Below are 72089 nucleotides of genomic sequence, written 5' to 3' on the forward strand. Positions count from 1 at the left end.
GAAATGAGTCACCAAAAAGTAACAGGGGGGAAGATGTGCTCGAACTGCCAACTGGCAGCTGTAGAAAACTGCATGCTATGATAGAAGTTTAAACCTGTGCTTTGTGGGTCTGCAATTCTCCTGTAAAGCCAAATCAATCGGCATCTAGACAGGAGAAGGCACATACTAGGCCATACATACTAAAAGTGTAACCCCCAAGGAGATTACCTGGATTCCTGGGGCTCTGTCAGCTGGCAACTCAGGGAGAGGCATACTGTCCCTGGTATGGAGGGGGAGCCAAAGCAGGCTCAGAATCTGCCTGGCAACCAATAGGGAGTGAGATGCCCCTCCCAGGGAGTTCAGGAAAGGGGAGAAGCCATTTTTGAGTCCGTCTGGAGCCAGCCAGGGCAAGGGCAGACTGGCTGTGTGGGGAGCTGGTGAGTCCCAGGCCTGCATGCAGGGTTCTCCCTGAGAACTGGCCTCTAGGACCTGAAAGCAAGATCCCTCAGCTGGGCTTTTCCCTCTTCACTGATGACTCCCAGTTTGTAGAGGTTTGCTGGGAAACTTCCCCAGCCAGGCTGGGTTAGCCCTCCAGCTCTCTAGGTGAGACCAGTCACCACATGGTCAGCTTTGCTCTGGCTGCTAGTCCAGGGCTGCTGCCTGCTGTGTGTGTGTGTGTGTCTGAATGCTGGAGTAGGAGACTACAGTTTGGATTTTAGTATAGTTGTGTAATCTGCACCTTGAGCCCTGCACCCCTTTGTGGTGAGGGAAAATCCCGAGACCAGAAGCAGCCTGACTCCTGCCTGAAGAGGATCCCTGCCAGCAGAGATCAGCCCCTCAGCAGTGACCGAGGAATCCAGAGTCATCTCTGAACCTGAGGATCATTCATGGAGTTCGTGAGTGCACCATCTTTTAGGTAGTCAGGGAAATTGTTTTGGGGACCCCCTACTCCCTGAACTGTGTCCTCAAGCCAGGGAGTAAGGGTTTGGGGATTTTATAACCTGCTGTGTATTAAACCCGTGGAGGGACTTACCACCTCCTCCCACTTGTGAGTCCTTTGGGCTGTATTGAACCCAGTCAGCCACACTGCTAAATCCCTGCAGAGATGATATCGTGATCATAGGTCATCAAGGGCCCCAACAAAGTACGCATACCAACGGGACACTAATCTTACATTTGCTACATCAGGTCCCGTGACTGGGGTAAGTTATGGGTATTATCAGCATGGGCACCGGTGACCTTAAAAATAGTATTTTACCCTGTTATGTTATATTTGTCTAATATAATTACTGTGTTGACATTGTATGTATTTGTGTTATTTCTTGGGAGTCTCCAACTATCTGGCAAGTAAGTGGGGGTTACCCTGTGGTTAGAATTTTCCTCCCAAGCTGCCCTGGTGACCCTGCCAGGAAGGAGCGAGCAGGGTGGAGGCACCGCCAAATAAATTCATAGTGAAAAATAAAGATGATACACCTTGCTGAGTGGATGGCGGGATCCAGAAGAACCCAGACCTCTCCATCAAAACCTGTAAGCAGATTGGCATTAAAGAAGGTAACCGGGTGGAGAGGAGACGCTACATAAGCACATACCTTGCTTGAGACTCTGGTACCAAGAGAGGTGGAAGAATCGCAAGGACACTTCTGTTTCCAGCTGGTATGTGTTTTTCCCTATTATACTACATGCACAGTATTCGGTAATTAGGACCTATGTTTCAACTCCACCTGCAACTGTAACCCCAGGCAGAACTTGAAGCAGAGATGTTTAAGAGTATGAATGCTATTTAAGTGTTATGAGGTATAAGAAGAAAATTGATTGAAGTCCCTTTAAGGATAAAGCATGGTGGGAATCCTCTCCCATACATGAAATCTAGACTTTCTAGTGGGAGATTAGTGTGTGTGTATGTTCTTCAGGAGTAAGGGCTTTGCTTAGAAACTAGGTTTGCTTTCTGTTTTGTCTGTTTTGATTTTTATTATTTGTTAAGGACTGATAATGTGCTCAGTAATGTACAAGAAAAATTATAGAGTGCCTTCCCCAAACTTACAGTGGTTCTCCACCTGCGGCCCAATCAGCACACAACTCGGCACGTGGGACATCCTTAGGGCCATACAAGCAGTATTGGGTGTGGCCCACATAACACATTGTGAGCTGCATATGCAGCCCGCAATGGTAAATAGGTTGAGAACCACTGAAACTCTAAGCAATAAAATATGCAGTCATCATTACATGTGTGGCAGTTCTGTGTCCTGCTCATATCTGATTTGAGCCAGATTTGAATTGCTAATTTAGAAGTGAAAGGCCTCACCCCAGTTGCTCATCCCGTGATCTGATTCCTATTAACACCTGTTACAACTGTTTGTTTAAGTTTCTTTTCAGTGGGAGCAGGACTGCAACTAAATAGTCACCTCTCACTTTCTGGGTTGGGGAGCACTTCCTTCACCCTGCTCAGACAGGAGATAGGAATCAGCTCACCTCCTACCAACCTTGGTGATGTGCAATAAGGGTGTGAGGAGATAGCGCCAGCATCTCTTGTCTCCCATAGGAAAAGGCTTCCATTGACTTCAATGAGCTTTGGGCCAGGGCCTGATCTATTGATGGTATGTTAATCAGAATTCCCTTTTTAGCATTCTCTGGTTTGGCAGGGTCCCTGCCTCGTGATCAGATCCAGAGTTGTTAGAATTGTTATGAGGACCCTGATGTGCACAGGTAAGACACTCACACTTAGGAAGGGGCTCTTGACTTTGTAATATTTTATTAGCAGTTACCAAAATCACAGACACTCCAACCAGCAAAGGACGTGGAGATAATACAGAATGGTTAAGAAATTCAGCACCAGAACATTTGTATACTCACACCATCCCTTTGCATAGTCCTATGATTGGTGAGACAGGTGATCAATGAGTGGTCCAATCTCTGGCATGCCAAGAAGATTCCAACAGCATAGGCTGTGGTTAGCTCTCTTATAGGGTTACATGGCAGCCATGAATATTCATAAGGATGTCCAGGATCCTTTATCCATATCCTGAACCTCCTCAACCTAATAATGTTGATAGCACATTATGCCATTTACCTCAAGCTCATTAGCATATACGTCAGTTGGTTGCCATAGCATTCTTGCGGTTGAACATCTGCTGATGTTCCTATCTTAAAATATCCAAAACTAGCATCAACTGGCATCTTGCTGTTAGATATCAGCAGCTTAGTCATATTTGTTTATTACAGCATTCTATCTTATGTTATCTTATGATCCACAATTGTTCCTGATTAGCTACATATGTTAAGGCTTTTGGGCCTTATGTTTCAGCTTGGTAAGCTACTGTCTTACAGGTTTTGAAGCTGTAGGCTTCTTGCATACTGCCTTAACTTATACCTATGCCTTATCTAGCAAATATGTATACCTATAGGCTACAGTTTGTAAAGATGTGGCCCATAAAGGGACTTAGGAGCCTAAGTCCCATTTGTAGCAGCACTGCAATCCACAATACTCCTGTCAGCTGCTGCCTAACCCTGTAGGTGCCTAAATTCTCTAGGCACCCAACTGTGTGCCATCTAAGTTCCCCAGGTGCCTATGTACGAGACCCTGGGACATGCACACTATTGTCCAACTCTAGGCATCCAGAAGCCTGTCTCCTGCCTCAGGGTGCGTGTGCAGTGGTCAATGGAAGATGTAACTGTGATGCTGCCTGGTGGATGTGGGTTCTAGTCTGGACAATCGGACCAATGAAAGTGGAGTCTGTGACCACGCAATGTGGCTACTGTGATCTGTAACCCATAGAGTGAACATGTCCACTCCATGCATTCCATAGTCCTCTGGCATCTGTCCTAGTGCTCCTACTTACAGCACTGTTGGCACTGCATTTGCATGGTGTCCAGCTCCCCTATGCCCATCATGACAGGACAGTGAGGGTGGGCCCTGCCATTCTCAGATGATCCAGGGACTGGGCCACCTAAACTTCCTCCCTTCATACCCACCCCCCTTCTCTTCTTATAATCCCCTGGAAGCCTGCCCTATCCTGCTTATGAAGAAGTTTCCACTTCTTCATGTCCTTACTTCCCCACTTGTGCCCTCCAAGGGCATTGACCCTCGTGCTAAGCTCTCCTCAAAGCCTGTCCGCAGCTCATCTCTGTGGCTGTAGCAACCGTCAGGACCTCAACACGGGCAGTCATAAACCAGTTAATGGCCTATATTTCGGTAGGTGTAAAAATGTCCCTTCTCCACACCCTTGCCACTCCTCTCCTCTCCCCCCTCTCCCAGGTGTCCTCTGCCTGCTCCCTCACTTCCTGACCCAGTACTTGCAATGGTTCTGAGGTCATGGCTGAATGGAACCGAGGCTGCATCTTTTGTCAGTTGTTCTAAATGACCACTTCCAGGTGACCTCATGGACGCACGTGTCTGTGTGCAGCTCCTTACCCAATCCAGCTTGCAGACAGGTGGATACCTGGTAGCTAAAGTCCAGCCCCCTCTTCAGTTTCCTGTGTCTCACTCTGACTTTGGCAAATATGTCAGTCCAGCACACTCTGCACATCACCACCTCTCTCTGATGCCAGGGGTTGTCACAAGCCCAGCTGAGCTTGGGCCTATTGCATGATTTCTTGGCAACTGGCTGATAGTATGGTTCCCAGATTTCAGCTACACAGCAGCCAAAACAAAGGACTGGCTATTGTGGAGTCCCAGTGTGGTGGGAAGCAAGCATAAAGGCATGGATCCGTTTCACCCCACTTCTACTTATCCTGTCCTATGTGTGGCCCTCCTGGAGTGCATCGGTCTGGTCCCAGAGCAGTCCATGGCCTGCCTCGTGGTACAAGATCTTTTCCCAGATTCCTGCCGCTGCTGCTGGCTGAGTGGCTCCTATGATTCTCCTCCTGGGTGTCTGTGGTAGTGGTGAGTGCTGCCTGGCCTCTTTCATGGTATCAGAGTGCTCTGTGTGGTGTGGGGGGGGGGGGGGGGGGGGGGGGGAATGGTGTGCCTAAATGGGGTGGAATGGAAGGAGTGCTGGATGTGGTGGTATGTGAGGGAGTAGGTTGAGGTAGGACTCACAGACTTTAAGGCCAGAAAGGATCATCTAGTCCAGGGGTCGGCAACGTTCGGCACGCGGCTCGCCAGGGTAAGCACCCTGGCGGGCCAGGCCAGTTTTATTTACTTGCTGACGCGGCAGGTTCGGCCGAACGCGGCCCCCACTGGCCGCGGTTCGCCGTCCCGGGCCAATGGGGGCGCGAGAAGCCGCGGCCAGCACATTGCTCGCCCATGCCACTTCTCGCCGCCCCCATTGGCCCGGGACGGTGAACCGTGGCCAGTGGGGGCTGTGATCGGCCGAACCTGCCGTGTCAGCAGGTAAATAAAACTGGCCCGGCCCGCCAGGGTGCTTACCCTGGCGAGCCGCATGCCAAACGCTGCCGACCCCTGATCTAGTCTGACCTCCTGCACATTGTAGGTCACAGAACCTCAGCCACCCATTCCTGGACTATTAACCTGTGGCTGAGTTACTGAAGTCCTCACATCATGATTTAAAGACTTCAAGTTACAGAGAATGCACCACTTACTCTAGTTTAATCCTGCAAGTGACCCAGGCCGCATGCTGCAGAGGAAGGTGAAAACTCACAGTGTCTTCAGCAATCTGACCCGGGGGGAAGTTTCTTCCCAACCCCAATTATGGCGATCAGTTGGTCCCTGAGCACGTCAGCAAGATTCAACAGCCAGACACCTGGGAAAGAATTCTCTGTAGTAACTCAGAGCTTTCCCCAGCTAGTGTCCCATCACTAGCCATTGTGGATATTTGCTACTAGCAGTTGCAGATTGGCTACATGCCATTGTAGGCAGTCTTATCATACCACCCCCTTCATAAACTTATCAAGCTCAGTCTTGAAACCAGTAAGGTTTTCTGCTCCCCTTGGAAGGCTGTTTCAGAATGTCACTCATCTGATGGTTAGAAAGCTTCATCTAATTTCAAGCCTAAACTTGTTGATGGGCAGTATATATCCATTTGTTTTTGTGTCAACAGTGATGCTTCACTTAACTACTCTCCCTCGCTGGTATTTATCCCCCGATGTATTTATAGAGAACAATTATATTTCCCCTCAGCCTTCTTTTGGTTAGGTTAAACAAGCCAAGCTCTCTGAGTCTCTTCTCATAAGATAGACTTTCCATTCCTCTGATCATCCTAGGAACCCTTCTCTGCACCTGAACTGATCCCTTCCCTGCTGAATCAGGGCTGCCAGTTGATCTTGGAGCTATATGAGTGCCAGTGGAGAAAGCTGTTTATGGTGGATTTTATTTTTTTTCCAATGAGCTGCAAGTACCCTTGCAGGTTTCTGCAGCATAAGAACCCAGCCCCAGGGAGAAGTCGCCTTGTTTTGGTTCCCGTGGTAGGATGCTGTTCTCCACCAAGAGTGTATGAGATTAAATTGCATCAGCCTTTTGAATCCATGGGCTTCTGCAGCCATTAAATGCAGGGTATTTCTGATATCCTCTGGGATATGATTGAGGGACATTTCTTAGAGGGTGTCCCATGAATTGGGTGTGGCAGGTCACTGAGCCTGTGAAAGAGGGATATGGCATTTGTCTGTGGCAGGGCAGCTCAGCTCCCTGTCCCTGGAGCAGCTCCACCCACTGATGTAATCATGTAATCTGAGGGTGAGATTACATGAGCCTCTTCTGATTTTAATGGGGGGGGATGTCTTTTAAACTCACCATGCATAATGTCTGTGTTCTCTCCGCACCCCCCAAATGTCCTGGGATCCCAGACTTTCTTCATCCATAATCCTGAAAAATGTCCTGACCAGACCAGGTCAGAGAGAGGGACCCAGATGACATTGTCACCTTCACCAGTTCTGGCTAAATTCCAAAAACTACATAGGAAGTGAGACTTTGTGTTCCCCCTCCCCCATATTTCCTTTTCCTTCCCTACCTTATTTCTTCTCTTTCCTCTCTCCTTTTTCCTTCGGTCTAATAAGAGTCTGGCTTAGCTGGCCCAGGCTGCATATTTTGCAACACTGAGGTAAGCCTGTGACCAGAAAGGCAGCTAACAGCCACCCCGTAAAGAGCCCAATGCTGGTACAAGTTCACGAGATTTCAGAGTGGCTGACCAGATCGTGTGCTGTGCTTGTTTTTCAGCCATAAGGTTGTAAGTGAGAGTCAATCTCAGAGACAGAAGCTGCATTTTCTATCTTTGCTGTTCTTTTGTGTGTGTTTGTCTCATTTTGTCATCTAGGAGACAGGATCGGACTTTAACAACAACAGCTCCAGCCCATATTAACTAACTTCTTCTCTTTTCCCCGAGAAAGATAGTTATCACTATCGAAGAGACTGTCAGACATGGTTTGTTTTCCTTCTGAAGACTCCCTGAAGCTAGAAAGAAAGGAACAAGGAATGATGTTAAAGTGAAAACCTTGTTTATTACTTTTATATTTCAAATGCTTTAACTGTTTTTCCCTTTTCTGTATCTTTAATAAAAGGTGAAAAGGATTTTTAATGGTGTGCTTGCTGTGGGACTAAGCATGCTGAGGTCTCTGTATACCACACGCCAAACCTTCTTTAGTATAGTTTAGTATTGGTCAGTTTCAGGATCATGTTAACACCTTTGACTCTCTGAGCCCCTTTATTCCATCTAAATTAATATACCACTTCCTAACGTGCTGGCTTGATGGAGCGCCTTGCTGTTCCTATTTTCTAGGCAGATCTGACTAGGGGTGCCGTAACCACTACAGAATCTGTCTCCTATAGAGAGTGTGTGTCACTCTCTCTCCTAATGACTATTTATCACAGTGGAACAGTCATAGGGCTTGAGAGAGAGAATGACTTGGTAGCCCAGTGGTTAGGGCACCCGCCTGGGAGGTGAGAGACTCTAGCTCCCATCCTCCTGGTCCAACAGTTCTTTCATTATTTATCCAAAATGGAACAGTCTCTCCAGGACAGATTAAGGGAGCTCCACTTCAGACCATCTCATAGGTCAGTGGTTAGAGCACTCTCCTGACAAGTATTGCAGACCCCTATTCAAATCCTTGCTTCCTCTCTGGCAGAGAGAGAGGATCATAGCTTGGGTGTCCAACATCCCAGGTGAGTGCTCTAACCCTAAGCCTACAAGTAAAATGGGGGGCATCACCACCTCTTTCTCTCCCCTCCCCCATTTGGTGTAGAGCAAAGCAGGTGCCTAGCTTATTCTCATAAGAAATGACTTAGGCCTGGTCTACACTAGGCGTTTATGTCGAATTTAGCGCCGTTACATCGAATTAACCCTGCACCCGTCCACACCACGAAGCTATTTAGTTCGACATAGAGGTCTCTTAAATTCGATTTCTGTACTCCTCCCCAACGAGGGGAGTAGCGCTAAATTCGACATGGCCATGTCAAATTAGGCTAGGTGTGGATGGAAATCGACGCTAATAGCTCCGGGAGCTATCCCACAGTGCACCACTCTGTTGACGCTCTGGACAGCAGTCCGAGCTCGGATGCTCTGACCAGCCACACAGGAAAAGCCCCGGGAAAATTTGAATTCCTTTTCCTGTCTGGGCAGTTTGAATCTCATTTCCTGTTTGGACATCGTGGCGAGCTCAGCAGCACTGGCAACAATGCAGAGCTCTCCAGCAGAGATGGCCGTGCAATCTCAGAATAGAAAGAGAGCCCCAGCATGGACTGATCGGGAAGTCTTGGATCTGATCGCTGTGTGGGGCGATGAATCCGTGCTTTCCGAGCTGCGCTCCAAAAGACGGAATGCAAAGATCTACGAGAAGATCTCTAAAGCCATGGCAGAGAGAGGATACAGCCGGGATGCAACGCAGTGCCGCGTGAAAATCAAGGAGCTGAGACAAGGCTACCAGAAGACCAAAGAGGCAAACGGACGCTCCGGCTCCCAGCCCCAGACATCCCATTTCTACGAGGCACTGCATTCCATCCTAGGTGCGGCCGCCACCACTACCCCACCACTGACCGTGGACTCTGAGGATGGGATATTGTCAACGGCCGGTTCCTCGGACATGTTAGCGGACGGGGAAGATGAGGAAGGAGATGAGGAGGACGAGGCAGTCGACAGCGCTTGCAACGCTGATTTCCTCAACAGCCAGGATCTCTTCATCACCCTTACAGAGATCCCCTACCAACCGTCCCCAGCCGTTAACCCGGACACAGAATCAGGGGAAGGATCAGCCAGTAAGTGTTTTAAACATCTAAACATTTATTTTTAACAGAACAGGAATATTAACAATAACAACAATGGGTTTCTCATGATTAGTTTGCCCTTGGCGCTTAACGTTTCAGTCCTGGGCAGTGCAACTATTCAAAAAAAATCTAACAATGTCCAGTTTAGCATGATTGTTCTGCCCAAGCCGCTCTACTGTTTAGTCCCTGCCAGTGCAGCTACAGTAAAATGCGGTCTATATGTCCGGGGATAGAGCTGAAATCCTCAATGGACATCTCCAGGAGAGCTTCGTGGAGGTAATTGGAAAGCCTTTGCATCAGGTTCCTGGGGAGAGCGGCCTTATTGGGTCCTCCGTAGTAGCAGACATTTCCGCGCCAGGAGACAAGCAAGTACTCCGGGATCATTGCCCTGCAGAGCATGGGGGCATACGGCCCTGATCTTTGCAGGCTTTCCCGAAGCATTCTTTCTTTTTCCGTGTCTGAGATCCTCATCAGGGTGATGTCGCTCATGGTCACCTGCTTTGAATTAAGTAGGGGAATGTTAGTATTGGGACTGCTTCCCCGTTCCTTTACAGAACTGTAACCGGCGGTTTACAGCCACGCGGTGGAGGCGGGAGAAGGGCAGCATACAGGGATCTTTCCCTGGGACAGCCGCAAGGGGGTGGGACGGGGGCAGAGTTCATGCTTGCCGGATTGCTGGCAGCAGGGACTGGCATTGCTTTCAATGTGAAAGGAGGACAGTGCTACTATTAAAGTTTTAAGCAGCCACAAGTCTACGGCTTACCATGTCGGCCTGCTACACAAATTCCGGTGTCCTGCCCCGCTTCTCTGATCTGCACTGCAAGACCCCAGGCACTGAATGTGAGGGCCGAAAATTCGACCTTGTTCTGAGTGCGCATGTGATAGGTGCTGTGCATGGTCTTGTTCACAGAGAAAGACTATGTTCTTTGTTCACAACGAAATTTATCTTTCTGAGGAATTCACTCCCTTTTTCCCATTCCCACAGCCACAGCTGCGACTGTCTCCCAACCCAGCCTGGCATCACACTCCAGAGGCTAGCGCAGATTAGGCGTAGGAAGAAGAGGACACGGGAGGACATGTTCTCAGAACTAATGGGCTGCTCCCGAGCCCAGGCAGCACAGCAGACCCAGTGGAGGGAGAACTTGTCCCAAATGCACCGTTCACACATGGAACGGGAGGAGAGGTGGCGGCAGGAAGACCAGCAGGCGACTCAAACGCTACTTGGACTAATGAGGGAGCAAACGGACACGCTCCGGCGCCTTGTGGATGTTCTGCAGGACTGGAGGCAGGAGGACAGAGCCCCGCTGCAGTCTATCTGTAACCGCCCTCCCCCGCCACCAAGTCCCATACTCCCCTCACCCAAAGTCCAAAGAAGGAGGGGCGGCAGAGTCCGTGAAAACTCTCACTCCACCCCTGCAGAGTGCTCTAGTACTAGAAGGCTCTCATTCCCCAAAATTTGACAAGTCCTTTCCTTCCCGCCTCACCCAAGCCCCCGTCCAAGTTTCACCCCCCAGTTTCATGTGTAGTTGCTAATAAAAAATATGTTTCTGTTGATTACTGTTTCCATCATGTTCTTTTAGAGGAGAGTCTGTCTGAAGGGGGGGAAGGGGGTTGGTAATTGGACAGGACAGTCACCTTTACCAGGGTACAGAGGCGGGGGCAGGTTCAGCAGCAGGGCACACACACATTGCAGTCACTAGTTACCCTGGTCAGTCTGGGAGGTGGCTTTAGTGTTCTGTGGGGGGTGGGGGGTGCTCTGTGACTTTGTGTCGGGGGAGGGCAGTTACAGATCTTATGCAGCGGTCCTTATCCTGGATCACAGAGCCACGCAGCAGGGGATCTGTAACCGTCCTCCCCCTGCCACAAAGTCACATAGCCCCCCCACACACAGAGTCCCGAACAGGAGGGGTGGCAGGGTCCGTTGAAACCACCAGTCCACCACTGCGGAGCCTGTCATTCCTGGAGTTTGGAAGCGTCATTTGCATCACTACACTACACCCGCTCCCCACCACAGTCTGCGTCCCAGGTTCAACACTTTCCCACGAAAACAGTAATAAAGAAAACGGTGTTCATTAACAAAATTCAAGTGATTTTATTTTTAAACGTGTGTTGGAAGGGGGGGAACGGGGTATGTAACTGGAGAGGATACTGAACATTTAGTGGGTAAAGAAACGGGGGCAGGTTCAGCTTCTCTGTACACAAACTGAAAAGTCATTGGTTACCCTGCTCACTCAGGAACCTAGCTTTCAAAGCCTCCCGGATGCACAACGCGTCCCGCTGGGCTCTTCTAATCGCCCGGCTGTCTGGCTGGGCGTACTCAGAAGCCAGGCTATTTGACTCAACCTCCCACCCCGCCATAAAGGTCTCCCCCTTGCTCTCACAGAGATTGTGGAGCACACAGCAAGCTGCAATAACAATGGGGATATTGGTTTCGCTGAGATCACAGCGAGTCAGTAAGCTTCTCCATCTCCCCTTGAGACGGCCAAAAGCACACTCCACCACCATTCTGCACTTGCTCAGCCGGTAGTTGAAGAGTTCTTGTGCAGTGTCCAGGGCGCCAGTATAGGGCTTCATGAGCCAGGGCATTAGCGGGTAGGCTGGGTCCCCGAGGATGACTATAGGCATCTCCACATCCCCAAGAGTTATTTTGTGGTCCGGGAAGTAAATACCTTCCTGCAGCCGTCTAAACAGACCTGAGTTCCTGAAAACACGAGCGTCATGAACCTTGCCCGGCCATCCGACGTTGATGTTTGTAAAACGTCCCCTATGGTCCACCAGTGCTTGCAGCACCATTGAAAAGTAGCCCTTTCGGTTGATGTACTGGCTGGCCTGGTGGTCCGGTCCCAGGATAGGGATGTGAGTTCCATCTATAGCCCCACCGCAGTTTGGGAATCCCATCGCGGCGAAGCCATCTATGATGGCCTGCGCATTTCCCAGGGTCACTACCTTTGAGAGCAGTACCTCAATGATTGCGTTGGCTACTTGCATCACAACAACCCCCACGGTAGATTTGCCCACGCCAAAGTGGTTCGCGACTGACCGGTAGCTGTCTGGCGTTGCAAGCTTCCAGAGGGCTATGGCCACTCGCTTCTGGACAGTCAGGGCTGCTCGCATCGGGTGTCATTGCACTTCAGGGCAGGGGACAGCAACTCACAAAGTTCCATGAAAGTCCCCTTCCGCATGCGAAAGTTTTGCAGCCACTGGGATTCATCCCAGACCTGAAGCACTATGCGGTCCCACCAGTCCGTGCTTGTTTCCCGGGCCCAGAATCACCGTTCCACAACATCCACATGACCCATTGCCACCGTGATGTCCTCGGCGCTGGGTCCCATGCTTTCTGACAGGTCTGTGCTACTGTCAGACTTCAGGCCCTCACCGCGGTGCCGTAGCCTCCTCGCCTGATTTCTCTGCATCTGCCTCTGGGAAAGGTGGATGATAAGCTGCAAGGCGTTGACAACGGCCACAACTGCAGCGATGGTCGCAGCGGGCTCCATGCTCGCAGTGCTGTGGCGTCCGCGCTGTCACTGACCAGAAAAGTGCGCGAACTGATTTCCCGCCGGCGCTTTCAGGGAGGGAGGGCGGGAGTGACGGACGGATGACGACAGTTACCCAAAAGCACCCTCGACACATTTTTTTACCCAGAAGGCATTGGCGGCTCGACCCATAATTCCAATGGGCAGCGGGGACTGCGGGAACTGTGGGATAGCTGCCCACAGTGCACCGCTTCCAATGTCGACGCTTTCCCCGTTAGTGTGGACTCACAAAGTCGAATTACTGTCCTTAGTGTGGACACACACGTTCGACTTTGCAATATCGATTCCACATATTCGATTTAAGTAAAATCGAACTACTCTCGTAGTGTAGACATACCCTTAGGCACGTAAGCCACTTGACTCCATGAGAGGGGTTCCTATTCATGGGTCGCTAGCCCAGCTAGACACCGCTCTGCAGACCAGTCTTGGTCATCCATGTCTGTGAGGGGTCAGGGCTTCGAACACACCCTGTGGTTGGCATCTCTCTTTGGCTGGCTCACACAGCACCCATCCTAGTGCACTAGTTTTTGTGGATCAAATGTTTAGATGCCTGTCTCTCCCCATTCCTCCTGTAGGGTGTGCTAGGCACCTAATATTAGGTGCCAGTTTTATGGATTGCAGCATTGCTGCTGTTATTTTCTAGCTGCCTAAAAGTTACGTGTTGTGATGTGCAACATGGTCATAGAATCATAGAATATCAGGGTTGGAAGGGACCTCAGAATGTCATCTAGTCCAACCCCCTGCTCAAAGCAGGACCAATCCCCAACTAAATCATCCCAGCCAGGGCTTTGTCAAGCCTGACCTTAAAAACCTGGTACCACTGAGAACAGTCTAGATCCATCCTCTTTGGAACCCCCTTTCAGGTAGTTGAAAGCAGCTATCAAATCCCCCCTCATTCTTCTCTTCTGCAGACTAAACAATCCCAGTTCCCTCAGCCTCTCCTCATATGTCATGTGCTCCAGCCCCCTAATCATTTTTGTTGCCCTCTGCTGGACTCTTTCCAATTTTTCCACATCATTCTTGTAGTGTGGGGCCCAAAACTGGACACAGTACTCCAGATGAGGCCTCACCAACGCCGAATAGAGGGGAATGATCGTGTCCCTCGATCTGCTGGCAATGCTCCTACTTATACAGCCCAAAATGCCATTAGTCTTCTTGGCAACAAGGGCACACTGTTGACTCATATCCAGCTTCTCATCCACTGTAACCCCTAGGTCCTTTTCTGAAGAACTGCTGCCTAGCCACTCGGTCCCTGGTCTGTAGCAGTGCATGGGATTCTTCCGTCCTAAGTGCAGGACTCTGCACTTGTCCTTGTTGAATCTCATAAGGTTTCTTTTGGCCCAATCCTCTAATTTGTCTAGGTCCCTCTGTGTCCTATCCTTACCTTCCAGCGCATCTACCACTCCTCCCATTTTAGTGTCACCTGCGAACTTGCGGAGGGTGCAATCCACGCCATCCTCCAGATCATTAATGAAGATATTGAACAAAACCAGTCCCAGGACCAACCCTTGGGGCACTCTGCTTGATACCGGCTGCCAACTAGACATGGAGCCATTAATCACTACCCGTTGAGCCCAATGATCTAGGCAGCTTTCGATCTACCTTCTAGTCCATTCATCCAGCCGATATTTCTTTAACTTGCTGGCAAGAATACTGTGGGAGATAATATCAAAAGCTTTGCTAAAGTCAAGGAATAACATGACCACTGTTTTCCCCTCATCCACAGAGCCAGTTATCTCATCATAGAGTCATGCCTAAATCCCTTCATGGACTGCACCCGGAGTGGCAACGTAATACAAACTACTGATAATAATATTTAATGTGCAAAATATTCTATGAAGGGATGTCCTGTGAAGGGAGAGTTAAAGTGGACTCATCTGAAATGAAAGAATATAGCAACCTTCCTTCATGAGTAAGGGTCTGATTCTGCAGATACTTATTCATGCAAGTGGTCCTTACTCATGCTGAAATCCCAGATTATTTGGGTAAATTAGGGATTGTCAGATCAAACCATTGTTGTCTCAATTATAAACTCACAAAAATCTCACTAGAAAATGAGTATCCAGTATTTGAGTACAGTATGTGCTTTACAGGGGCATACCATATGTAAAATACTAATTAAGTATTACCAATTTGAAAAAGAATAACTAAGTCTGACCTTTTTGTTGGTTCTGTGAATTTTCAGCTAGAGACAAAAATAAAATAGGTTTTGTTTCTATGAGATAATATCTAAAATCCATTGAGAGATTTGAGAAAATTTGGAAAATGAAGTATATAAAGAGGGCTAGGACAATGTACGGTAATTAAAAACAAACAGATTAACCTGTCAAGTAATTAACGTTTTGCATAGAAATCACTTATATTTTTAACATTAGAAACCTTTTAATAATATTTTTAAGTTAGCTGATATGAAGGATAGTCTATGGCCTAGAATATTAGACTATGAAAGGTTTAATCAAATAATTCAGCTTGGAGCATGCTTGGCATAATAAGAAATGTTTGTTTACACTCCAATTTATGGCTGTTTTATTATTTTACCCTGAGGATGGAGCTTTAAATTGTTTAACTCTAAAGCTTTGCTAATATACAAAGCACACATTAAAGCTTAAACATGTGCTGCCTAATTTATATTGATATTTTTAATTAAATGCTTTTTCTTTTCATTACAAACTGAAATAAAATATGAGAGTCAACAGGCTTAAACTTTGGGGTGCAGGGGGAATGGGACTCTGCAAGGGAGGTGAGATGAAAGTGGTTGGGGCTCAGTGGGGTGTGGGGGGGTCCATGTATGGGGAGCTCCTGATGCAGGGGGTGAGGCTTGGCAGGGTGGGAGTTTGTGGGGCTTGGTGGGGGGTTTCCGGGTGTGGGGGGCTCCTGATACAGAGGGGGCTCGGTGGGGGGGTTCCATGTGCGTGGGTGGGGGCAAGACCACTGTACAGGGATAATACAGAGTACAGGATGCTAAATACACCTCTACCCCAATATAACGCTGTCCTCGGGAGCCAAAAAATCTTACCGCATTATAGGTGAAACCGCATTATATCGAACTTGCTTTGATCCGCCGGAGTACGCAGCGCCTTCCCCCCCCCCACCCCCAGAGCCCTGCTTTACTGCGTTATATCTGAATTAGTGTTATATTGGGTCACGTTATATTGGGGTAGAGGTGTACTTATTTCTTTCTACAATTATCATCTGTCCTTTACTTAACTTAGATCTCTTAAGTATTTTAATGGATTGATTTTAATTATCTAAACAGATTTAGACTAGGGCTGCGTGAAATGATTCAGGTAAACTAAGAACAGGCACTAAACTGGAGGCAATCATTCAAAGGCAGATAATTTTCCCGGGCTACCTGTTGATGTACTTCTTGTCTATAGCTGTAACAAGAAGGAAGAAATACTGGAAATCTCACAAGAAGCTAGAGCCTGTTCATGCCAGATTCCCAGCCTAATAGTGCAGACTCACCAGATCAGCTAAAGTTCAAATATGCAGCTGAATTTTTGTTTTTCATCTGAGCTAAACTGACTCATTTGAGGCTTTCCCACCACTAGAGATAAGCAGGAAACCCCACCCTTTCAATACCCCTGAGTTTTCAGAGAGCTTGCTTCTGGATCTGAAATTTGTGGCTTGTTTCTACCAATCACTAGTGTAAAGCATTTTCTGTCATTAACCCCAGCTGAAAGGTTCATCTGCCAAAAGCAAGAATTGTGCTGCAGAGACTTCAGCAGAAAAGCAAGAAAATGAATCCCTCTAGAGGCCACTTACATAATCTGTACCAGTGGGGGGGAAAATACAGAAATTGTTTCTCTAATCTCTATCTATAAATAAAGGTGTCTTAATTATCTCACATCACTGCTTATTATACTGGCAATCATATATCTGGAATTGTCAAAGATGGAGTGGTAAATACTGTAGGCTCTCCATTATTAGAATTGCTCTTATTTAAAGCAAAATATTTTCCATGAGTATTCACTCAAATTTTAAAATGAATCACTTTACCCATGGTCAGAATTTTACTACCAGGAGTGCTCACAGAAAACCATTATTTTATATGATATGAGACTAATTGATGCATCAGAGGAATAAATTTCCCCTTGAAATAGCATTGCCAGACAAAGATCAGACTATTTCCTTCACATCTGGCACTTACTTTAGGCCCGAGTCTGATCTCACTTACAGTGACTTTACTCCTGATTAATACCTGTGAAGTCAATGTGGAAAACCAGTGTGAGTGGCTCTTTGCATGGTATTTGTTATAATAATGAAAATTATGCATCAAAAATATAGTTATACATAAGTGTATATTTTATTTGGAAAGGGACACTGCTTGACATAGCAGAGCTTTCAAAATCCCTCACATTAGCCCTGGCAAAGAAGCAAGTGAGCGCCAGTTTAGGAATGTGCGCAAGTATATGATTAAGTCCATGCCTATGCAGGAGAGTACTTAAGCCCGTGCTTAAAGTTTCACACTACATCTTTGTGTGCTACCGCTCCCTTAGAGAGCCAAAGGCCCAGTGGTAATCAGAAAGACCTGAAGGAACCATAGACATGCTCCTCAAGTCAAGGAACAGAAACAATTCCATGTGATCAGTCACCGTGTGAACATTGTGCATGAAGAGCTGGATGCACCCAGAGAGCTGTTATTGGCCTTAAAAAATTGCCAGAAAAAGTCAAGTACATTCAAATAACAAATCTAGGAAAACTCAAACATCTGTTCAGACGTTCTGGTGAAACAGATTGAGGCATAATTTGTTGAGTAACTTATCTGCCACAAATTACACTGCTCTACAGCCAAAATGCTTCTGAAATAAATGTAGTCAAACTTTACTAATTCTGGGTCACTGAGAACGAAAATGATGCTTAAAATTGTTGATTGGCTCTAGTTTTCAAGATATGCTATTGGGTCAGTATATACGACCCTTGACTTGGGAATGGCGGAGGATAAGTGAGTTATAAAGGGAAGGGATCTCAATTTAAACCAGAAATGACTAAAATACATCTTTGAATGGATCTATGAATAAATCTATGACTGGGTTTGGACAGTACTTGCTTTTTAGGCAAAACAATGAATGATGCAATCTGAAGCTGGTGTTGTCATACATGATATGAATTGCATCATGTTATTCCTAGAAGTTATGGATGATGCAATCATAACGAAGCTTACATCACTCTGCTGAACAAATTGCCCTATATCAGCTCTAGAAATCATACAGTGTTGTGCTCTCTTATTTGTCAGTGTTTGATTTTGCAAAGGGACACATTTCTGTTTAGTCAAAGTGAGCAGAGATGCCTCGTACTTGTGTGAAGAGTGCAGATAACTACTGCTATGTTTGTGGTGAAGTGACTTTTGCATCACAAAAGCGCAGTATAACCACTATGGTTAAGAAAGCCTATCACCTTTATTTTGGCTGCAAAATTGGAGATCAGGACAAGAGGTGGGCCCCACACATATGCTGCAACACTTGTGCAACAAATCTTCGCCAGTGGTTGAACAGGAAAAGGAAATCTATGCCTTTTGCAGTGCCAATGATTTGGAGAGAGCCAACAGATCATACCAGCAATTGTTACTTCTGCATGGTGCCTCCACTTGGGAAAGGTGTGTCAAAGAAGAAAAAGTGGACTGTGCATTATCCAAACATTCTATCAGCTATACGCCCACACCCCACGGAGGAGGACTGCCGGTTCCTGATGCACCAGAATCATTCTCACTTGAGTCAGACGACGAAGAGGATGAAACTTCTGGTCCTGAACCATCAATATCACAGGACCCACATTTTCTCCCATCCTCCTCCTCTGAACCACACCTCATAACACAAGGTGAACTGAATGACCTTGTCAGGGATTTGGAACTACCCAAGCGTAAGGCAGAGCTGTTGGGCTCCAGACTACAGCAGTGGAATCTCCTGGCAGGTGATGTTAGGGTTTCCATGTTCCGTGACCGTCAAAAGGATCTTGTCCCATTTTTCTTCATGGAAGGTGATCTTGTAGCCTGCAACAACATCGATGGTGTGATGGCAGCCCTCAACATCGTTCACGATCCAGATGAGTGGAGACTGTTCATTGATTCATCGAAGACGAGTCTTAAAGCTGTTTTACTGCAGAATGGCAATGTTTTGCCATCAATTCCAGTTGGTCATGCAGTCCATATGAAGGAAACCTATGACAACATGAAACAACTTTTGAGGTGCATAAACTATGACCAACATCAGTGGCAGCTTTGTGGCGATTTGAAGGTTGTTGCTCTCTTGCTTGGTCTGCAGACTGGATACACAAAGTACTGCTGTTTTCTCTGCAAATGGGATAGTCATGCAAGAGATTCCCACTACATCAAGAAAGATTGGCCACTCCGACAGTCATTGGAGCCTGGGAGGAAAAGTGTTGAGCATCCACCACTTGTTGAATCAAGGAAGATTTTGTTACCACCCTTACACATCAAGTTGGGTCTGATGAAGAACTTTGTCAAGGCCATTGACAAAACACAAGCAGCTTTCAAGTACCTCCGTGGAAAATTTCCAAGGTTAAGTGAAGCTAAGATAAAGGAAGGTGTCTTTGTTGGTCCTCAGATTCGTGAACTTCTTCGAGATGATGCATTTGACCATGCACTGCGTGGCAAGGAAAAGACGGCATGGAAAGCCTTCCAGTTAGTGGCAATAAATTTTCTCGGAAACAACAAGGCAGACAACTACAGGTTGTTGGTGGAAAACCTCCTCAAGGCATACAAAAGCCTTGGTTGCAACATGTCACTAAAGCTACATTTTTTGCACTCTCATCTAGATTTTATTCCACCGAACTGCGGAGCAGTGAGCGATGAGCACGGCGAGCGATTTCACCAGGACATTGCAACAATGGAGAAACGCTATCAGGGCAAATGGAGCCCATCAATGCTTGCAGACTATTGCTGGACAGTGACAAGAGATGCTCCATTTAATAAATACAAGAGACAAGCCAAGAAGCGCCGAGTAGACACTGAATAGGACTAAACTATGTACATAATAGTTTTTTGCCTTTTGTTTCATAATAAATTTTATTTATATAACCCTTTTGCTGATTTTTAAAGTGTTACATAAACAGGACAGGTGAAATATTATCATTTAAAGCAACCATAAACACGTGAAAAGACCTAGGTTTACAATTTATGATTACAACTCTACCATCTACACAATATACATAGACATAAAATGTAAAAACTTAAATATCTTAGAAACAGTAGCCAATCAGTTGTTTTAATTGTCATATTTGAATTCAGCACATCAAAATACATAATAAATAGCACATTTTATCTCTGAAGCAGACGACTTCTCAAAAGTTGTAGACCAGTGTTATCTATTGCCCTATTGCATGTGAGTACAATTAATGACAGCCAAGAACACTGTATATATTTTTATCCTTTAAAAATAATTCTTAACATTTTGGATTCAACTCTAGTTGCAGTCCTGCATTTCCTGAAAGCATCTCATTCTTATTTCCTACAGAACAAGGTTTTAGTGTCCTCTACCACTGCACTATTCCACAAGATCCTCCCAGGCATTAGAAAATCAATTTTTATTTTTTAATTAAATGAATGAGAAGAGTGATGTACTTTCACACTTCGTTCTGGCATAGTATTAACTTGTTTTTGTTCATTAATTACATACAAAATATCCTGTTATACTCCATGAAATGTAATTTTATCCACATGAGTGAACACTCATGATGTGCATTTGAAGAAGTGTAGGATAAAATTACAGGCCACATTCAACTTTGCTGTACAGGTGAAAAGAATAAGGCTATGATGAGAAATAAAGATGTGGGAGAATACTCACAAAGGCAATTTACAAAGCAATTTACAAAGAGCAGCATATTTTTGCATAATATTATGGTGCCTTGGAATAATTTCTACAATACCCATTCACTATATGTTACACTGTGCCAACCATAGGCAGGTTAACTCCAACCGGGACATGTTTGTGACCACATGCTGTTTGATAGTGCACTCCGTACTTTGAAACTTAGTTCAATTAAATTAAGCAACTATACATTTGAAATCTGAGACCCTCTCTCATTTTGTGTCTGATCCAATGCCTGCTGAGTCAATGGAAAAAATCCAATGGGCTCTGCATCACGCCTTTTGTGTCTATGCTCTGTTTTGCTGTTTTGTATAAGCCTGAACTACTTCCATGTACTCTTTTTATGACAGGAGTTCCATCCCAAACCAGGAAGTATAATTAAAAGAATGTAAGCTGTCACTTTCTCTCTGTATCCACTGCTTCTTAACACTGTTACACTTTATTCCTTTTTGATAATTTAGGTAATTGATTTATCTCCTGTTTACTTTTGGCTCAGTAACTATGTGAAAACAGTAACTCAAACACTGCCATCTGCCAGCAAGTGGAGCTCTTTGCTAGGGCAGGAAGGTGTGGCTTCACCAACAGCACTTCTTTTCTCCAGGCTAAAAGTTTTGTAGAGTTGACATTGGTGTTTTCTTTAATACTTACAGTTCTTGGCAACATTAAAATTCTGTCTTGATTCTAGTAGCTTATAGCATAGGAGCATGAGCACTAAACCCAGCAATGTTAAATTCTTTTATTCCCATGGAGATTTCCTACCCCCCCACCCCCGAAACACACACTTTGTTATATGTGGGAGCAGACAGAGTGAGAGATGTATGCCCCCTAAAAAGATGAATAATACAGGACATACGTATTTTAATTGCATCCCTATTAAATTTATCATTTTAAGTTCCCTTCCCATTCCACTCCCCTCCATCCTTCCACGCAAGTATTTTTTGATGAAAACACGAGTCTTTCTCATCACTCAGAGAGAAACATGAGGAAAACATCATTCAGCCACGATGAGATGTAAGGATTAATTTTCTAAAGCTAAAATCTCCTAAGAACTCATGCTAAGAAGCCAGCAAAACATTGGTAGTATGCTTCTTGATGTTCTTTGTTAATGCTGGAATCTTGTTTACTGTGTTTTTCTGTGTGTATATTGACAAATATTTTTTCCTGCTTGGTTGTGATGTATTGTTTGGCTATGATGGGGCTGGCTAACTGCAGACTGCTGGTGGCTGGTTTATTTTGTGCATAGTTTGTATTTTGTAATACTTGTGTTTGTTCCTCCCCATCCTCTGAGTTCTAGAAGAAGAGTAAGAATTACCTAAAGAGGACAATAAGCAGTTATAGGTCAGGTGCTTGATTCACTTCTGCTGGAAGTCCAAACTGTACGTTCCTAAACCTGCAGAGAATTAACCTTCTCACCTACCCTTGGGGATGTTTGCACCGCCTGTCATCCCTTTGGAGGGAAGCTTTAAACTGTGGTCAGGTTTTTATAGACTACCGAGAGAGAGGTATAATAAATTAGGGGGATGCATCTGCACAGCTCTCTATCTCAGTACTTCTACGGCCTTCAGTAGTACCTGAGCTCCTAAGAACTATTAATGGATTTTATCCTCACAATACCCTGCCAAAGTAGGGAAGTGCTACCCCCATTTTATGGATGGCACAGGGCAGATGAGGTGACTTGCTGCATTGGAAGTCTACATTTGAGGTGGAAATTGAACCCTGCTTTCTTGAGGCCAAGTCCAGTGCCCTATCCGCTAGACCATCCTTTCTCCCTCTCTTCACTGCTGGTTATGGATGCCTTCAGCTGTGCCAGTCCTGCTCCCTCTTTTCTGCTGCAGGGGCCCTGTTTTCCAGAGGTGCTCTACAATCCTGGATCCATGAGTGCAGGCTCCCTCCTATGTGCGATAGTGGAGAGGAACATGGGGGCCTAAAAAAAGCAACTAGTTGTATTGTGCTCTCCATCCTTATAGAGAAGCTGTGAAACCATGGCGTACCAATTTATACAAACCCCAGTCATGAGAGCTTAGTGCATATCTTTAACTTTGATTTCAGTTTCAAGCAGGAAACTGTATAAATGGCTCTTCATAAGGTATTTCAGACGTTCATGTTGCTGTCCCATAATATTGCCTCCCAGCTCTCTCATATCCTTGCAGAAACCAAGATTTCTCAACTTTTCTGAAGGAATTTTGGACTTTTGAAGAGCTGCTTTGATTACTTTTTTCTAATGCCTTGATCCTGCAAAGATTTACCTATGTGCTTAACTTCCAGTGTTTGTGAGTCTTGCTGTCAAGTTCAAAGATACTGCTCACAGATGCTTCAAGTTAAGCATATGCTTAAGTCTTTGGAGGATTGTGTCACTCCACTTCTGTGCACACCTCTGGTACAGTGTACAGACCTCAGATTGTGTGTTTCACATTACTACCATAGCAATCTGTTTTTGTTCCATATGGAAGTGGGATCTCCCATAAACCATACTTTGTTTTTGAAATGCCATCAGGAGACTCTTCCTGTTTTTTGCACACATGAAGAGTGCATCATTTTAGAGGATAATGGATAGCTTCAAACAGTAGCTTGTCAGACTTAACATGGTGTCAACTGATTCTAAAAAGAAAATGAACCTTCCCCAAAAGGATACAGTGTGAGTGGAATAAGCCTGAAGGCTTCAGTAACTTATATTACAACCACCTGTGTGACACTTTTCTATGGGAATTGAGCTTTCATTACACACACTCATCCTCATATCTAGCTAACATACCTGAATTGGTCTCAAAGCATTACGTCAACGTAATGTCAACCTACATATCTAACTGTGATTTATTAGAATACAAAACAAAAGCAATATAAAAACAGTTTTAAATGGGGAAAGGTTGGTGAATCTGGCAGGATCTGATCTTTTATATTCCCTTAAGGAAGGAACAATCTATCCACAATGCAGTCCCTATATATTCTTTACCTTATCCTCACCCTCAAAAACATCATGCATGCACCATCCTGAAAAAAAATTGTTTACATTTTATGGCTGTATGCAAAAATTCATTATCAGTTTGCATGAGCATTACAGGCAGTGTTAATGGGATTAAAATCTAAGGCCCTGGTCCAGCAAACCACTTATGCACATGTTTATGCTTGTGGATAGTATCATTGACTTCAGTGGGACCATTCACATACTTAAGGTAAAGCATGTGGTTAAGTGTTTTGCTGGACTGGGGTCCTCTCTCATCTACATTTTGCATTGAGTAAAAGCAGCAGTAACTGTTTTCTCATGCAGCAGCTTTTTACGGCTTTTCAGGCAGGAACTCCCATCTCTGCATGTCCATCAACTGTTCTCAGCTGGGAGCAGAAGTGTAACATACACTCCTGGTGGAGCACAGTTGAAAGTAGTGAGGACTGAGTACTAACACCCTAGTCCACCCAGATACCTAAGCACATTATAACTTTAAGCAGATGAGTAATCCCATTGATGTACATGGGACTACTTGTATCTTAATTAAGTGCTTAAGTGAACAGTACTCTTTCTCCATGCTACAGCCAGACATGGAGAGAGCCTCTCCATGGAAATATCTAAACTCCACAGAGTGACTCTAAGACCATGTCTACATTACTGTGGATTGGCGCTGCTGTGATCAATGCAGCGGGGGGTCGATTTAGCGGGTCTAGTGAAGACCCGCTAAATCGATCGCAGAGCACTGTCCGGACGACTCCGGTACTCCATCAAAAGGAGAAGAGTAAGGTAAGTCAACAAGAGAGCATCTCCCACTGCGCGGTGTAGACACCACAGTAAGTTGATATAAGCTACGTTGACTCTAGCTACATTATTCATGTAGCTGGAGTAGCATAACTTAAGTCGACTTACCCCAGTAGTGTAGACAAGGCCTAAATCATGCCTGTGGCATGGGATTCCATGGCCATGTTTCCAGTTGGTCCTAATCAGACATTCAAATGGGGAGTCCTGCTGAATGCCCTGATCTGCTATAACCATCATCAGCAAGAGTGAGAGAGCCTGCCAAACAATCAGTGGGGCTACTAGATGATTGAGGTGCAACAGGAGCACTCAAGGAAAACAAGTCTGTTGCAGAGATGCTAAATGAATTCTTTGCATTGATCTTCACTGCAGCGGATGTGAGGAAGATCCCCACACCTGAGCCATTCTCTTAAAGTGACAAATCTGAGGAACTGTCCCAGATTGAGATGTCAATAGAGGAGGTTTTGGAATGAACTGCTAAATTAAACAATAGTAAGTCATCAGGACAAGATGGTATTTGAAAAACCTCAAATATGAAATCACAGAACTACTAATTGTGCTGTGTGGTACCATCACTTAAATCAGCCCCTGTATCAGGATTTGCAGATAGCTAATGCCATCACCGATTTTTTTTTTAAAAAAGGTTCCAGAGGCAATCCTGGCATTCACAAGCTGCTAAGCCTAACATCAGTACCAGGCAAACTGGTTGCAAATATAGTGAAGAACAAAATTCTCAGACACATAAATTAACATGATATGTTGGGGGAAGAGTCAAGCTTTTGTAAAGGGAAATCATGCCTCACCAATCCATTGGAATTCCCTGAAGGGGTCAACAAATACGTGGACAAGGTTGATCCAGTGGACATTGTGTACTTGGACTTGCAGAAAGCCTTGGACAAGGTCCCCAAAGGCTCATAAGCAAAGTAGGCAGTCCCTGGATAAGATGGAAGACACTCTCATGGATCAGTACCTTGTTAAAAGATAGCAAACAAAGGGTAGAAATAAATGGTCATTTTTCACAGTAGAGAGAGTAGATAATGGGGTCCCCCAAGGGTCTGTACTGGAACCAGTGCTGTTTAACATATTCATAAATGATCTGGAAAAAGGGGTAAATACGGAGGTGGCAAAGTTTGCGGATGATTCAAGTCCAAAGCTAACTGCGGAGAATTACAAAGGGATCTCACAAAACCGGGTGATGGGGCTACACATTTCCAGATGAAATTCCATGTTGATAAATGCAGAGTAATGCAGATTGGAAAACATAATCCCAATTATACATACAAAATGATGGGGTCTAAATTAGCTGTTACTACTGAAGAAAGAGATCTTGGCATCAATTTGAATAGTTCTCTGAAAACATCCATTCAATGTGCAGTGGCAGTCGAAAAAGCTAACTGAATGTTAGGAACCATTAGGAAAGGGATAGATTATAAAAGAATAGAAAATATTACAATGCCACTATGTAAATCCATGGAATGGCCATACCTGGAATACTGTGTGTGGGTCTGGTCGCTCCATCTCAAAAAAGACATATTAGAATTAGAAAAGGTATAGAGAAGGGAAACAAATATGATTAAGGGTACAGAACAGCTTTCATCTGAGGAGAGACTAGAAAAGAGACAACTAAGGGGGGTATGAGAGAGGTCTATAAAATCATGAATGGCATAGGGAAAGTGAATAAGGAAGTGTTATTTACCCCTTCACATAACACAAGAACCAGAGGTCACCCAATGAAATTAATAGGCAGCAGGTTGGAAAATAAACATAAGAAAGTACTTCTTGACACAATGCACAGTCAATCTGTAGAACTCGTTGCCGGGGATGTTGTGAATGCCAAAAATATAACTGGGTTTAAAAAAGAATTAAATAAGTTCCTGGAAGATAATTCCATCAGCAGCTGTTAGCCAAGATGTATCAGGGATTCAGCTACATGCTCTGGGTGTCCCTAAACTTCTGACTGCTAAAAGCTGGGATAGATGACAGGGAAAGGATCAGCTGATAAATTTCCCTGTTCTGTTCATTCTTTCTGGAGCATCTGGCACCAGCCATTGTGGGAAGACAGGATATTGGGATAGATGGACCATTGCTCTGACTCAGTATGGCCATTCTTATGGTCTTAAAGGTGAATCTCACCCCTATGCAGTGGAACAATGAAAGTCTCATTCATCACTTATATCCTATTTTGAGGGTTTAATGTGGTCTAGTGCAGGCCCACTGCACAGGGGTGAATTTCATTGCAAGTGAATGTTACAATAAACAGAAATCAGACCTGGATTACTTATCTTGTCACTTCACTCACCTAGCTCTGCTGAAAATACTAGAGTAGCTTAAATACAGTATTTTGGAAAGTGTATTGATTTTTAGCATTGTTTTCAAAGCTTATGCTATTAGCTAAGTGGCATATGTAGCTAATATGTGATTGTCATCAGGGTGTCTCACAGGCATAGCTTTATTCCAGAAATTCACCCCTCGGCAGAAGTTCAGCACAAGGCCTATGCATCACCTAAGCCTTCAAAGTAGAACTTCAGAACAAGGCCTACATCCTACTGGCCTTTTGCACAAGGTGAATTTAACTTTTGCTGAGTAACCAGGGATTTGGGATTGACCTCATGGTCCCATATAAAATGGAGAACGGTTAACAGGAAGCATGAGAAGTTGGAACTGGAGGATAATTGAAAGTTAAAACAGCAGGAGGAATGTTAAAGGGTTGTAGAGTTCATATATCTTGGCAGAAATTCAGCACAGACGGTGTGAAAATGATGGGGTCACAAAGAAGAGGATCATATCAAGCTCTAACACTCACATGAAACTACTAGTGGAAGAGACTTGATATTTCTGTCTTCAAAAAACAAAGCAGACACATTTCAAAGGCTCTGCCAGTTGTTTTATATAGTAGCTGTGAAACTTGGTTCATGACCAGAGACCATGAAAGATCATCAGATAAATTTTACAGATGTGGTTTCAGACCCCATTGTAGAAATATGACCAAACCTAGGAAATAGACTATGATCCCATTGTCTTAGATTGAAAAGAAATATATGACAGATTGGCAATAGCTATCATTACCATCTTTCTATTGTCATGACTTCCAGTCAGATTGGACTGAATGGGAGATTTATTTCCTTTTTTGTTTCTTTTTTTGGAGAGAACTGAGTGGATGCAGAGAGAGGGCTAATAAATTATCCTGTTCTACCATGCTTACAATTAGGGATTCCAGATGTCAATGTATATTTTTATTCTTTTTCCATGCTTATTTCTGGCTCTGGTACTTTAGAGCCTGACAACTGTTTTAGGGGAAAGCATTTTTAGAGCATGATTTGAACAGTGACTGCAACAATGAATTGGTTCATTAATGATGAACATCACAAGGAGGCCAAGTCTCTGTACCACTGAGGGTATGTCTACACTGGAGCTGGAGGTGTAATTTCCAGCTCACGTAGACATACCCACGCTCATAATAGCAGTGGAGCTACAGCTGCATCGGCCATGGGGTTTCAGATGGGATTGCACTCGCAAAAAAGCCAGGCTGTCCCACCATCTGTGCAGCTGCAGTTACACTGCTTTTTTAATGCACTAGCTCAGCCCAAGCTATTGTGGGTATGTCTACTCAAACAGGAAATTATACTTCCAACTCTAGTGTAGACATAGACTAAGTCCCCGTTTTCCTGCTCTGGTGGCATAAAAAGGGTATTAAAAAAGTCTAAAGCAGAAAATAGGCTGGGTCCAACCTGGAATCAAAACCTTAGAGCAGGGGTCGGAAACCTCTGGCACATGGCTTGCCAGGGTAAGCACCCTGGTGGGCCGGGCCAGTTTTTTTACCTGCCGCGTCCGCAGGTTCGGCCAATCACGGCTCCGACTGGCCACGATTCGCCGCTCCAAGCCAATGGGGGCTGCAGGAAGCCCGGCCAGCCCATCCCTCGGCCCATGCCGCTTCCCGCAGCCCCCATTGGCCTGGAGCGATGAACTGCGGCCAGTGGGAGCCGCGATCGGCTGAACCTGCAGACGCGTCAGGTAAACAAACTGGCCCGGCCAGCCAGGGTGCTTACCCTGATGAGCCGCGTGCCAGAGGTTGCCGACCCCTGCCTTATAGTCTCATGTAGATCTAGGGAGTGAAATGTGACATCACCCTTCTCTCCCCAAATCTGAAAGTAGTTTGCCAGAGCTCTAAAAAAGGGTGATTTCTACTGTGCTTGCTTAATACATTGTGGACCGGATCCTGATTGCCCTTTAAGTCAAAGGAACTTCCATCACCACTCAATTTATTGGGAAAAGATCAGGCCCTAACTCAGCTTAAAGGTCACAAAGCTTCTCATTTTGCCACCTTACTTTCCAGTACAGTATAAAGGAAAATAAGACACAGATGCTCACTGAACAATTCCATTTGAGCAGGTTTGTAGCCTCAGGTCAGTAATATATTGACTGAACACGCACCTGCTCTCATGCCATACTATTAAATGCTTTGGCACAGGAGCCAAATCTGGGGGGGAAATATCTGGGGGGGGGGGGGAATCTGTTTCAGGGAATACAGTAAGAATGATTAGCAAACCAACCTTGCCCCAATAAACAGACAGGGAGGACACTGACATATTGTGATTTGGTCACTCAGATTATCCTCTATTCAGGGTATGAAATCTCATGAGAACAACTATTGTCTGTCAAATTTCTGCCATTTCTGCAATCTCTCAAGAACAGCTTGCAGGATTTCGGTGCCACGAAACCCAAAGGCTAACCTAAACTGAATCCAGATTCAAACCTAGATATGAACGCTACTTTCCCAGCCCATTTGAGTTGTCCTAATGATATTAATAAAGGGGCAGATTCTGCCTCCTTTACATGAAATTCACCCATTTAGAGGGCCAGCACAAGGCCTTTTTATTCCTGTTATGCAGTTAGAGGGTAACGGACTGCACAGTAAGAGGGAGCAGTATAACTACAGCCCGTGAAACTAGTGAAAGGTGGATGAGACTCTGCTGGATTTTTTTTTTCATAGATTCTAGGGCTGGAAGGGACCTCGAGAGGTCATCGAGTCCAGTCCCCTGCCCGCATGGCAGGACTAAATACTGTCTAGACCATCCCTGATAGACATTTATCTAACCTACTCTTAAATATCTCCAGAGATGGAGATTCCACAACCTCCCTAGGCAGTTTATTCCAGTGTTTAACCACCCTGACAGTTAGGAACTTTTTCCTAATGTCCAACCTAGACCTCCCTTGCTGCAGTTTAAGCCCATTGCTTCTTGTTCTATCCTTAGAGGCTAAGGTGAACAAGTTTTCTCCCTCCTCCTTATGACACCCTTTTAGATACCTGAAAACTGCTATCATGTCTCCTCTCAGTCTTCTCTTTTCCAAACTAAACAAACCCAGTTCTTTCAACCTTCCTTCATAGGTCATGTTCTCAAGACCTTTAATCATTCTTGTTGCTCTTCTCTGGACCCTCTCCAATTTCTCCACATCTTTCTTGAAATGCGGTGCCCAGAACTGGACACAATACTCCAGTTGAGGCCTAACCAGCGCAGAGTAGAGCGGACGAATGACTTCTCGTGTCTTGCTCACAACACACCTGTTAATACATCCCAGAATCATGTTTGCTTTTTTTGCAACAGCATCACACTGTTGACTCATATTTAGCTTGTGGTCCACTATAACCCCTAGATCCCTTTCTGCCGTACTCCTTCCTAGACAGTCTCTTCTCATCCTGAATGTGTGAAACTGATTTTTCCTTCCTAAGTGGAGCTCTTTGCATTTGTCTTTGTTAAACTTCATCCTGTTTACCTCAGACCATTTCTCCAATTTGTCCAGATCATTTTGAATTATAACCCTCCAAAGCAGTTGCAATCCCTCCCAGTTTGGTATCATCTGCAAACTTAATAAGCGTACTTTCTATGCCAATATCTAAGTCGTTGATGAAGATATTGAACAGAGCTGGTCCCAAAACAGACCCCTGCAGAACCCCACTTGTTATGCCTGTTGTGGTCAAAGACCCCCATGCAGTTATTTTAGTTCAAAGACTCAAGCCTGAGGCCAGTTTATTGACATACATACCAGTGCACTGGGGTGCAGTCCGAAGACTAACACACCAAGGACCGCACGCAGGCGGGCTTTTATTTCGTCAAACCGCAAGCAAAGTACAAACAATACGTCATGAGTTAAGAAACTGGGGTTGGGGTTAGTCATGGGTTGAGAAACTGGGGTTGGGGTCAGCCCCCCCCCCGTACCTTCCTTATTAATTTTCCGAGAAGTGGTTTTCCCCAGGGGTGGTACTTGGCACCAGTTTGGGTACATTTCTCAAAACACGTTATTTTCCGGGGTCCTTTGGTTAAAGATTAAGGGGGGGGGGTTCCATGGGACGCCTAAAGAGGATCTATGATTAGCTATTTTTTGCAGATAGCTGGAGTTGGAAAATGTTGCAAATAGCTGTAGCAGCAAGGATGATTAACTCTCTGCAAAGATAATTTCTTAATATAAGCGGATATTCTATTTCTTCGAGCGATTTCATAAACTTGCGGTTATTATATTGCTAAAGCAAGTTTTTACTGTAACTTCTAATATTATTCTGTATTTCTTTCTTCCCCCTTTTCCTCCCTCCTCTATTCATTACCTTTCACCGAGTTTGGCAGAGAATTGTGTTGTTCAGGCTTTAGGCCTGCTCTACTCTGTGTAAAGGCCATCAGCATAACAGATCTCTGTTGGAGGGTTTATTTCGGGGCCCACAGATTCAAAGCTCTGGCTATCAAAAAGAAGGCCCCCCCCTCTATTTCCCCACAATTTCCCTCCTCTGATGCCATATAGGCATCACTATCCTTATTTAGAAAAGAGGCCATAGGACAGTATTCAGATTTGAGGGACAATATAGTGTGGGGTGGGGAACATCTGTGAAAATAAAAAGGGCTTCCGGTGGTGGTCGGGGCTGAACCGGGAGCCGGGGCAAACGGCAAAATTTACATAGACAACAAGCAACGGCCAACATTAATCCGCAACAAATTGCTAGAACAATCCAAAATAGAATGTGAAGGGCAGAAGAGGTTAGCCAACTGGGTGTAACTTGGGCAATTTCCTTAGAGGCAAAGCACACAATGTCGTGGGAGGAGCATAAGGTATGTACTCGATAAGCAGTTTGGAAGGCTTTGGCCTCTTTGTTGTATTCTATTTCTATTACATGCATTTGGTCTTGCAGGTGAGATAAGTTGGAGAGCAGAGGGAGTAGAGAAGTGAGGTTTAGGAAGCGGTTAGGGATAGGGGAAGTCCAATTAAATGTAAAAGGAACACTTGGATGGAGGGTTACATAAACCTGAGGATTAGCAGGCCATACAATAAAGTGGCTTCCTTGTGCAGTGGTTAAGTTAAGGTGAAAGGGGATAGGGATGTGGGGGTCCGATGGCAGGGCACATCCATGGCTCTTACTAAATAGTAATTTTCCCTCTGGATCTTTACCTATCGCTTCCCCTTCCCAACATGCCAAATCAAAACATTAACCACTTCTCCAGGATGCAATTTGCGGAGGTAAAATAGCTGTGGGGGTTCCAAGGGCCATAATGACCACAAGGTTCCGATACACACCCATATATGTTGAGCAGCGAAATCATAGGGAGTGGTGATGAAACGGCTAGGTTCATGGGGTGGTTTAACTTCCCATACCTGCCGGTGGATAACCCAGTCCCATAGACAATTCGCCCAGGGTTTTGGCACAAGTAAGTGCACTGGAGCCCAGTTGCCATTAATAGGTCCCGAAGCTTGGAAGGAGCATGTCGAGGAGTTGCAGGCCCAATCAGATAGGGTCCAGGTATGCCTCCACTTCCATAGCTTGGATGGCATTCCTACCACGGTGGTAAGGGTTTCAGGCCACCGCTGATTTAAAACATTGGTTTGCAGTTTTTTCTAAGGGACCGTTAAAGAAATCCTGCATTTGGCTGCAAGCTGAATCCCAGACAGTGTCCTTCTTTGCTAAGGCAAGGGTGTTTATTAATTTTTGTAGGAGGGTTTGGGTTGTGGTTCCCAGTCCTGACAAGGCATGGAGGGCTTTTATATTGGTATAGGTGTTAGTTAACCCTGCCTCAGTAAGGAGGCCTGATGCTTTTTCCAAATTTTCCAGGCGTTCTCTATGGTCTTGGGCTTTGTCTATTGTCCAAATAGCAGCTGCTTCAGTTAGGCCATGTAAGATCCCTTCTACTATGCCTCCCTTTCCTCAATAAAAACTTTCCCACTGCACAAGCTGGGCCAGTCGAATGGCCGTTCTCTGAGACCAATCAGGGTACTGGGTAGTTATTTGGAAAGCAGAGAGGGAAATGAGAAAGTGGTGGTTCTCATAGTAGCATTTAGCACAATCCACCACTGGAAACAACAATTCCATCGGTAGGATGTGCTATACCACATTTGTTGGTCCGAGACTTGAATTTCCCTGAGGCCACGGCCAGACAGATTTGTATGGGAATTGGAGAAGATATGAGGGGTAGTAGCTGGGGAGCGGGGACTACAACAATGGACAACCATGTTGAGCCGGAATACACTGCAATACGACACAGGCCAAACCGGAGGCTACTGATTGGCCAAGATTACTTTTTCCCTCCCCACCCCAAGTTCGTTAAGGAGGAGAGGCTGAGGAATATTAAAAGTTTCATTTTCAGGTAGTTTTGGCTAGCTTCCGCAAGCTATTCTTCAAGATTTCGTAGTCTTAGTTCACTTAGCTGTCCGGCAATGAGGCTGCAAGGGAGGGGTTACCAGCACAATCACCTTGCTTGGTTGGAGGCTTTATTATGGCCTCAGGTGGAGAAGTTATTTTCTTAGCAAGGTCCGAAGGCTTAATGGATTTGTCAGCGGACAAGAGTCCCTTAGCATGGGGCCAGGGCAGTTCTTTGCTGATGGACCCTTATGCAGACCCAGTCTCTGGTTTCAGTGAGTGGCAGGACTGCTGTATATAAAAAGACCTAACACATTTCGTTAGTGCCTGACTATGGTGTAATTTATTAAATGACTGAACATTTGAGCTAGGGCCAGCAGGGCACTGTCGGTAGCTGCATTGGGTGCTCTGGTAAAAACTTTTATGAGGGCTGAATTTGGTCTTTTGATTGGGAGTGGCCTTCAAAGGGCATTTGGCCATACTGGATCTGTGAAGCTGCACATATACTGGATCTGTGAAGCTGCACATAGCTTTTTTATAATCTGTTCAGATATGCCAGATTGTGATACAAAATTCTTAAGCAAAAGCTCTACAACAGCCCATGCATGACATATTTTTACCAATGCAAAAACTGCCGCAAAACCTCCACCCAAGACTCTGCACCTGCCCCCCTCCACAAGAAAACACACCACCAAAACTAACACATAGTAATGTATTTTCCTGTAAAAAAAGCAAATGCCTGCAACATTCAAACACCTGAATAAATCAATCCAAATATTTAGAAAGAGTTCTTAAAGAGGGACTAACACATACTTACAATTATAACATTTAAACATTTGAATAAAATTAATTCAACTATCTAGAAAAAGTTTTTAAAGAGGGAAAAGTGCTGCCTGCCCAATCATCACGTCGCTGGCAGTAGTGCTGGGCCACAGAGGAAAAGTTTTACTTAACTGCAGCAATCAACGGTGCACAGTCATCCGGTGATGCACGCGAGCAAATAGGGCCAGAGCACCTGAGGCGCAACCGTCCAGGGAGCGCCAAAGGTGATCAGGGTATAAGGTGTACCCAGCAACACTTCAAGATTTCTATTTGTGGCTTTTTAGTTGATATTAGCCTTTACTTGCTATTTGTTACCAAAACAGATTTAAAATTTTCCATTCTTCTGGCTTTGATTATTTTGCTGCAGCCACAACTTTGGTCTTTATTTTAAACACTTTAAATTTTGTAAAGCATTAAGTTACTTTAAGGATCAAATGCTAAATACCAAAATTGAACAACACTAGTTTACTTTGTTTGGCAAAAGTATTTTTCTTGGTTCTATAACCCCAACACAACATTAACTTATCTTAAACTTATAAAACAAAAAATTATACACACCAGGAGTGTTTCTTAACAAATTCAACTAACTTTTTTATAGTCAAATGATTTTACCTTAATAACCTTTTGCCTGGATTATTTACAGACACTCCCAAAGGAATGGCTGCAAAGAAACCAAGAATTTCTTTTTTAACATTTATTCATAGTTTTACCACTTATGCCATTTGTGACGGGTTGGATCACAGAAACCCCCTTTGGGAGCTGCCACCCAATGTACCAAGACTACTTCTGCTCCTGTTTTCCCTGCCAGCTCAGGACTCCAGCACCCTGTCTTGCTGAGCCAGACACTCCAGTCTGCTCTAACACAGACCCAGGGTCTGAATCACTTGTCCCAAAGCTGCAAGTTTACCTGAAAACAGCTCACAGTAGCGTGCTTGTCTTTAGCACTCAGATGCCCAACTCCCAATGGGGTCTAAACCCAAATAAATCCGTTTTACCCTGCATAAGCTTATGCAGGGCAAACTCATAAATTGTTCGCCCTCTATAACACTGATAGCGAGATACATTTTATATTTCTAGTTTTAGATACAAGAGTGGTACATGTATACAAATCAGATGATTATACTCAGTAGATTATAAGCTCTGTAATGATACCTTACAAGAGACCTTTTGCATGAAGCATATCCCAGTTGCATTATATTTACTTATTGTCAAATTTTTTCTAAAACTATCCCAGTTACATTATATTGACTTATTATCAAGTTTTTATAAAACCATATAGACTGCACAACGTCACACCATTATTCAAGCAATTACTATTATAAAAGAAAGAAAGCAAGAAGCCAACTCTGCAATTACTTAATTTCCACCAGCAACTACAGCGTTAACCCCCCCCCCCCCCCCCCCCTTAACTTCCTTAAACTGCGGTTGCCTGCCAGTTTGGGCCCAATCCTTGTTTTCATGGGCACAGGCATTGTTTTACTATCAATTCAGCAAGGAGGGTGGGCTGTTTTTACCAACCCTCCTTGTAGAAGAGGATTAATTATTTAACAAAGCAATTACTATTATACACAAAGAGTGGTTAAACAACACAACAACACTAAAACACTTGCTATCATGCTTGAAGAATAGTTAAACAACACTAAAACACAGCAATAAGCCTTAGTCTCCTTTCCAGGCAAGAGCAATTTTCCTAGCCTCCGTTTCCCAGGTGAGGCCAATTCCTCAACATTCACACCACTGGGGAGGATTTATAAGGGGGGTCCTCGCCTGCACCCTGTCCGGCAACGAGTTACCAATCCGCCTCTGAGAGGAACGGGGTAGGATGCCCGATTGCCCCAGGTTTTGGCAAGAGATTTCCAGGGGCTCCCCTTCAAACACAGCAAGGGGAGGGAGCTCACTCCATACGCGAGTCCATGCTCCCAAAGGAAGATTTGGGGAAGGGTTTCGGTCGTAGGCCAACCACACAGAGGATTAGGAAAGGCTTGGTCACCGTACACCTCTCCCCCAGTAGAGAGCACCGGCCCGCCTTCAAGAGAACGGGATGGGATACTCTACTACCTAGGAGTACGCGGACGGATTCCCTGGGGCCTCCCTGCTCTCCAAGCAAGGAGGTGGTCCCCGTACACCCCTCCCCCAGCAGAGAGCACCGGCCCGCCTTCAGGAGAACGGGATGGGTTGCTCTACTGCCTAGGAGTACGTGGACGGTTTCCCGGGGCCTCCCCGTTCTCCGAGCGAGGAGGGACACAATTGTCACTTAACGGGTAGAAAAGGGTGGGGACCTACTACTCACACAAAGCGGGGGTCTCCGCTATTCTCGGTCCCTTACCCCGCCCGTAGCAGGTCCCGGATCCACCTTACGACTTACAATTACACCACACCTAAACCAGGATTTTTACTATGACAGTCCTCATCAGTCCACACAGCCTACTGCTGGTGGGAGCACTGCCAATCCCCGGGCCGCAGATCTCACCAGTCCACACGGCCTATTGCCGGTGGGAGCCACTCTGGCCCCTTCGGCTGCTCCGGGATTCCCTGTACCTTGCCCTACAAGCGCAATCGGGGTCTCCGGTTTTCCCAGTCCCTTGCCCCACCCGCAGTAGGTTCCAGGGTGCCCTGTACCTTGCCCCACTCAGCCAGCGGGGTTCTCCCTTACCCCGCCCGTAGTGGGTTCCAGGGAGTGGATTCCGTCCCCTACTCACTATGGGGTCCACTTTCCCCGGGTTCCTCAGCAGCCAGCCCTTCACTCCCCTCTGGGGAAACCACCTCCCAGAGGGTGACAGCCACAAAGCTGACTAAGACAAAGTAGAAAGCTTAAAAAGGCAAAGCATAGGAGTTTGGCGTACTTCTTGTTCTTATCGAGATTAGAAACCTCAATTTACACTCTCTCATGCTGTTCGTGCACAGCCTCTCCCTTAATAGGATAGTCAGCTATGCCCGGACATAGGGAGAAGGCATTAAATGCCTCCCTCTCAGTTGTTTACCTCTAGTCCTCGGGCCACTCAGTTCTTGAGTCAGTGGTGGTTTCCTTTATGTCCCGGAGAGATCACCCAGCCTATTTCAGCCTCTGTTCCTGCCTGAATAATCTCCTGTCATCCGAAACTTGTTTTTATTCTGGGCTGGCACTCTAAAAGTGTTTAACTGCCAGACGGATGTCCCAGTAATTTCACCGAGGCTGTTCCAAGGAAACCGTTGGGTCTAAGACCTCGTGTACACACCACAAAACAGACAGTCCCCTATGCTTTCCAGCAGGATTGGGAACCATTAATAACAACTCTCTGAGTACGGCTATCAAGCCAGTTATGCACCCACCTTATAGTAGCCCCATCTAAATTGTATAGAATATCATGCGAGACCGTATCAAATGCCTTACTAAAGACTAGGTATACCACATCCACAGCTTCTCCCTTATCCACAAGACTCATTATCCTATCAAAGAAAGCTATCAGATTGGTTTGACACGATTTGTTCTTTACAAATCCGTGCTGGCTATTGCCTATCACCTTACCACCTTCCAAGTGTTTGCCGATGATTTCCTTAATTATTTGCTCCATTATCTTCCCTGGCACAGAAGTTAAACTAACTGGTCTGTAGTTTCCAGGGTCGTTTTTATTTCCCTTTTTATAGATGGGCACTATAGTTGCCCTTTTCCAGTCTTCTGGAATCTCTCCCGTCTCCCATGATTTTCCAAAGATAATAGCTAGAGGCTCAGATACCTCCTCTATTAGCTCCTTGAGTATTCTAGGATGCATTTCATCAGGCCCTGGTGACTTGCAGGCATCTAACTTTTCTAAGTGATTTTTAACTTGTTCTTTTTTTATTTTATCTGCTAAACCTACCCCCTTCCTATTAGCATTCACTATGTTAGGCATTCCTTCAGACTTCTCGGTGAAGACAGAAACAAAAAAGTCATTAAGCATCTCTGCCATTTCCAAGTTTCCTGTTACTGTTTCCCCCTTCTCACTGAGCAGTGGGCCTACCCTGTCTTTGGTCTTCCTCTTGCTTCTAATGTATTGATAAAAAGTCGTCTTGTTTCCCTTTATTCCTGTAGCTAGTTTGAGCGCATTTTGTGCCTTTGCCTTTCTAATCTTGCCCCTGCATTCCTGTGTTGTTTGCCTATATTCATCCTTTGTAATCTGTCCTAGTTTCCATTTTTTATATGACTCCTTTTTATTTTTTAGATCATGCAAGATCTCGTGGTTAAGCCAAGGTGGTCTTTTGCCACATTTTCTATCTTTCCTAACCAGCGGAATAGCTTGCTTTTGGCCCTTAATAGTGTCCCTTTGAAAAACTGCCAACTCTCCTCAGTTGTTTTTCCCCTCAGTCTTGATTCCCATGGGACCTTACCTATCAGCTCTCTGAGCTTACCAAAATCCGCCTTCCTGAAATCCATTGTCTCTATTTTGCTGTACTCCCTTCTACCCTTCCTTAGAATTGCAAACTCTATTTCATGATCACTTTCACCCAAGCTGCCTTCTACTTTCAAATTCTCAATGAGTTCCTCCCTATTTGTTAAAATCAAGTCTAGAACAGCTTCCCCCCAGTAGCTTTTTCAACCTTCTGAAATAAAAAGTTGTCTGCAATGCAGACCAAGAATTTGTTGGATAGTCTGTGCCCCGCTGTGTTATTTTCCCAACATATATTTGGATAGTTGAAGTCTCCCATCACCACCAAATCTTGGGCTTTGGATGATTTTGTTAGTTGTTTATAAAAAGCCTCATCCACCTCTTCCACCTGGTTAGGTGGCCTGTAGTAGACTCCTAGCATGACATCACCCTTGTTTTTTACCCCTTTTAGCTTAACCCAGAGACTCTCAACACTTCCGTCTCCTATGTCCATCTCCACCTCAGTCCAAGTGTGTACATTTTTAATATATAAGACAACACCCTCTCCCTTTTCCCCCTGTCTATCCTTCCTGAGCAAGCTGTACCCATCCACACCAACATTCCAATCATGCATGTGTATTATCCCACCAGGTTTCAGTGATGCCAACAATGTCATAGTTGTATTTATTTATTAGCACTTCCAGTTCTTCCTGCTTATTACCCATACTTCTCGCATTTGTATATAGGCATGTAAGATACTGGTTTGATGTTGCCTCCCAGTTTTGCCCTGACCCTCCTTTCTCTCTGCCATTATAGCCCACGCTCCCTCTTGTTTCCGACCCATCTCCCAAGTCTCCATGTTCCCCACTTACCTGTGGGCTTTGCTCACCTGTCCCCTTCGAACCTAGTTTAAAGCCCTCCTCACTAGGTTAGCCAGTCTGTGTCCAAATAGGGTCTTTCCCCTCCTCGAAAGGTGAACGCCATCTCTGCCTAGCAGTCCTTCCTCAAATAGCAACCCGTGGTCGAGGAAGCCAAAGCCCTCCTGGCGACACCATCTTCGCAGCCAGGCATTCAACTCCATGATGCATCTGTCTCTGCCCGGGCCCCTACCTTTGACAGGAGACCCAAGGTATTTTAAAACTCTGAATAATTATGTTGATACTACCTGATAGCAACCTTCTTGCACTGAATTCACCATGGTCTCAGTCCTCAACTGTGCTAGAACAGAGTTTGGCATTGCTGAAGATGGAATGATGGCTGCTCTAGCCCTTGGAACAATTTACCAAGGTTTGTGGTTGACATTTTTAAATCAAGACGGGATGTTTTTCTAACAGATCTGCTCTAGGAATTATTTGGGGAAGTTCTCTGGCCTGTTCTATACAGGAAGTCAGACGAGATGATCACAATGGTCCGATCTGGCCTTGGAATCTATGAAACCATGAATCTATAAGCTAAGTCCCAATCAAGGGACTGGCCACAGTGTAGCCCCAACATACCCTCTATGTCAGAGTATTGAATGATGTTCATGTACAATCAGTGCAGATAGGGGAATGGGGAAGCCTTAAGGCTGCTTTATGCAGCTCCAGCTGCACAAAATGACTTTTACAAAAGGCGGGATCTGTCCTCTTGACTTAGGACCCATGTGACTTTTGTAGGAAAAGGGCATTGTGTGCTCAGTGTTACTACTTTCTTTTGTATTACTGCTGTGTTTGGGAAAGCTAGGTATCTTTGCCACATAAGATTTAAGACTACTGTAGCAGTGGTATGAGGCTTCACTACTCCCACTGCTGAGCAGAGATTATTGCCTCTGGTGTTAAATTAAGATATGTACTACAAAGGAAAACTATTGTTTTGCATAAATAGCCTTACTAAACCATTTTGCTCTTTGGATAGGCAGTGCTGCATCCTCCCCTGTGATTGCAGACAATCATGTTAGAAGATCTTTCAGATTATTTGGCCTTTTTCATATATATATATAAGTGTGTGTATTAAGATTCAAGAGTTTTATAAGAAAAACAAATACTGAAATACTTATTATGGGCCAAATCATGACGCAGGGTAAGCGCCTTCACAGGGGATGAAGGGGGATAAGTTGACCCTTTACTTCCCTGTGCAAGCTACCTATGTAACAACTCATGGCACGGGAAGAAGAGTAGCCACTGTAGGGCTACTACTTCTCTTCCTATGCATTTGGGTGGGGAGTGGGCAGAGCCTTGAGTCTGCCCCTCCAACACATTGGAAAGCACAGATGAGCCAGCACATTGGGGGAAGGCAGTAGGTGCAGTAGGGAAGTTTGCTTCCCTCTATTTCCCCCAGAGTAAGGGAGAAACGGGGACTGACGTGTGACTCCGAGTCTATTTGTGGGGCAGTATAAGTTAGCACTATAAATGAAAAGCAGGAATTGGTACGTACAGGTTTTATATTTCAGGGCAGTCATTCAGTAAGAGGAAAATAGCTTTTCTTGTTTTTGACAGTGTATAAACTAAAATCCATGTGCTCATGTAAAAATGAGGGGATAGTTCTAAAAATGATTTTTTTGTTTGAATGAGGTTACTGAGTCTATGAAACAGCTCACACTTACTGTGCTTATTTATCCTAGTTATAAATATTCCAAATAACTTTTGGCTAGGTTCTTCCATCCTTATTCACTTAGGGTAACATTAGCCCCAGTGTAGAAGGTGTGGGCTCCACTTGTGCCCTGTTTTGAGTGCTTAAGTGTTATATAGGTGTTTTGCTGATCTGCACAAGGGTGAATTTCACCTATGAGAAAACTTCTCTCAGTTCCCCACAGTGAATCTGCAATACCGTACTTTCATGCATAGATCTCCACTGATGTCAATAGGCAATATGTACATTTGGGGAAGGCAGACTACTGGACTTGAGGTCAACATCAATATCTGAAAGGATGGTATTATTCTGAATGATTATCCACATTAATATTAACAGAACGTTCACGTTCAGCAGCAACTATATTCTCATTCCTACCCCTTTGTGCTGTAGGCTTTGCCAAGTCTATGGAGGTGGCAAACCACATATTAACACATGGGCAGAAATGATCTTTTCTGGAGGTTAGCAGAGTTCAGAACAGATCGTTCAACTTGGATTTTTCAGACGTTTTTATAGCTCAGTGTAGAGACCATTACATTGTGGGAGGTCTCAATGCCTCAGTCACGCATTTCTATTTTTTTTTCTAATCACTGTATACATGGGAAAAAATTCCACCCATAAGAAGGTTTTAGTTGGCCAGTAAAAGAAACTCTGAACTCTAGCTACAGTCCCTGCCAGTTTCTTGTCTAGTTAAAGAATATTGTTCCAGTGGTGCTGTAAATGTCATCACTTCTAAAAGTATTACTATACATGCTGGACTGTAAAGTGCCATTTGCCAGATGTTTTGTGTGTTCAAGTACATCTGCTGCTCCTGTCAAGTACATCTGCTATGCCTAATTCATCACTGTGTCTTTTTCCTGATTGTGAATGGTTGATTGGAGGCATGATTCTGCTCTCACTTTCACCATTGTGAATCTGGAATATCTCTTTTGAAGTCAATAGAGTTACATTAGGGTAAAAGCCATGTAAGTTAGCACAGAAGCAGGCTCTGGGACATTAAGGTTCTATATTGTGCTATGATATTACACCTGGACACAGTGCTGTAGATGGAATGGAAAGAACATCACTATAGTGTATGCCACCATTTGTCTTTTAGGTAACAGGAAATCACAGTTTTACTTGTTTATTGTATTATGACAGTCGACTTATGTACAAAAATTATTTTTCTTCAGAAAACATTTGCTGGAAAAGTATTTTTGTTTATATAATTGAGTCTCATTGTCCTCCAATGAGATTTATACTCTTAAATCTCATGTTCAGAAGTACCGTTGGCATTTAGTAGCCTAAATCCTATTGACTTTCAATTAAATTTAGGCTTTTAAGTGCCTAATTCATTACTGATGAGAATTAGGCTCTAAAGTCACTTAGACACTTTTGAAAATTCTACCCAGATTGTTTTTCCAAATGAAAGGGGGACTACAACATGTAATTGAATAAACACAGTTTGGAATAATCTGAGATTGTTTTAATATCTTTAATTAAAATCAGGAGCCAATTTCTTTCCAGGCAATGAAGGTTCAGATGAGCAATGTTTCACTGCACAGTCAAAAAATGGCAGTTTTAGTTTCTCTATATTCATCCATATTTTACTTTTAAGGAAAATACTATAAATCCAATAATATTTGCTACAGGTAATGCAAAAATATATTGATATTTGTTTGAAAATGGAAGCATTATGGGGTTAGGCATTTTTCTTTGTCTAATACTAACTTGCCTTTCACTTCGTATTCTACATCTAGTAAACTAGCCTCCTTAAACCAAAATATATAATTTCAGGGATTTTGTGCTTGTTTATATTGGGGTTTTTTGCTGACAAAAATAGAGTTTGTAAAGTGCAGATAATTTTTGAAAAGCCACAACAGAATGAAAGAAAATGACAATAATTACAAAGGAGACAAAGTAAAGGTCAGAGAGAGATTTGGTCAAACTCATTACCAAAAGACACTCTGTAGTTTTCCCCTGGGACGTCAGAGATCCTTGAGATTTACCATGCATCTTGCTAGTCTTGTTTTGTTTGTTTCTCTTTTTGAGAGTCTCAAAGTCCTTTTTTTAGGAGTTCTGAAACCGCAGCTGCACCATGAAGAAATAACATATCCTTGAATCTTAAAACTTCAAATTAAAATTGAGGTTGTTTTTGATACCAGCTATGCTGAAATCTTCGATTTGGGACTTCAGAGCCATTCTGATTTTTCTCAGGCTTTTGCTACACCCGTAGTCATTTTTAACTAGCAATTTTACTATTAATTGACACTGATGCAGAAGGGCCAAACTCTGGAATTGCTGAGCATCTGTAGCTCCCACTAAAGTTAATGGGCTTGATTCTGCAGGGTGCTGAGCGCCTGACCTGAGCACCTCAGGTGCAATTCACAAAGGTACTCAGGAGCCTAATTCCCATTGTTATGCATCTAAGGTCCATTTTTAGGCACCACTGAGAGCCACAAAACTCCTGCTTGGCTACTGCTTACCCTTGTAGGCACCTAAACATAGTCGGCGCCTGCATTTTTGCCTCTGGACATGCTCATTGCAGCTTCACTCTATGAACCTGGGTGCCTGTCTCCCTCCTGAGCAGACACACAGCTGCTTTGTGGTAGGAATCAGTATGTCTATCTCCTACCTATGCCCCAGAGCGATTCACAAACCAGGAAAGTCAGGCATTCGGCCACCTGAGTCTCGAGCAGGGGCCTGATCCAGTAGGCATGCTCAGAGGTTATCTAGTGGATTGGGCCTCTAAGGTGGAATTCCCATAAAACAGCCTGGTGGGGAAGGGAGGACCTCACTTATAACCTTTAACCAGGATGTAGAAGACCCCAGTCCTGAGGGAGAGAATGGATTTGAACAGGAGTCAGCCACCTCCCAGGTGAGTGCCCTAACCACTGGGATATAGAATATTTTGATTTGGGGCTTCCTCAGTCCCTCCTATTGAAGTTGTTCCACTTTAATTAAATTATTGAATAATTAAATGTTAATATGGCCAATGAAAGCATTAGAATTACTCTATAGCCTAGTGCGGGGATCGGCAACCTTTGGCACGCGGCTCACCAGGGTAAGCACCCTGGCGGCCGGGCTGGTTTGTTTACCTGCTATGTCTGCAGGTGCGGCCAATCACGGCTCACACTGGCCGGGAGCGGCGGGAAGCAGCGGCCAGCACATCCCTCGGCCCGCACTGCTTCCCGCAGCCCCCATTGGCCTGGGACAGGGAACCGCGGCCAGTGGGAGCTGCGATCGGCCAAACCTGGGGACACGGCAGGTAAACAAACGGGCCCGGCCCACCAGGGGGCTCACTCTGGCAGGCCGCGTGCCAAAGGTTGCCGATCCCTGGCCTAGTGTTTAGGGCACTGACTTGAGAGGTGGCAGGTCCCTGCTCAAATCCCTTCTCCTCAGGAGGAAAAAGGATTTAAACTCAGAGTTTTACACATCCTTATCCACGAGGCTATAGGTTACAAGGGGCGTCCTCCTTCATTTTGGACCTTGCATGTGTCTTTGGCAACCAAACGCCTATCTTCCTCTGTGGAAGCAGAGCTAGGCATCTCCATGCAGCCTGGACTTTGGCCACTATCTCTGGGAGAGGGGTGAGGCTTAGGACACACCCCTTTGGTCAGTATTGCCCATTGGCTAGCTTAGTCAGTTCCATCCTACTGTGCTGTCCAAGGCACCTCTCTCTCCCCTTCCATTGAGTAGACACCTAACTCAAGTCTTCGTGGATTACAGTGTTGTTCTGTGATTTTTTTTTTTAGGCACCTAAAAGTTACGCACTATGATGCTCAGCATCACAGTGCCAAAGTCCCTTTGTGGATCTGGGCCCTAGTAATTCAGGACCCTGCAGGATCAGATCCAATGGGAGTTACAGGTACTCAGCAACACTCAGGATTTGGCCCATGGAATTTTTGTTAGCTTCATGACCAACTCAGATGCACAATGACATTGTTTTTTAAATAATATAACAAGATTGCGCTACATTTTGCACCCCTTTGATAAGGATGTGAGATTATCATGGAGCAGTACAGGTACAAATGGGGACAGAATAGGAAAAACACCAACGCTCCCACTTTTTCAGAGTAGATTGACCTAATTCATGAGTGAAAGTCATTGGCTATAGAAATGATCTCATCTGGTAGAACCAAAACAGAATGAGCATTACCAGTTCAGGCTCACTTGCTAGAAGCTGCAGGGATAATTAGACTAGGAAATTCAAAGCAGTTTTAAATCTCTTTTAGCAAAGATTTATATAAATAATGGAAGCTGAAAAAGAGCAGTAAAGCACCCTCCCTCTCACAGCAGGCAAGAGACTGAGCAAGTGTGGAGAACACCCTCTTTGCAGCAGCCTGGAGGCTTGGGAAAGGATGTAGAGTAAGGAACTCCACACATGGAAAACCCTACCTTATGAGAAGAGACTCAGAGACCTTGTTTAGCCTAACCAAATGAAGGCTGAGATATGACTGTTCTCTATAACTATATCAGAGGGATAAATACTAGGGATGGAGAGGAGTTATTTAAGTTAAGAGCCAATGTTGACACAAGAACAAATGGATATAAACTGGCCATCAACAAGTTTAGGCTTGAAATTAAACAAAGGTTTCTAATCATCAGAAGAGTGAATTTCTGGAACAGCCTTCCAAAGGGAGCACTGGGGGCAAAAAATCTAACGGGCTCCAAGACTGAGCTTGATAAGTTTCTGAAGGGGATGGTATGAAACTGCTGATCTGCAACTGTTAATAGCAACTATCTCCAATGGCTGGTGATTGGACAGTCTATGGGGATAGAGAGAATTCCTTCCCAGGTGTGTGGCAGATGGGTCTTGGTGAAATACTCAAGGTCCAACTGAACACCATATTTAGAGTTGGGAAGAAATTTTCCCTCGGGTCAGATTGAGAGAGACCTAAGTGTTTTTTTCCCTTCCTCTGCAGCATGGGACATGGGTCACTTGCAGGTTTAAATTAGTGTATATAGGATTCTCTGTAACTTGAAGTCATTAACTCATTATTTGGGGGCTGCAGTAATTCAGTCGGAGGTTATGGGTCTATTACAGGAGGGTGTGGGTGAGGTTCTATGGCCTGCAGTATATAGGAAGTCTCACCAGATGCTCATGATGGTCCCTTCTGGCCTTATGAGTCTGAGTCTATGTGCACAGCACCCAGGAGGCTAGGAAGGAGAGTACAGAAGAACCTGTGACAAAGTGTAAAGGTCAGACTTAAGTCCCATCATGCAAAGGATTACAAGCAAAACACATGGCTGATTCGGGGATGGGGCTATAAAGGAGAGCAAATGCAAGCTATTGCAGTGGTGGGTGGCTGTCTGGCTACCTAGTGGGAAGACTGTGGCCTCCCTTTTCAGTTTGCAAGAAAGGCCTCTGGTGTTTGTCACCAAGTTCTATCAGTTATTTTGTTCCTATTTTGAATCTTATTTGTGTGAATAAAGGCAGCTCTGAGCAAAGGGACTTGAACTGAACTATTGTTTGGGGCTTTATTTTACTTCCCATAGCTGGTATATTTTCCCACCAGCTCACAAACCCCAAACAAGTGAAGAAGCTCTGGGGTGTAATGGCCTTTCATATTGGTCTCTGATTCTTAGATTTAGTAGTGGGATTAGTTGCTATATGGTAGATTTTTCAAGCCCCTCAATGGGCTTCAGATGCAAAACAAAACAAACTTCATATTAAAAAGAACTTTTTAATTTCCTTGCTCAAACCTGAAACTAGTATTTTCTCATGATTCAGATTACATTGTGATAAGCTATAAACTCTCCCAAAACTAGCATCATGGTAAATGAGGTTTTGTGATATCAAGGCTCCAAAAATTTCTTAACAAATATTGTGGATAATGGTGAATAAATTAGGTTACCTGTTAAAAAGAAATAAAGGAAACATATTTTCATACCTATACCTCTTTAATCAGAAATTATATTTTGAAAGTTGGTGATATATTTGTTGCTTTACAGTACAATATATTTTATATATTATAATAAAAGCAAAACTCCTTTCTATTGTGCATTTAGTGCTTTCAGGCGATAGTTACCCTTTGCTTTCTATAAATGTTTGGTTTATGTTCCACTTTTCTAACACTGCATCTATACAAGGCTGATGTAAGGGCCCATAGTCACCACTAGAACACTGAACCAAAGGTCCTCATAACCTTCAGAAAATCATGATAACTACAACCACTTTAAGCATTTCTTCCATTAATTGTCTCTTTGGAATTGGTGGGAAATGCTCCTGTATCTGTTTATCATCACCTTCTTCACCATTGTAGAGTGGACATAGGAAATTTTCCAGAATAACTGCATTGTAAAAAGACATTGAAATCAGCTGAAAAAAATGTGTGTGTGTTGTAAAATGTGTTGAGAGAGGGAGAGATTTGGCAAAGTTTCCTCTTATTTTTAAGGGATTTCTGAAATAAAATAATACCAGTTTCCATTACCTGACCAGCTGTTGACCTTACTTGTGTATACATCATTCTTGATTATTTTGGGATATGGCAGTAAAAACAGGATTTCTTCCTTAAATATCTAAAAAGTATGCTTTCCTGTATGGTATTACTGGGGTCAATATAAGGTGATTCCTTGGGTTTGTTTCCTTTCACTCTAATCATATTTATCTACAGTAGAACCTCAGAGTTATGAACATCTTGGGAATGGAGGTTCTTTGTAACGCTGAAATGTTTGTAACTCTGAACAAAACATTATGGTGGTTCTTTCAAAAGTTTACAACTGAACATTGGCTTAATACAACTTTGAAACTTTACTATGCAGAAGAAAAGTGCTGCTTTTAACTATCTTAATTTAAAAGAAGCAAGCACTGAAACAGTTTCCTTACCTTGTCAAACCTTTTTTTAAAACTTTCCCTTTTATTCTTTTAGTCATTTATGTTTAACACAATACTGTACTGTCTTTGTTTTGTGTGGGTTTTTTTGGTCTCTGCTTCTGCCTGATTGCATACTTCCGGTTCCAAATGAGGTGTGTGGTTGACCCGCCAGTTCATAACTCTGGTGTTTATAACTCTGAGGTTTTATTGTACTTTTAAGTGCATAAGAGTTTAAAAGACCTTGATTCTTGACTACTCTATATTGTGTTTCTAGGGGTTTTTTTTAGAAAAATTAATTTCAAGGAGACAAACTGTTTTCACATAATATGTAACTCAATTCATGTGCACTTATACATGACTGAATATGTGATTCTGGCAAATGCTCACTGAAAAATCTAACTGGGACATACATTGGATGGATACAACTCCTTTCCTTATAAACTAAAATTAATTTCCCATTGATGCATTGAACTAAACCCTGAAGTTCTTGCTCAGCACAAATGTCAATGAGAGATTTGCCTATATATATCCTTTAGGAGTTTGCCAATTGTAAATAAAAGTGCCTTTCTTTCCTGAAACCTTCTATAGCATTTACTCTCACAATCCTTGTTCCCTTTTCACATCTCAAAGTAAAAATAAAGATTCTATGGCATCCCTAAAAAAAAGTTGCACAAAACCCTAGTGTCCAACATCCCTTCTCTCCAGATCCAATGAGTCTGAAGCATGGCAGTTGGTACTTGTCTAAAGCAATTTCGTTACTCATGGTTTTCAAAACAATTTGAGATTCCTGAAGCATAAAGGGGGTTGTGTAAAATAAGAGGTGGAGCCAAACTAGAATTTAGACAAGCTCATATTCAACTCCCTGGACCTAATCCTACCCTTACAGTGTTGTTTCTTAATAAAATCCCAAACTGGAAGATACCAGTTTTATGGTTCTGGGTGCAGCTGAAATCTCACAATCAACATCTCTTGACTTCTGGCACAAACTAACTCGATTTGGCTTCAGTTCCAAACACCACTTCTGACTATATTTGTATGAAACTAAATTATATTCTTATGCGTACGCATTCTGTGACCAAACTCAGTAAATGAAAAATGAAATGATCAAACAGTAGAAGATGTATAGCACACAATGAGTGCACTGAGCCTTAGAAATTTCCAAGCTCCAAAAATTATGAGTCCACACTTCAGGGAAAAAAATCAATGCTTCCAGAAGGCATTTAGAGAGAAGATGTGTTTATATAGCAAATTAATTTCAAACAAAAGCAGTTTATCTTGTTTGCAGATTTGTGTGGAATGTAATGCAATCAAGTTAGAAAAACATGGACAGGAGGCTCAAAAACCTTCACCTGTTTAACAGCTGCAGTAACAGCTTTCTATTTTAAGACTAAATGTAATGGCATTCTGCTATATACACTGGCAGGACAGTCATTTTCTTGCCAGCAGGTGACTACAGTTCAAAAAAAAAATGTGCTCACTCCAACATAGCAGTAGGAGCTGTCGTTACTTAGAAACCAGCATCACTCATTAATCAAAATAAGAAGACCAAACCATTATATAAAGCAATAATTTTACCAGACAAATATTTTGAGTCTGTCTAAAGAGATGATAAAAGCATATTAGCTACTTCTTGGTTTATTGTTTCCATAAAAACTTGGAAAGATGTATGTCTAGTCTGTTTAAATGATTTTTCCAGGCACAAAGGTTCATTTCAAAGGGTTTTATTATTTTTTTTTTTTAAAGAACCTCTCTAGTTGTTCTTGCAACATCTTTACCTAAGCTGTGTCTGGCTTATTGCTGTGATACTTCAAGTATGCATATTATCCACTACAACAATGCATTGAGGTGTAATTATGAGTTGAAAATAATGTCTGCTTATCAGAGACACTGTGAGGACCTCTGGAAAGTTTAGTTTGACCCTTACTATAAGGGATACTGTTGACCTTAGGTATTTTTCTGTTAGTAGCCATGGGAGCTATGATATATTTAGGATGACCAAAAGGCGTCTAAATATGAGTAATTGGTTAAAACTAAGCAACGGGAAATTTAGTCTGAGTCTCAGAAAAAAAATCATAATAGTCCTATTAGACTGTGGAAAAAGCTCCCAACAGAAATGGTGGATGCCCCATGCCTGGAGTCATTTACCACCAGTCTGGACAAAGAATTTAAGAATCTGCAGTAGGAAACAATCCTATGTTGGTAGGTGGATAGATCAGATGACCCAATAAGTCTTTTTCATCTTTCATTTCTGTGATCCTATGTGCCTTGTTCTGCAGTAACGTCATTCCTAATGGTCTTTGTACAGCATGTACCTTAGGAAAAATGTAACTACACTGAAAATGCTGATTAATGGGTGATATTATCATTGTTACTGGAATTACCAAATGGAGGAAGGAGCCATTTCTGGGGATGACAAACCAACATGCTGGTTTAGAAAAAACATGACTGAAATGAGTCTCTTCTTGGCAGAGGTCAGAAACTGGAGCTTAAATACTAGGAATTCTCCGACTTTATGGTATGTCAGGGATGGGTATATTGGTTATGAATAATTTCAGGCTCACTCATATATCCTTAATCGATTTGCATTGCATTTAAGAAAGACTGTGAAAAGGAGAGCACAGAAATAACTGTATAAAACATTAAAGAGAAATTCAATAGAGGTATTGACAGAATGAAAAACAAAATCAAAGGAAGTTTGAAAAATGGAACAGAGAGAAGGAGCCAGAGAGAGAAATTCTAATTAAAATAGGAATGCTATATGATGTTCAGCTAAAAACACTTATTACTGTAATTTCAGCTGCTATTTCTACTTGCCCTGGGTTGATATACTAGGGAGGGAGAGGAGTTATTTAAGTTAAGCACCAATGTGGACACAAGAACAAATGGATATAAACTGGCCATCAACAACTTTAGGCTTGAAATTTAGATGAAGATTTCTAACCATCAAAGGATAAAGTTCTGAAGCAGCTGTCCAACGGAATCAGTGGGGACAAAAAACATAACTGATTTCAAGACCGGTTTATGAAGGGAATGGTATGATGAAACTGCCTACAATGGCATGTAGCCAATCTGCGACTGCTAGTAGCTAATATGCCCAACAGCTGGTAAATAGGGAGGGCTCTGAATTACTATAGGGAATTCTTTCCTAGGTGTCTGACTGTTGGATCTTGCAAAAATGCTCAGGGTCCAACTGACTGCCATATCTGGGATCAGGAAGAAATTTTCCCCAGGATCAGTTTGTCAGAATCTCGGGGGGGGGGGGGGGGGCTTTCTTTTGCAGCATGGGTCACAGGTCACTTGCAGGTTTAAACTAATGTAAATGGTAGATTCTCTGTAACTCGAAGTCTTTAAATCATGGTTTGAGGACTTCAGTTACTCAGCCAAAGGTTAGGGGTCTATTACAGGAGTGTCGGGAGTGAGGTTCTGTGGCCTGCAATGTGCAGAAAGTCAGACTAGATGATCATGATAGACGCTTTTGGTATTTAAGTCTATGATACGGAAACATTCCCAGACAAGGTGACCTTGAGTGACTGCAAAGAAGTTGTTGCTATTTCAGCACACTAGAGGGAGAGCAGGAAGTTGTTAACCATCCTAGCGGTTTGGAAGCTGGTGTGGAAGGCTGCATTAAGTCAGATGTTCCTGGAAGCTGCTGGCTAATCAGTAGTGAGTTCTGTCCCAGGTTCAAAACTGGCAGCCAGTTTAAACATGGCTCAGATCCAGCCTAGCCCTGCAGGGAGAAGCTAGAGCTGCCAGGGGTAACCCAGACTGAATCTGTGGGTTTTAGCTCAATACAGTTTCCTGTAACTTTCCAGAAGTCAGTGGGGCTGAGACTGGGACAACACCGTAAAGGAGCAATCACAGACTGTAGGCCAAACGTCCTTGGGAAGTATACTACATCATTGAACCACAGACACTGTGTGAGCCTAACAGCTACAGTCATTGCCAAGTTATTTTTCCCTTTCTTATCTGAAATTGTGTACGTGATCAATAATGTGGATAATGTTATGTAGTACAACTAAATGTTTGATTTAATTGTCAGTATAATGCCCAGCGTGAGCCTAACTGCTGTGCTGTAATAGTTTATCTTTGGAGTGTTATTCATAAATAGGGATTTGAAATAATTAATTGTGTGTGTGCATAGCTATCTTATGGTAAAGACCGGTATTAAGTTCCTAACAAGAGAGAGAAAATGAATCCTATTATAATTTCCACTTGTATTATTTAGAAGGTTCCTTTAGACAATCCAGCTGTAGTCTCACACAAGGATAGGAATTCATAGTCTGTGCAAATACACTCTACCCCAATATAATGCTGTCCTCAGGAGCCAAAAAAATCTTACCATGTTATAGGCGTTATATCGTACTTGCTTTGATCGATCGGAGCGCTGCTTTACCGCGTTATATCTGAATTTGTGTTATATTGGGTCACATTATATCGGGGTAGAGGTGTACTTTAAATCAGAGGAATTCGGTAGCACAGAATTGGTAAGTAAATTGACTTACCTCCACTCTACGCAGGTTACAAATAAAATAGGGAGAGAAGGAAACATAACATCAATGAAGACATAATGACTGTAAATTTCAAACAGTAGTTTCTAAGTTGTACTTCAAAATATGTGCATGTATGACACACAGGCAAAAAAATCACTGCACTTGCAAATTAATATTTGTGCACACAGTTCTATTTGCACCTGCACAGAGATTGATTCTGCTATGTGCAATGTATCCTCAACTCCCAGTGACTCCTGGCCCACGAGAGCTTTGTTAAGGGTTAATGTTGCACAAGAAGTGTTATTAGTGCTACAAAATCCAGGAACTACCTACCTATCTTTCAGCGCTCTCTACTGTAGAGCTTCATCTAATTATGGGCGCACATGCCACCCCTCCCTCCCACACACACAGTACTCTTGTATTAGGACCTTGCAAGACTGGGCCCATATCTTACAATTTTTGAGCAGATGTTTGAAAACATTTCTACAAATGTTGTCTGATTGTGTACTTACTTACTAATACACACACAGGCACACATATGCTTTTCTAATCAAAAAGGTATCCCGACTAATTCAATTCCAACTTCTATGCCACTCTGATATTCTTTGATTCTTTATAGAAAATGTGGTGCTATAATAAGGACAATGCATTTTATTTGTCGATGTTACATTGTATTGAATCTGTGGAAGGAAACATCCTGAAAAGATTCTTTTCCATTTGGGAAAAAGCCCAATGAAATAAGAAAAGACTAGCATGGTTTGAAATGCATATTTGATCAGCTACCCATGTAATTTGGAGTCGATGGCACTTTTTGCTGGCAGTCTTATGAATGATATGCTGTACCATTATCTGGTTAGAGAGGATTTTTTCATGTTGTTTTGCAGTGTGAGATGCAAAGTGCATTAGGCCTCAAGAGTGTGGTAGCTGGTAACCATTTTAGGCAATTCTGTTTATCTCACCCTTGTTTACCACTGGGTTTTTCAGGTCCATGCAAGGTACCAGTAGAGATATTTTATTGTTTTTTTCTGCTAAAATTCATTCAGGTTAGTTTAGTCACTTTATACACATATAGTTAGAAAAGTGGTGGGAGTGAAGGGTGGGTGAGTAAGTGGTTTAATGAATAATAGAGTTTGTCAGGCCAATGCAAATTTCATAACAAAATGATAACACCTTAGATTTCTGGGAAAGGCTGCAGCTTTATTAAAGGCAAGATTAACAATAACTATCAAAATATCAAACTCTGCTCCTTATAAAAAGACACAGGCCACCACCCTGTTGAACCCATCGGGTTCTGGCCCCGTTCCACCTGCTTTTTGCCATTTTGGCAGTGCAAACCAGGCAGAAAACTAGTTTAACTGTCTAGTTGGGTATCCCCATGGCCGAAGCAATCCCTAGGTGAAATGTGGGGCATTGCTAGAGTGTAACTAGGATCCACTAATCCATGGCAGTCCTAATGGCCTCTAAGGGCCATTGGCTGCCATGTACAAGAAAATTGTTATGTTATGTATTCTAACTATATTGTGTTATGGTATTGTTTTAAAAATTTGTTCACAATCGCCATTTTGAAATCCGTAAAATTGTTGTTTGGAAGCCATGTTGGTCTCTCTTCTTGTTGGGCTTTTGGTGCCCTTTTTCTGTAAGGTGGGAAAAGATCGGTCACGTGATCCGTCAATTCTACCTGGAGACAAGAGAGTATATAAACTCCTCTCACCGGGTATAAGGTTCTGTCCATCATGGTGGAAGCCTGTGTCTGTGTCAGTCATCGGTTGTCGTGAGCAATCTCTGAGAGGCAACACATCAACTCACCCCTACTTGCCTGAGATTGAGGGATTCTGGTCCAGCAGCCGATTTGATCCGTGTTCCTCCTGTGCACATCACCAGGCACAGTAGAAGGTCCAGGTTGTCCATCGCACCAGGGCTGAGGCAATCGGTCGGAGATGACCCTCCCTCAGTGATTGACGTCTCTTCTGTAAAGTATTGATTTCTTGACTGTTTGTCCATAACATCTGTAAGGGCTAGAGGGACTGGGCTTAATGCCCTTGATTCTAAACCACTGAGTGTTCTTTACTTACCTGTACCTAATAAACTGTCTTTTTGTTCACCTTTAATCTTGTTCTCCTTCTGTTTCACTGAGATCATAGGTGACAGACCCTAAATCAGGGATAATCCAAACTTCCATCATTAGCAGGGGTCCTTTAATACCCCTCTTCAATTCCCTTTCCCCCTAACAGCCAGATGCAATTTAGAACCTGCTTTTATTTTTGTCAAGAGTTAAACTGCCTCCCAACCAGCCCCAGCACTAGGGAACACAAGAGGTAGTATGAAGCCACCTTGATTCCACTTTCCCCCCCCCCACACACATGCCTTTGGTGTTGTGCTGAGCACAGCTGAGCCAGACCAGAGCACTGAGCCCTCTAGCTGTTGCTGGTTATGCTGCCCATCAGCATGCAGCAACCTAAGTGTCCGCACTATCCCCTGACCACCCAGTATCACCCAGATGTGACCCCTCTCATATTCTTAAAATTTTTCCCACTATGTTCTCCAGCCATACAGCCTTGAGGTTGTACCAAAATATATATTTTTCCGTATGGCATAGTGTAGAAATAAGAACCATTCTGCCTTTAAACTGTTATAGCTAATTAGCAAAGGTATTACTGAATACTAAGCTGACCTAGACTTACTCTTTTGGCCAACAGTAGACAGTCAACCCAACAATCTGTGCGGTTTCCTTTGAACTACAGGGGTTCAGAAGACACATTAACCAGTAATACAGTCTGGTCTTTTGGTTATTTGAACAAGAAGGCAAAATGGTTTGGCTATTTAAATAAGCAAGTTAAACAAGACACTATTAGAATTGATTTGTCTGCCCGCAGCATACCAAGATCTACAGGTATGCAAAATTAAGCAATTTAATTTAGTATAGTTTTGATTCTTTGTTCCCTAAAGAGAATAGCTGGGAAACTTATTTTTTGTGCATGTTAGAGTGATTAGGTCAGTCCACAAAGAAAGATTTTGAAGTATATAAGCAATGAAAGTAGCTTTGAAGAGAATAGCGTATTCTGTAACAATGAGCCTCCTTGACTCAGGAACTTCCATTCAAAATTTATGTCTGGAAGAGACTAGTTGAAATCTGCAGTAAATCAAAATTCTAGGAATAAAACAAAATGAATACTTTGGCATTTGTCAGACATGAAACAGCATGTGATTACCATTCACCCAACAACATCCTATGATAACATGGAACAAATTCCTTTGAAGAGCTTAATCAAAAGAATTTAATTTCATTGTCATTACTGCTATGCTAATGGAAGAAACATTTTGTAAAACAAACCAAAACTCAAGTAATATTTTTAAATGGTATCATCTAATTAAATATAGTGCTTAGAAATTTGAAGTTTGACCATATTTGTTTGTTTGTTTTTAATTTATTAATTACCATTTTCAGGCCTACAGTAGAAACCAAAAGTTACAAATCTTTATTCTGACTTTTTAGACAACCTGTGTATCATACTGAGTAGTAGTGAAACATGCATTAGGGCTAGATTTTATCCCAACAGTCAGTGACAAAACTCCCATTGACTTCAACAGGAGCATGATCAAGCCTTAAGTCTCAGGCATATTATTCTGCATGGGCAACATGACCTACAAATTCGATAGTGGATCATGCCACTTGTTATCTATTAGTTTCCATATGCATCAAAATATTTTCAACTAAATAATCACATTTCTGCAGTGGACATGAAACAATTCAAAGCTTTTAAAGCTTATTTTTAAAGCCATCATAAGACAGGCACAAGAATTTTAAAACAAAGTATTATTTCACATCACTGTGTCTCCAACTGTTACAGTTTGGAGATCACTAGGAAAGAGGTCCTTTCATGATCACCCTCTTTTCCCAACACCCCAATTCCAAACTCCTTGGTTATCAAGATGTTTTATTCTGTGAACCACTAGCTGGACTCCACAGACCACAGTTTGAGGAACACTAAAAGGAAAATTAATGGTCTAGCCAGTGGTTTCCAAACTTGTTCCGCAGCTTGTGCAGGGAAAGCCGGGCCGGCTTGTGTACCTGCCGCGTACGCAGGTTCGGCCGATCGCGGCTCCCAGTGGCCGCGGTTCACTGCTCCAGGCCAATGGGAGCTGCTGGAAGCAGCGGCCAGTACATCCCTCGGCCCGCGCCACTTCCAGCAGCTCCCATTGGCCTGGAGCAGCGAACCGTGGCCACTGGGAGCCGCGATCGGCCGAACCTGCGGACACGGCAGGTAAACAAACCAGCCCGGCCCGCCAGGGGCTTTCCCTACACAAGCGGCGGAACAAGTTTGGGAACCACTGGTCTAGGCCATTCAACAAACGTGATATCCTCATTGCAAAATTACTGGATATCTTTCTGGAGTCCATGGAAAATTCTAGCCTACGTAATTACACTCTGACTACTTATTTATATAGCTTAGTTTCTGAGCCCCTCACAATCTTTAATTTTTTTTCCCCTCTCTGGACACTCCTGCGAGATAGGTAAGTACTGTTATCTATATTTTTAACAGATGTGGAACCAGGGCACAAATAAACTTAGTGATTTGCCTGTGGACAGCCAGTGGTAGGGCAGAAATTTGAACCTGCCTATCCTAACCACTGGACCATCCTTCCTCTTCAGTTAGAATTGGATATGGAATGCTTCCATCCCTGACATGAACTGTTCTACTTCATTTCTGGGCAGTAAATTGATTCCTTGTTTCTAAAGTCCTTTAGACCCTTCCATTACACACTAGTGTTGATCTATGACTCTATTTTATGCTAGGACTATTATTTGGATGTAATATTGATAGCTTTATAAGGCTTATTAGAGTGAAATATATTAGGATCAAGCAAGAGAATACAAATAATTGGGTTATTAGGCTTTGTTATAGTTAGAGGCCTCTTTTATTAGTGTGAGGCGTTGTGTGAACAGTTATGCTAAGGCTGAGTTTTTGGCAATCTCAAAAAAGCTTGAAAATGAGCCCAAGGTAGCTGAAAGATTCTAAAATCTGGGCTGAGTTTCATGTGTTCTATTATTGTATTTTTTTAAACCTGTCGAGTTTTTGTGACCTGCAATTTTGTAAGTTTTGCACAGACCTAATGTTTATCCTTTGCGCTTCTCCTAGTAATGGTAAAATATTGCTTTGTTGCAGAACTTTCCCTTGCTGTGACTCGCTGTCCTGTCATTCCTTTGAGTGCTACTGGTGGTATTGCCTATCCTCTCTTCTCTGCCTCCCTACACATTCAGCAATAAATGTCTGCTCGTTGAGATTCCAAATGGTCCTAGCCAAGCTAAGCTAGGTCAATAGCCAGCTCTTTCACACACATCCTATGTAACCTTGGTTGAGTTACTTAGTGTATTTGTACCTAAGTCCCCTAACTGTAAAATGTGGCTAACACTTCATGTATCCAACTGTTTGTCTTGTCTGTTTATGAAGGGTTAAAATCCATGTGCATTTTATATAACAACCTGGTATATGGATTGTGCCAGCTCTTTCTCAGACCCAAAGTCCAGAGTTTGGTCACGAGACCAGAGGCCTCACAAATAGTAATCAGCTAAGAGAAAAGCAGAATAAACAAGATAACATTGCCTTTGCTAAGATATGGTTGGTCAGTAGAAATGCCAGATGTTGAAGCAATAACTGAATAATTATGTTTCATCCAATGTTTCAAATTGAACAAAGGATCCCTGTTCCTATTGTGTTTCTCCTGTAGGGAAACATTCTTCCCACAGATCCAACCTTGAGTTTATGAAAATTGGCACTATAAAATTGGCAGTATAAGATATGGCATCTTTCCACCTCCCTTCTCAGGGACCAATGCCCTGCCTTAAGACACACAGAAGACAATCTGTATGGTCATATACTGTTTCTTTGCTTTAACCCCTAGGAATGTACCTGTTGGACAATCAAAGGAGTTGCTCCATTCCTATGGACCCCAAATCAGAATTCAACATATATATATTTTATACTAATAACATTTTATCAAAGTATTAATTAAATGTTAACTTGCTAACTTGAGACCATGGGCGGAGACATTATGTAACCTTTTAACCATTGGCTAATGTGCTATCTTGTCTTGCTGCAAAACCTATCCCGGGGTGTGGAACTGCCTACCCCGTCACTTTCCCCCGCCCATGGAAAATCTATATATTCCATTGTAATCAATTGATTGACAGTGTCTCTGAGCCTAATAAGCAAGGTGACACTCTGCTAGCGCTGTGTGTAATAAACTCCTATGCTTGACCTCTACACGGTGTGAATTTATGTCCTTCAAATTAACTTGTAAGCACTTTGGGAAAGGGATTGTGTCATCCCTTGCGTAGATAGAGAACTAGGTACAACTGGGCTTTGATATCACTTGTAGCTTCTAGGCACTACTGTGATACAAATTAAGAAAAACAAGAAGCTCCTTCGCTTCCACCATCAAATGAAGGTACACCCGGGGCACTAACATTTACTAGTTATGAATCAGAAGCATGATCCATGCATACTATTTAGTAACCATTTTTGTGTATGTCTAAGTCTTTGTGATATGATTTCTGATTACTTTATCTAGATATATACGCTCCCAAATTCTGGGGGCCTTATCCAAAGGTTGTGAGGTTTGTCGATTATTTATTTTAGACAAATTAATTAGTTTCTTATTCCTTACTGAAGTAAGAGTTTTTGGAGGCCATTTTATGAGTGCAGTACATTCCATTTGCTGGTTGGCGGGGAAAAAACATAGGTGAACCTCTTCAGTGCTATAATCAATGGGCAGCTAACGTGTCATTTAACATAACTTTTCAAGCAAATTCCGAGACTAGAACATGAAATTCAGCATCATGTGCATTTTTAACACTCCCTGAGAGTCACGGGACTGATATAGCCATGAATGGATTGCAATCATCCATATGGAGTTTTCTCTTCCTATAATCCAACACATAATTCTGATGACTATACTTCATTTAATAATGCAGTTGTGACTCAGTGTAAGTTACTTAAAAATGTTGGTTTCAGAAAATTGGTATAAGAGAACTTAGCAATTATTCTGGCCTTAAGCCTCTCCTTCCATAGCCCACTTTTGCCTCACTGGCTGGTGGGGAAGCCCCACACAGCTGAACTCTGCCCCACAGCAAGGTGAGGACTTCCTGTTGGCAAACTTTGGCCACTAATAAATATAAGGCTGTTATACTCCCACCATTGTGCATAAAAGCATGAGATACTGAAGAAAACACTAATGTTATTTTACCTTGGATTTCTCTGCCAGAAACTCTCTTTAAAAGCACTCTATGGACAATGTAAAAGCTTGTAATCATCTGCACGTTGCACACATATACAGAGCTCTCCTGAATCTCACCATAACTTAAATTGCTTACTTGAAAAACCTAGTGTAGGAAGATACTATTGAGACTCTGCAGTTATTCACGCAAGGTTTAGAGGAGGAGATATTCTCATTCTCTTTTTAGTTACTGAATTTGAAAAACTCAATGAATTTTCTGTCAAAGAACTTATTTAAAGAGACTCCTACAGCTGTGTTACGAGGATGAAAGTTATAACAGAGATTGAAGTTCCATGGAAAGAGATATATCTCTGCTGTCTTTTTAAACACGTTTGCATAGTGGCATAGAGACATCTAAGAGTTTCACACTGGAGTTATAAAATCAGCACAGTCTGGTCCTTAAAAACAAGTTTTTTTTTTTCTTTAACAGAAAATCCATAGAAATAAAAGTATCATATTTTTTTTAACTTTCGATTTCTGACTAGTCACCAGATTTAAAAGAAACGTTCACAATATTGAAGTTGATGGTAGTATTTTTTGTGAAACATGCTAACTTGGGAGATGCAATATGTGCTCCATCACAAGCACCGGTTCTCATTTGGGGCTTGGCTTTTTAATTTAACATTCTAATTCAATCAGAAGTTAACCTTTTGGGTACCCCACTAGTCTAAATCCTTATTTAGTGGTTTTAAAGTCTCAGCTCAATTTAATTTTCTTTAAGCATTTGCTTTCATAGCAATGCAATGTATATATGACACCTATGAAAGGGTTCAATTGTTAATCTCTGCCATTGCTAAATTATAATGTCCTAGCCACAGAGGTTAGCACCCTCCCCTCCCCAAAAAAAGTTTTGATGATGTTTCTTTATTTGAATACACTGATCTTCAATATGCTGCTAGGAGACTTGTGTGGGTGAAGTTCTAGAAACCAGAGCTTTCTTCCTTGACTTTTCTTATGTATTTTGAACAAATATATTCTTAAACACAGTTGATTTGGCATTTTAAAATACTGTAGCGGAAAGATACGAAACGTACATCTATTGTAATAAGCTACATTCAAGATGGGAAAGGAAACGCAAAGACAGAGTTAAGAGTCACCTTTGATTCATTCGGTTCAGTACTGAGCTGGGGTACTTTGTGAAGACAAGAGATAGTTGAAAACCTGACAGACACTTGAGTCTTTGGTTGAAATTCAGTTCTGATGTAAGCAGATGTGACCCCACTGAAATCAGTGCAGTTACACACACTTATGTAAGGGTTGAGTGTTGCCACTTGTATTTAATATGGAGATTCACTGAGCTCAAGTGGGTTTGTTTTATGTTCCCAAACAGTTGTAGACAAGGGGGACAGGAAATATAGGAGGTAAAGGTCACTTGAATTCAATATCTTAAAGGAACTTTTAAAAAAGATGTCTCAGTGCATTAAAACAATTTTTACTCATGTTCTTTTAAGATAAAGGATTCTGTAGGTAAGTAAGCCATGTTTTTTTTTAATTACTACCAACTAAACAGTGAAGGACAACACCTGACCCATTGTTACTCTTCAGTGTTTAAAAAACAGCCAGGTACATTTCATTCCAAGATAATGAACCACACCGTTTTTTATAGATTTCATCACAAGCAGCTAAATATTTCACAAATGATTTAAACTCACCATAACTGATCAGAAGTAAACATTCTTGGATGCAACTGCTAACGGAAATAATAATACAAAGGCCTATATATAAAGCTTAGTTAATTTTGAATTAAGCTATTGCTATAAAACTTTATCAGTTTACAGGCAGGCTATTTTTTTCAAACAGGATCAAAATAAAGCAGGCTTCACATTAATATCTTAAGCTCCAATCCTGCAAACATTTAAACATGTGTGTGTAACATTAGCCATGTGAATAGCTCAGTTGTGTTCAATGAGCTCCTCATTTGCCTAAAATTATGCATATTTTTAGATGGCATGCGTTTGAGTGTGAATGTATGTCTATGATAAAGTCTGGGCCAGACCTCATCTGCTGTAAATCTATGTAGCTCTAATTAAAGTCAGAGAAGCTATGCTGCCATTTACAACCCGCTAAGGATGGGCCCTGTGTTTCTAGTCTCTGATTTTGATACACATACTGAACAGAGTTCCAGAGATCCCCCCGTCCTCTTTTTTTCCTCCTTTTTTTGAGGTGTTATCTAGACTCCTTCAGTCAAGAATAGCTCCCTTTATAGTGTTAATCTAGTCATTAGCTTTCTCCCTAAATCACTGAGTTCTTAGCTCTGATGTAGCTGCACGAGTCATCAAAGCAAGCTTACCTGTTTTGTTAATTACCATTTTTTTCTTTCCCTACTGTAGTTTCTTCCATTCCATTAAGCAGGGTCTGAATTACTATTTCTCATATCACTCTTTCTTCCTCTGTTGTTGACCCTCACACTTTATTAAAAAAAAATCCAAGATATTATCAATAACACTGCTGCTACCAAGACCTCTCTGCTACTAGTCTATCTTCATATAAGCTGCTTGTTATTGTTAATTGTTCAGAAAATGAATAATAAAGTAATGTTTCATTTGAAGGAAAGATATCTTTTGTTAAGGTCCTTTATAGTGATCCTGTAACAGTTAACACTGGTGTTACTTGTAATTCATGTCAAAGTAAAGTAGAAAACATTGTAAACAGGCAGGCAGTGGCTTTGCTTCTCACGCTCTGAAATATGATTTATAGCATTTAGGTCTCTTCTAGAGGAGGACTTCTAAAACATTCAGCAAACAATCTGGTAATAGTAAATTTAACCCCTTCCATTGTTCCTATGAACACACCTATTCAACCCTGCAGACAAATCCAGACTTTTTGTCCGCTAAGTGCCTAGTGGTGGTGATTTAGAGGATCACTCAATCATATGCTGTGAACAAAGAATTTTAATGTGTTTGAGGGTGCTTGGCGGAGGGTGGGAAGGAAGAGTTAAGACCCTGAAGGCTGACTTCACAGTTGCCTTGCACTTTGTTTAGTCACTTACACTAATGCAAAATAGTGTAAAATGCTACCAAATCATAATGATAATATACTATCCCACATTGCATTGTTGTATATGAGAACATAAGATGCAGGACTGTGGTCTTTGTCATAGTGCATTATCTGGGACATGGTTTTATATAAGAAGTTACTTTGAGTTTGGGGCTTGGTGTGTTTTCCTAGAGCTGTTCTACCTTATCCTGGGGGCTCAAACAGCTCAAGGATCAGAAGAACACAAAGATGGCAGAAAGATACTTTTGCCATCTGCTGTGCCCTCTGTTGAACACAATGCAGATGGACCAGGGAATCTGGGCCAAAGAATTAAAGTCTAGCATAAAAATCTGGATCACAGAAACCCCCTTGGGAGCTGCCACCCGATGTGCCAAGACTACTTCTATTCCTGTTTTCCCTGCCAGCTCAGGACTCCAGCACCCTGTCTTGCTGAGCCAGACACTCCCGTCTGCTCCAACACAGACCCAGGGTCTGAATTACTTGCCCCAAAGCTGCAGGTTTACCTGAAAACAGCTCACAGAAGTGTGCTTGTCTTTAGCACTCAGATGCCCAACTCCCAATGGGGTCTAAACCTAAATAAATCCATTTTACCCTGTATAAAGCTTATGCAGGGTAAACTCATAAATTGTTCGCCCTGTATAACACTGATAGAGAGATAGGCACAGTTGTTTGCTCCCCCAGGTATTAATACATACTCTGAGTTAATTAATAAGTAAAAAGTGATTTTATTAAATACAGAAAGTAGGATTTAAGTGGTTCCAAGTAGTAACAGACAGAACAAAGTAAGTTACCAAGCAAAATAAAATAAAATGCACAAATCTATGTCTAATCAAACTAAATACAGATCATCTCACCCTTAGAGATGCTTCAGTAAGTTTTTTCCTCAGACTGAACACCGTCCAGGCCTGGGCACAATTCTTTCCCCTAGTACAGCTCTTGTTCCAGCTTAGGTGGTAGCTAGGGGATTCTTCATGATGGCTCCTCTCTCTCTCTCTTTGTTCTGTTCCACCCCTTTATATATCTTTTGCATAAGGTGGGAACCCTTTGTCCCTCTGGGTTTCCACACCCCCTCACTGGAAAAGCACCAGGTTAAAGATGTATTCCAGTTCAGGTGACATGATCACATGTCACTGCAAGACTTCATTACCCAATTGCCAGCACACACATTTACAGGAAGACTCACAGGTAAAACACAGCCATCTGCAGACAATGGTCCTGGTTAATGGGAGTCATCAAGATTCCAAACCATCACTAATGGTCCACACTTTGCATAATTACAATAGGCCCTCAGAGTTATATTTTATATTTCTAGTTTTAGATACAAGAGTGGTACATTTATACAAATAGGATGATCACACTCAGTAGATTATAAGCTTTGTAATGATACCTTACAAGAGAACTTTTGCATGAAGCATATCCCAGTTACATTATATTCACTTATATTTTTATAAAACCATATAGACTGCAACGTCACAAGTATATAATCCCTTTGTTACTGCTTTGTAACTAGAGCATTCCAGTCCAAGTAAGTAGTAATGTCTGACTTGGTCTATAACAGTACAGTGTTGTTATTCTTTGGGGGACACTTCAAGGCTTATCTGTTCTCCCCGCACCCATTTCCTTTTCCCATAGGCAAGACTGCATAGGGGTATTAATGGGAAGGACTCCAGTAAGGAATTCTTTTGGGAGGAGTGTAAATTTCATTTTGTAATTGACCTGGGTGATTGTGATCTAAGGAGTAACTGACAATCTGTTTATTGTAATAGTTGTTTTTAATTATTGTCAAGGCTTTTGCTAGCCTGGCTTGGTTGCTCCTTTGTGGCAGAGCAGTAGAAATTCAATTAAAGAAAGGGTGGTTTTGGCAAAGAGCTGAAGAAAAGTAGAAAATCTCTGAGTTAAAATGTGGGATGGGTCACCTCAGTCCTTGGACTTAATTCTCCATGGTCTTTCACCAGGTGCTGTCATTTGTGCCTGTGCAAAATGTGTGTAAACCCCTAAGAAACAGAATGGTAGTATTTTACACTCACTTTGCACAGAGCAAGGCAGAGGAGAACCAGGTCCTTTGTTGTAGCTACAATTGCAAGAAAATTAAACTTCGCCTAAAACAGAATTCCCCCATGTGTACTGAGGTACAATGAGAGTTAAAAAAAATGTATAGCACCAGCATGACAGTTTAGTAGTTGAAAGCTGCTCAGGACTTGTCTTAATAATATCATCTCAGAAATATGCAGTAATTAGTCATGATAGTCTTGAGTAACACTTCTTGCACAACATCAAGTCTATGATGATCATTTAACTCCCGGAGATGCTTTCTTTCATTAAAAATGATTACTCAAGCATGATTTTAATAATTTATCAAGGAAAAAATGTAAACAGCCGTTAAGTCCCCAAGCTTTTATGTGCTGCAGATGTTCTTTTCTGCTGCAGTCCTGGGTAAGCAAAAAGGCTAAAAAAACAAGTTTGAAATAATATTTTGGAACACACCGTAGAAATTTTCCAATTTATTAAAGGAAATTTAATACCTAACATGAATACCAAATATATTTAATAATACATGTACTGTAGCTTTATCTCTTTTCTCTAGGGTGTACCCATGGCCTCCTTCTGAATAATGTAGGAGGTAATTTCCTCCTGATCAAATGGTTAGGTACACCGAAGTAATTTTTATTTACATTTCCCACCATTATCTCACAGTTTATTGTTAAAATGGTTAATCTTCATGCTGTTGAATGCCATGAAGTCTCCCTGCCTTGGAAATGGACACAGCTGGCTTAAAAGCTTTTCTTTTCAACATGTCATGCTATAAAAATACAGGGCTTGATTCTTATTTCGCTTGCACCAGCCACGTTCTGGTGTAACTCCACTGACTTTTTTGCAGATACTTCTGTTCTAAAACAATGTCAGTGAGATCAGAATCAGGCCTATAGTAGAGGCACAATACTCAAAGGTCAGAACTCAAGTCTACTCTTATCTTCAAGCAGTACCTTCTTGTGCTGTGATTTAGCAGGCTGTCTTGGAGCTTGATCCAAAGTCTTTTCAAGTCAATGAGAGTCAGGCAGCACTATCATGGCCACTTCTCTCTGCTGCTCCAGACTCCCCTCCCACGGCATAGCACGTGCACACTCTCTCTCTTTTGTTCTCTCTCTCATATGGAGATTTCTTCCTGGATCCCCACAGTGCCAGTTTTCCAGTGGATATGAGAGTTAGGAGGGAGAACGGTACTATTCCGTCTCCCTAGCACCACTGTGCATTTTATTAACTGCTGGTGGTGGCCTAATGTGATTCCTTCATGCAGATGCCACTGCCCCCTCACTGTTGCTACTTCTAGTTTTGCTCTTTCTGATTCAGACCCAAATTCTGACTTCTTAATCTCTTGAAACAGCTTTCAAACGGGACCAAACTTTTAAAGTGCAGCCACTGGACAAGCATTTTCAGACACTCTTCTGCAATGACACAATATATTCACCTTCACTATTTCGTTACATGTCACAATCTGTTTTGCACTCTAGCAAAACATTTTCAAACCGAGAACCCAGCTGCTGCTTCTATTTCTTTTGTCCGCAGGGTACTGTATTTCCCTTCTCTTCCCCTCCCCCACCCCCATCCCACCCCTTCAAATCTTTATTTATTTTGAAATAGCAGAAATACAATGCTTGTCTTTGGAAACAATTTATACATAAAAAAGTGGTGAGTTGCAAGTTCCAAAATGGTCAAAATACTGAAGGGAAAAAAAACTAATTAGCTGCTGATTACTAATCAACTAGGGTACAGGACATTATATTCCCTTTGCTGTATATTGTATGTTCTGGCTTAACTACATGGGTAGCCTTTTAATTTTATATTCACTTCACCAAGCTGTTTCTGGTATTAACGTATACATGAAAAACCATCAGTCAATTGTAGTTTAAAGAGGAAAGAATAAATGCTGGTGATATAGGCCTGATCAAATGCCCATTTAAATCAATGGAAAAGGCTACACCGATGGACATTGGAGCAGGTCCTTTGTCTGCCACTCTGAATTCACTTACAGCATGTCAGTGTTAACTAGCTCTGAGAGAGAATCAGCTTTCATGGACATTGGTAGGAAGATACAACAATACAGGAAATCTTTATCCACTGGATACTTATAATCCACAGCTCTGCAGATTTAGGTGTGATAGCTGGAGGTAGGTTTCTATTAGAAATAAATATCTCACCTCTGTCGCTACAAACTGAACAATACTGATGTCCTGCTTCCTATTTCATCACATATATCTCAGGATCTGAAACATCACGCTGAAATTAACATCTAATTTGATTTGTATAACCTTTATATTTTGATTCAGTCACTTGAATTATATAAAAGGTATAATGTGCATCCAAACTCTTAAGATGGAATAAAAAATTTTTTACGTTACTGTACTGCCATGGTTACACTTAGCTTAATTCAGTTCACTTTATCTAATATTTTCCAGTCTGTTTTCATTTTGATCCACAATCATACTTTTGAAAGAATTGTCAATATACAAATACAATTAAATATTTGCCGGTTTGAAAGTTGCAATTCAAAATGGCCTATTTTAACCATCACTAATGAGGGATTACCATTATTTTTGTGTTTTTTACAAGTGCCAATTACAAGTGCCAATCACAACACACACCCTAGTACACAATAAATAGAACAAATATAGTAGCATAATTTATTGTGTTATCTTTGAACTCTGCTGTGATGGGTTGGTATATGTCTGTACAACTCCGTATCAAAATTGTGACCTTCACTTGATACTGCAACTGCCATTTTGAAGAATGTGACTTATATTTTTTTCATGTAGTTGTAACTGCCTAGAGATGTTAAGAACAGATCAAGAGCAGCTTATTGTAATGCATGATACCACCCTGGACAGCTAACACAAGCGTCATCAACTGTTTTTGTCTTCCAATCAAAGAGGGAATGCCTGGGCTAAAGGAAACTAGTTTGCCTAGTCTGGACTCTAAGGGGGCTGAGACTTCCCGTTAACTACCTGAGAGGTTCTGAAGCTGATCAGTTGGTCCCCTGACATAGGAAACAAAAATCTTATTAAGGGCAGGATCTGCTCCAGCCTTTCAGGGGCCAACCATTGACTGACAATAAAAGGACTGCAGGAGGGGTCTACCTGCTTGACACATTGACTGGGCCTAGGACTCACAAGAAAGGGTGAGCATAGACTTACGGGGGGGAGACCTGTAGGTGGTGGTGGTTTTTCCTAACGATACGTAACTCCTGTATATTTTAAGGGTAACAATTATTGGGATTAAGAATTTCCTGTGCAAAGTCTATGTTCCATTACTTTACCTGCCACACGGTCCTTGAGGAGTTGAATTATAAACCAGAGTTTCCCTTGGGGTGCACCTCTAGGGGATCATGCATAAGTGACTCAGGAGGTTTGGAGGTCTCAGCAGTGGTTTCAGGGCCCAGGCCAGCTGGACTGTGTAGTCCCACATCCCAGGGAAAGGGAACAGACAGGGAGTCTGCACGTGGGACCATGCCTGAGAGGCACAGAGAACGAAACAATGACTGAACTCTGCCCTGACCCAGCTGGCTCAGGAGCTGATAGGTTCCAAAAGTTGGGTTTAATTACAACAGACTGATGACTGTCCACCAGGGGCATGCAGCTGCTGTTTTAAGATTAGATATTGTTTATAATATTTCTGAAGTGTCTTTTAGAACAGAAATTTGGTAAGGCATACGAACAAAGAGAACACACATATATTCAAAAAAATCAGAGTATTCTCACTTATTACTTAGTCACTTGAATCATATGCCTTTTAGAATTTAAAGGAAATCAGTGTGAAAGATTAGTAGTTTTGCTCAACTGGAGGAGGTCACTTCTAATAAATCTGCTCAAATTTATTAGGGGAAATAATAAGAGTTTATAGTTTCTGCAAACATTCATGGAGGTAGGCAGTTAATGCCACTTGCAAGAGAACCTGTAGCTGTCATTAAAAATTCTAAGTATCCCCAGAATGTCATCATTTTGCTTCATGTTCCTTCTTCAAGGTCACTGGTACAAATATGTAAAATAAACTAAATTACCCAGTCATTTTGCCAGTCACCTCATTCCATTGTAAGCAATTTCTATTCAGAAGAACTTTTTGCATTCAGCATCCAAACTTTGATAGCTCTATATCCACGTAACCTCTCCCCATACTATATTCATTAACCTGGCCTGATTGCATTTTCTACAATGTTTTACATAAAGTTACCTCAAAACCAAACAAATTATGGCCACAAATTCTTCCTCTCAACTTATTTGTTAAATTCATCTGGTATGTTAGACATGATCTTCATCCCATTGAACTGGTAGTCAGACTTCCTTATTTCTTTATTTTTCCTGTAGTATTCCTGGTCTCTTGTAAAAGTCTCACGTGATTTATTACAAAGGTGCCAGCCGCCATATGTCCCAAAAGCTAGAGACAATTTCTGGCTGATGTTTGAGAGATGTCTTGGACTCTACTGACTAAGTTGGCTAGGGTTATGAACCTGTGCAAAGGGAGGAATGCTTTAGCTGTTACTGCATTGAGGTAAGTTCTTATGAGCTCCAGACTTTGTACCTGGGTTAAGGTGGACTTTCGGATGTTTAATTATAGTTCAGGTCTGAGAAATTGGTCTATGGCCTTCTGAGTGGCTGTCAAATCTTTGTTGAAGGACGGCCCTTTGAGCAGGCAATTGTTGAGGTATGGGAAAATCAGAGTTTCTTGTCTGTGAAGACGAGCTGCTACCACAGACACAACTTTTGAGAATGTTCTAGGTTCAGAAAAGAGAACGAATGGGAGCAGCATGTATTGAAAGTGCTATTGACCCAGAGTGAAGTGTAGGAATGTTCTGTGGGAGGGGTGTATCACTATACGGAAGTAAACAACCTTAAAGGTTAAGGGCTGAGAACCAGTTCCCTTGGTCCAATGATGTAATTATTGCTGCATGAGTTACCATTTTGAATCTTTGAATCTTTACGAATATGTTGGGTAATCTTAGATCTAGAATAGGCCTCCAACCACCGTTCTTTTTTGGAACCAGGAAGCACCTGGAATATAATCCCTTCCCTCTGTGTTGCATGGGAACTAGTTCTATGCACCCAGATTCAAGAGAGAGTTGATTTCCTGATGCAAAAGGTGCTCAAGGGAGGGGTCCCTAAAGAGGGACGGGGAAGAGGGTCGGGATGTGGAAGAGGGAGGTAAAGTGGATGTTGAAATGATCTCCAGTACACATTGTCCATAGTGATGTGTTCCCAGTTCTGACATAAATGTGAGAGGCGGTCGCTGAAGTGAGGAAGACATGCAGATTGTTGTAGCAGATAAGGATTCTACCTCAACCAGCCTGTCAAAATTGGTGTTTTGAAGCTATACATTGTGAAGTTGATGCCTGAGAAGTAGCTGGTCTCTTCTTCTGGAACTATTGTCTCTTGTGCTGGGGTTCATAAGGTCTCTGGGAGGCGGAAAATTGGGTAGGACGAGATCTGCGTGCTGTCTGGGACTTACTGAGCTTTCTTTTTTGTGCAGGGGGTGTAAATTCCCAGAGAGCAAAAGGTGGCTCTAGAATCTTTTAAGGTAAACAGTTTTTTCCTGCAAACAACTTCAGTCTGTTAAAGGGAAGGTCCTTACCGGTATTTTGGACTTCCCTCAGAAACCTGAGAGCTGAAGTCAGAAGGCCCTCCTATGACTACCACCATGGAGAAAGAATGAGCAGCTCTATCAGCGGTGTCCAGAAAGGTCTGCAGAGAATTGAGATGTTCTTGTGAGCAGCTGGCCCTCAGCAATGATCACCTGGAATTGCTTCCTGTGGTCTGTTGGAAGATGCTCAATAAAAGCATTCAACTTTGAATAGTTAGTAAGCCTGTATTTTGCCACAAGGGCTTGATAATTTGTGATCCTAAATTGTAAGGTAGCTGATGAGTGTGACTTAAGGCCAAATAAATCAAGACACTTTAGGTCTTTATCATATGGAGTTGATTTAGCATGATGCTGTCTGCCACATTTATTCACAGCATCAACCACAAGGGAGTTGGGAGATAGAGGCAAAGTCTTTGGAGGGAATGTAATATTTTTGTCCACCTTTTTACAGGTGGGTGTTATTATGGCTGAGGTATGCCAAATTATTTCTGCAGGGTCTAGCAAGGCCTCATTAATAGGTATTCCAATGTATAAATAATGCTGTGACTCCTTAATCTCCTCCAGTGGAATTTTCAAGGAGGCTATCCTTTTAATGAGGTCCTGGAACTGTTTAAAATGGTTGAGGAAGCATGACAGCTTCATTTGAGGAGGAGGAAGAGAGGTTAGTTGTAAGGGTAATCTCTTTGTCCAATCTCACTTCCTGCTTCTCAGAGGTCTCCTCTTTTGGATCAGGAACCTTAGAGAGACAGTCTGGTGGTGATTATCTGCTCTTCCCCCAGTGAGAAACAATAGGGGCCCAAAGGGCTCAGTACGGCCACTGAGGTGGTGCATAAGGCATGGGTGAAGGCACCAGGATGGAATGTGTCTCTCATGAGGATATTCTGACTCCTCAGAGGTATCAGGATAGAAAGTTCCTTGATGATGGAAGGGAAATCCCTGGACAGTAATGTAGGAGATTGATGAAAAGCCCCTATCGTCTTCCTCCACCTCATTACTTAGTAGAGATGGAGCAGTCATAGAGATAGGCGGAGACTCTGTAAATATTGATCAAATCTCCAGGGATCGAAAGGTGGTCGGTACCAAGAATGGGTCAGTGCCAAATGGAAGATTCAGGCATTTCTGTTACAGCAAAGTCTAGAGAAAAAGGAAACTCTTGCGGTACCAGATCAGTGGACAGTAGCAATCAGGTAAGTTGGGCAGAGGTAACTGTGGTAGAAGGCGCCAACAGTACCAAACGTCCCATGTGCTCCAATCAGTGACCAATAGGTGTCAGTCTGTTTTTTTGCAGAACTGAAGTGCTGGGTTCTGAGGTCCTAGTACTTGGTCAGTACTGATTTAGAAGAGCTAGTCTTCTTCCCTCTGCTTCTCTGATCACCCAAGGGTACCAATCTTCTGGAGCCGGAATCCTTAGAGTCCTTAGACTTGCTGGTGGTCACGGTATGTGAGGAACTTGCAGCCTTGTGGGTACTGAGTCTCATACAGTCATAGGTCAGAAGGACCTTCATGATCATCAGAGATCGGTAGGTGCTGAAGCAGATGTCTGAATCAGAGACCATCTCTTTGAGGTAGATTCTCTACCCAGAGGACTCGAAGACCACTTTCTAGAGTCTTTTTGACAGGATTCCAGAGATTTCCTCTTCAAAGCTTTAGGGCAATGGTTCTCAACCTTTCCAGAGTACTGTACCCCTTTCAAGAGGCTGATTTGTCTTGCGTACCCCAAGTTCACCTCATTTTAAAACTACTTGCTTACAAAATCAGACATAAAAATACAAGTGTCACAGCACACTATTACTGAAAAATTGCTTACTTTCTCATTTTTTTACTATATCATTATAAAATACATTGTGACACCCCCCCCCCCCCCCCCCCGCAGTTGAGAAATACTGATATAGTTTGGAGACCGTTGTACAGGAAGGGTCCCCTGGCCACAGGGTCAGAAGGTGGTCAGTTTTAGTTTTAATTGCAGACAGAGATTACACTTTGGGGGAACATGTGACTCTCCAAGGCCGTGGACACACTGGGAGTGTCCATCACTGATCAGGATTGCTTCTTGGCATGAAAGGCAGCGTTTAAACCCGGGAGAACTGGGCATACCCTCCCAGTGTTTAAGTTCTCCTTAAGAGGAGAAACAAAGAAAAATAGGTAAAGGGACAACGGTCCTTATCCTAAAAGTATAAGTAAAATCTCTTTTAAAGATTTTTATTTTTAGAACTATAAAATTACTACAGCTAACTGACACAAAAAGAAACTCTAAGAACTAACACTGACTAACTAGTAAGAACATGAGAAAAGTACAATTGAGGTAAGTTCAACTC

Source organism: Terrapene carolina, unplaced genomic scaffold, assembly GCF_002925995.2.
Source record: "Terrapene carolina triunguis isolate 2854851 unplaced genomic scaffold, T_m_triunguis-2.0 Scaffold88, whole genome shotgun sequence".
NCBI lineage: Eukaryota > Metazoa > Chordata > Testudines > Emydidae > Terrapene > Terrapene triunguis.